The sequence below is a fragment of the Hordeum vulgare genome, chromosome 5H (genome assembly GCF_904849725.1).
Source record: "Hordeum vulgare subsp. vulgare chromosome 5H, MorexV3_pseudomolecules_assembly, whole genome shotgun sequence".
In the NCBI taxonomy this organism is placed as follows: Eukaryota; Viridiplantae; Streptophyta; class Magnoliopsida; order Poales; family Poaceae; genus Hordeum; species Hordeum vulgare.
The window spans coordinates 523,119,653-523,191,741 of record NC_058522.1 but is presented as its reverse complement, the minus strand read 5'-3'; the positions used below and the strand labels follow the sequence as shown (position 1 = coordinate 523,191,741).

At 43.1% G+C, this 72,089-nt stretch overlaps 3 protein-coding genes across 3 annotated transcripts; 1 reads left to right on the top strand and 2 right to left on the bottom strand.

Moving 5' to 3' along the window:
* Window positions 1-43,793: 43,793 nt before the first annotated feature.
* Window positions 43,794-45,206, top strand: LOC123398276 (auxin-responsive protein IAA12-like). Its single transcript, XM_045092760.1, has 3 exons — window positions 43,794-44,268; window positions 44,368-44,739; window positions 44,861-45,206. Exons 1-3 carry the CDS (start codon window positions 43,838-43,840, stop codon window positions 44,931-44,933), a joined length of 876 nt encoding a protein of 291 aa, XP_044948695.1. The 5' UTR covers window positions 43,794-43,837; the 3' UTR covers window positions 44,934-45,206.
* Window positions 45,207-47,386: 2,180 nt separating this feature from the next.
* Window positions 47,387-53,200, bottom strand: LOC123452143 (protein OSB2, chloroplastic-like). The gene is made up of 5 exons (XM_045128737.1): window positions 52,766-53,200; window positions 51,918-52,056; window positions 51,751-51,823; window positions 50,938-51,095; window positions 47,387-47,836 (listed from the first exon to the last, which is right to left on the bottom strand). Exons 1-5 carry the CDS (start codon window positions 53,116-53,118, stop codon window positions 47,639-47,641), a joined length of 921 nt encoding a protein of 306 aa, XP_044984672.1. The 5' UTR covers window positions 53,119-53,200; the 3' UTR covers window positions 47,387-47,638.
* A 183-nt stretch (window positions 53,201-53,383) lies between these two features.
* Window positions 53,384-61,947, bottom strand: LOC123452144 (CBL-interacting protein kinase 7-like). The gene is made up of 3 exons (XM_045128738.1): window positions 60,572-61,947; window positions 55,108-55,270; window positions 53,384-53,722 (listed from the first exon to the last, which is right to left on the bottom strand). Exons 1-3 carry the CDS (start codon window positions 61,861-61,863, stop codon window positions 53,573-53,575), a joined length of 1,605 nt encoding a protein of 534 aa, XP_044984673.1. The 5' UTR covers window positions 61,864-61,947; the 3' UTR covers window positions 53,384-53,572.
* Window positions 61,948-72,089: the final 10,142 nt, after the last annotated feature.

Sequence of the window (72,089 nt, the reverse complement as noted above, 5' to 3'; positions counted from 1 at the left end):
GTCTTAGTGCTATAAAGGCCTTCGTGCAAAACCGCAAGGTCTGGAGAACTAAGTGATCCAGGCTCCCCACGGCCAATCAAACATTTTCCCACAGGAAAATGTATGCTAGCAATTCTAGCGCGAGACACTCCTCGCTCCTCTCCAACAGCAATAGTGCCTTTGAAATCCTCCAAGTCCCGTGGACGAGGATCATGAATATCCCCAACATAAGGTAATTTGCATGCATTGCAAAAATCCTGTAGTGTCATGCACTGGGGGATGTCGTACAACATGAACTCAACCATGGGAGGATTCTTCCTCGGATAAAAGTTGAAGCTTTGAACGAAAATATTGGTGAGGAGGAGGTATTGTGAGCACTTATCTTCAACTAACGCGGTAAGACCTGCGTTCTCCACCAAGTAATAAAAGTCTTCATAAAGCCCGACGACGCGCAAAAATTCATCACTTGGCCACTCGCACGCTCGAACTTCTGTGACTCGAGGAACCACGTACTTGGGGAGGTTCTTCTCATCCTCCTTGGGGTTACGGCTTGAAGAGCCTCTCCAGAACCTCCTCATCTTTTTCCATTTATAGCTCTGAAAAATTCTGAAATTTTGAGAGACTTCGAAAGAAAAGTGAGTAAGGATTAACCCAACTCGTAGCAACTGCTCCTACTAGTGCCTAGAGACCGTATCGCACGCTAAAACTACTTGGGACCAGCTAAAATCAACATTTCAAGCTCAAGAACAGGGTCACCAAGGTAGCAAGAATACGCGAAGGATAAAGCACTAGAGCAAAAACTAATTGGACCGATGGAGGAGTCACTTACCAAGGAGTAATTTTCCGAAAACGGTTCGGAGAATGATGCTTTGAGCAAGGAGATCGAAAATCACAGCCAAATGAGCAAGAACGCGGGTTTGAGCTATGAAACAATTTTTTCTGGAGGAAGAAGAAGAGTATGGGAGCTGGAATAAGTGGAGGGGGCCCCTGTGGGTTGATACGTCCATTTTGCATCATGCTTTCATGTTGATATTTATTGCTTTTTGGGCTGTTATATTACTTTTGGTACCATATTTATGCCTTTTCTCTCTTATTTTGCAAGGTTTATTTGAAGAGGGAGAATTCAGGCAGTTGGAATTCTGGACTGGAAAAGGAGCAAATCTTAGTCCACTATTCTGCACATCTCCAAATGCCCTGAAAAGTTACGTGGATTTTTTTGGGATTATATAAAAAATACTGGGCGAAAGAACTACCGGAGGGGGGCTGCCAGGGCGCCACAAGCCCTGACACCGCCACCCCCTAGTGGCGGAGTGGGGGCTTGTGGGCTCCCTGACGGCCCACTAGCCCCCTCTTTTTCTATATGAAGCGTCTTGGTCCAGAAAAAATCAGACGGGAGCTTTTTCGTGGTTTCGCCGCCGCCACGAGGCGGAACTTGAGCAGATCCAATCTAGAGCTCCGGCAGGACGATCCTGCCGGGGAAACTTCCCTCCCGAAGGGGGAAATCGTTGCCATCATCGTCACCAACACTCCTCTCATCGGAGGGGAGGCATCTTCATCAACATCTTCATCAGCACCATCTCCTCTCCAATCCCTAGTTCATCTCTTGTAACCAATCTTTGTCTCGCAACTCCGATTGGTACTTGTAAGGTTGCTAGTAGTGTTGATTACTTGGTGGAAGAGTTTATGTTCAGATCCTTGATGCTATTCATTACACCTCTGATCATGATTATGATTATGCTTTGTGAGTAGTTACTTTTGTTCCTCGGGACATGGGATAAGTCATGTTGATAATAGTCATGTGAATTTGACATTCGTTCGGTATTTTGATATGATGTATGTTGTATTTTCCTCTAGTGGTGTTATGTGAACATCGACTACATAACACTTCACCATATTTGGGCCTAGAGGAAGGCATTGGGAAGTAGTAAGTAGATGATGGGTTGCTAGAGTGACAGAAGCTTAAACCCCAGTCTATGCGTTGCTTCGTAAGGGGCCGATTTGGATCCACTAGTTTAATGCCATGGTTAGACTTTGTCTTAATTCTTCTTTTGTAGTTGCGGATGCTTGCGAGAGAGATTAATCATAAGTGGGATGCTTGTCCAAGTAAGGGCAGTACCCAAGCGCCGGTCCACCCACATATCAAACTATCAAAGTAACGAACACGAATCATATGAACATGATGAAACTAGCATGACAGAAATTCCCTTGTGTCCTCGGGAGCGTTTTTCCTCCTATAAGACTTTGTTCAGTCTTGTCCCATGCTACAAAAGGGATTGGGCCACTTGCTGCACTGTTGCCACTACTTGTTACTTGTTACTCTTTGCTTGCTACATTTCACCTCGCTACACAATCACTTGTTACCGCTACTTTCAGTGCTTGCAGTTATTACCTTGCTGAAATCCGTTTATCAGAGCCTTCTGCTCCTCGTTGGGTTCGACACTCTTACTTATCGAAAGGACTACGATTGATCCCTTATACTTGTGGGTCATCATAGGCTCCACAAGCTTGCTCCCCGCGGCCAGGGGGTAGCCCGCGGTGACAGGGCTTGTGGCCCACTGGGGTGGCCCCCAGGCCAGCTCTCTGTCCCAGTATTTTTTAAATAATCCGGAAAAAATCATACTAGATTTTCAGGACCATCGGAGAACTTTTATTTTCGAGGTATTTTTCTCCGGGACGCTAAAACAGAAAACAAGGAAAACTAAACTAAATCTATCATTTTTCTTCTAAGAAAAAGAAAGTGAAAGCTTAAAACAGAGGTATGTGACTCTTTGATTCATCCATTTCATGGTCATCGAAATAAATCCGTCAATGGGGTTGATCAAATCCTTATGACAAAGCTTTCTTGAATCGCAAGAGAGAACGGAGAATTTTCGAATAGCCACTAAGTCACCTCAATGGGGATATGAATCTCCCCAACAAGCAATTCATACTTCATCTTGACACGAGGAATAGGGCATTCAAAGCTCCCAATAAGAATCAATGAAGTTTTTTCGATAGCATTGATGCAATGTACTTGATATCGTTTCTTCGGAAAGTGCACGGTATGCTCATTACCGTTGACGTGGAAAGTGACGTTGCCTTTGTTGCAATCTATAACAGCCCCTGAAGTGTTTAAAAAGGGTCTTCCGAGGATGACAGCCATGGCATCGTCCTCGGGAATATCCAAGATAACAAAGTCTGTTAAGATAGTGGTGTTAGCAACCACAACAGGCACATCCTCGCAAATGCCGACAGGGAAAGCAGTTGATTTGTCGGCCATTTGCAGAGAGATTTCAGTAGGTGTCAACTTATCCAGTTCAAGTCTACGATAAAGAGAGAGAAGCATAACACTAACACCGGCCCCGAGGTCACATAAGGCAGTTCTTACGTAATTTCCTTTAATGGAGCAAGGTATAGTGGGCATTCCGGGATCACCAAGTTTCTTAGGAGTTCCACCTTTGAAAGTGTAATTGGTAAGCATGGTGGAGATCTCAAGATCTGGTATCTTCCGTTTATTGGTCACGATATCTTTCATGTACTTGGCATACGGAGACATTTTGAGCATATCAACTAACCGCATCTGCAGAAAAACGGGTCTTATCATTTCAATAAAGTGCTCAAAATCCTCATCATCCTTTTTCTTGGATGGCTTAGGAGGAAACGGCATAGGTCTCTGAACCCATGGCTCCCTTTCTTTACCATGCTTCCTAGTAGTGAAGTCATCCTTATCGTATCTCTTAGGTTGTGGGTTATCAGGATTAACCGTAGGTTCAATCTCCACATCCTCACCATTGCTAGGTTGAGCATCATTATGAACATCGCTGTCCACATTGTCACCAGGTTCATCTTCATCACCAGATTGTGTTTCTGCATTAGACGCAAAAATATCATTTGGTTCTTCAGGTGTGACAGTATTTGGTGAACTAACACGCAGGTTTCTACCATCCTTCTTCTTCTCCTTAGGATGACTAGGTGCATCTTCATTAATTCCTTGAGAATCTTGATCAATTCTCTTAGGATGACCTTCAGGATACAAAGGTTCCTGAGTCATTTTGCCTCCTCTAGTCATTGAGCAAGTCATTCTAAGCTTTAAGTACTTGTTCTACCTGAGTAGTAATCATAGAGGCATGTTTACTCAGAAGCTTCAGATCATTGACATTTCTGTCTACACAAGCATTTAAATGACTAAGCATACGAGTACTTTGTTCCAAATGTCTGCTAACATAATCATTGAAACTCTGTTGTTTGGCAACAAAGTTGTCAAATTCATCAAAGCACAGGCTAGCAGGTTTATCAAAAGGAATATCACTTTCATCAAACCTACGCAGAGAATTTACTTCCACTACCTGTATCGGGTTATCGAGACCATGGATCTCTTCGATAGGTGGTAGATTTTTGAGATCTTCAGATCTAATGCCTTTCTCTTGCATAGATTTCTTGGCTTCTTTCATATCTTCGGGACTGAGGAATAGAATACCTCTTTTCGTCAGAGTTGGCTTAGGAGGTGGTTCGGGAATAGTCCAAGCATTATCGTTGATCAAGATGTTATTCAATAGAGTCTCAGCTTGTTCGACAGTTCGTTCCCTAAAAACACAACCGACACACCTATCTAGGTGGTCTCTAGAAGCATCGGTTAGTCCGTTATAGAAGATATCAAGTATCTCGTTCTTCTTAAGAGGGTGATCAGGCAAAGCATTCTGTAGCTGGACGAGCCTCCCCCAAGCTTGTGGGAGACTCTCTTCTTGGAGTTGAGCAAAGTTGTATATTTCTTGCAAGGCAGCTTGCTTCTTATGGGCAGGGAAATATTTCTCACAGAAGTAATAGACCATATCCTGGAGACTACTCACACATCCAGGAGCAAGAGAAGCGAACCAAACTTTAGCGTCATCCTTTAGAGAGAAAGGAAACAACTTAAGGATATAGTAGTGGCGGATCTTCTCGTCACTAGTGAAAAGGGTGGCTATATCGTGTAGTTTGGTAAGATGGGCTACGACCGTCTGAGACTCATAACCTTGAAAAGGATCAGATTCGACTAGAGAGATTATCTTAGGGTTGACAGAGAATTCATAATCCTTATCGGTGATAAAGATAGGTGAAGTGGCAAACTTCGGGTCGTATTTCATCCTAGCTTTCAGAGATTTTTCCTTCCACTTGAGAAGTAATTTCTCAGCGTCATAGCCATCCTTACATGCAAGACAATCCTCAGCTATCTCTCCCTCCATAACGTAACCCTCAGGTATATCAGGCAATTCATATCTAGGAGAGATAGATCTAGCAGGAGCAAAAGTAGGTTCTATCTCAATAGTATCGGCTGTTTCAGAAGCATCACGAGCATTGGCACTAACTCTAGCAATATGAGCATCAAGGAATACCCCTAGTGGCACATCAGGCAAAGTAGTATCTCTAGCAGTATCAAGCATAGTATCATCAGGCAAAATAGCATCTCTAGCATCATCAGGCAAATCAGTATCAAGCATAGCATCTCTAGCAGTATCACACATAGCATCTCTAGCAGTATCAGGAATAGCATCTCTAGCAGTATCAAGCATAGCATCATCAAGCATAGTAGCATCATAAGCATCATCAAGCACAGGAGACATACCAAGATTTCTAGCAGGAGGTGATGTCGCAAACTTACTCATAACTAAAGGTGAATCAAGTGCAGAGCTAGATGGCAGTTCCTTACCTCCCCTCGTAGTTGAGGGCAAGACTTTGGTTTTCGGATCCTTCAGATTCTTCATAGTGATCAGCAGATATAAATCCCAACCGACTCAGAGAATATAGCAATACCTCCCCGGCAACGGCGCCAGAAAAATGCTGTTTAGCAGTCCCCGGCAACGACACTAGAAGAATGTTGTTGACGAGTCCCTGACTTGATGCCTTCGCGACAACAGAGCCAGAACTGCTCCCAGTTGCTCAACAATCAGCAATTGTCTTGCAATGTCCCACCAGCGCGTGGGTTCGCGGCAGTTTTCGAGGGTAGAGTATTCGATCCAAATTTGTTGATTCGCCAATCAGGAGGTGAGAGGATACTCTCGAGTATTAGGAGCTGAATGTATCAGATTCAACCACACCTGAAAGATTAGTATCTGCAAGCAAAGTATTAGCAGCAAAGTAGTATGATAACAACGGCGTCAGAAACGATCTGGTGATAAGACAGACTATTCCTAACCGTCGTTTGGATAATATTTGTCATGCAACAGTTATAACACGGAGAGATATATGGCTAGCTCCCGTTCGTCAATGTGATGTAGGCATGAATTCCGTGTGTAGTCATACGTGCTTAGGGAAAAGAACTTGCATGACATCTATTGTCCATCCCTCCCGTGGCAGCGGGGTCCAAAAGGATACTACAGGATATTAAGGTTCTCCTTTTAATAAAGAACCGGAACAACGCATTAGCACTTGGTGAACACATGAACTCCTCAAACTATGGTCATCACCGGGAGTGGTTCCGGTTATTTTCACTCCGGGGTTGCCGGGTCATAACACATATTAGGTAACTACAACTTGCAACATCGGATCTAAAACACACATATATTGGTGACAACATAATAATTTCAGATCTGAAATCATGGCACTCGGGCCCTAGTGACAACCATTAAGCATGGCAAACTAGTAGCAACATCAATCTCAGAACATAGTGGATACTAGGGATCAATTCCCATCAAAACTAACTCGATTACATGATAGATCTCATCCTACTCATCACCGCCCAGCGAGCCTACGAATAGATTACTCACGAACGATGAAGAGCTTCATGGAATTGGAGAGGGAAGAAGGTTGATGATGACGATGGCGACGATTTCCCCTCTCCGGAGCCCAAAACGGACTCCAGATCTGTCCTCCAGTTGAAGAACAGGATGTGGCGGCGCCTGCGTATCGCAAATGCGACGAAATCTTCTCTTCTAATTTTTTCTGGGCGAAAGTGAATTTATAGAGCTGAGTTTGGGGGCGGCAGAGCCACGTGGGCTCCACAAGCTTGGTTGCCGCGGCCAGGGGGGTGGCCGCGGCAACAGGGCTTGTGGCCCACTGGCCCATCCCCTCCGGTGGATCTTTGCGCAGGTATTTTTCATATTTTTCAGAAAAATTCTCCGTGAATTTTCAGGACGTTCCGAGAACTTTCATTTCTGCACAAAAACAACACCATGGCAATTCTGCTGAAAACAGCGCCAGTCCGGGTTAGTTCCATTCAAATCATGCAAATTAGAGTCCAAAACAAGGGCAAAAGAGTTTGGAAAAGTAGATACGACGGATACGTATCAGGAACGCACTAGTCGAATTGTACAAAAGAAAATTAAAGGTTAACTAATGCAAAAAAAAGCACACGATATACTTGACTAACAAAAAATACATGCCGTCATTACATACCGTAATAATCGGGAAGTCATCCGTTAGCTTGACGGTGAAGGTCCTATCGTTATTTAGGTGAGGATAACGATCACATATACCCCTATCATCCCAGCACAAATGGCACACATGGATCCTATCATCATCGGACCACGCCATTCCCTGTGTATAATTCTATATAAGATTAAAAATCACAGACATTGGACAACTAAAAACCAAAATAAAGGCTACAATAACAAAAAAATAAAAATCATACAATGATGGACCTGCCGGCACTAAGAAGTGTAATTTTTTCTAGCAACAAAGTCAAAACTGTTTGCCCTCCAATAGATCTCAAGAGGAAAAAAATCTCTTTCGGTTACAACCAATAATCAACTTAATATATCTCAAATATTATCGAATATAATCTCGAATACATCTCTAGTATGATCTAGTTCACTCGCGGTTCCTAATCAAACGGATCACCCAAAGAGCTGCCGCTGTACTGAGGCGCGGGCGGTGGACACCCACAGAGAAGGAACCATCAGAGGATAATAGCTCGGGTGAGTTCCCTGAAGAACGTGCCAGGTATTGGAGAACCTGATGTCCAACACAACCAAGTAGCGACGTACCTGCTCATCCTCATCCCTGACACGGTGAACTACCTCCTCCTCGGGGGGGGGGGGGGGGGACTGCCTCCGCACCGAAAGTGGCCCACGCGATTGCCACCAAAGAAGCTCCGGGTCGACAATGGGAGCCTCGTTCATCACCAAGATTTTCGCGCTAGAAGGTAGCACTCCCAGTGCCAGCCCGACGGAACCCAGTCCCGGGCATGGCGCCTCTCAAGCAGGTTGTCGCCACCGAGTCGCCACCGAGGATGCGTGACGGGCATCGTCGACGTCGAGAACAATTTCTAAAACTATTAAAGTCCTACTATTTAAAGAATAAATCCGAAATTACTATATGTCATTGATGATTTGTTTGCAAATTCCAATTTAGGTAGCTTCAGGAATAGAGAAACAAATACGTACTAGGATGCTATGAGCGTCAAAACTTTAAATAAAGGACAAACAAAAATGAAGAGTAATTGTTGTGGAGGCATACATGATCTTATAGTTATACTAATCATATCTAACACGCATCTTTAGGATTTCATACACTTGGATGACTTTTTAAATACCTCATATTGAAAAATATCCTCAAGTAATGTCGAACACTATCGAAAAAGGCTTAGTACATGGGACATGAGATTGGCCATTATCCTTTGTTGCAGTTGTTCCTTCTTACTTGATTAACCAAGAAATAGCTAGACATCTAACAAGTGAATTGTGTAACTACAAGCATGTTTATATCGGTTAGTCAACATAAAAGATGAAACACTATGATATTTTTATGATTTCGACAAGTCTTCATGTACACAATATTTTGAACCACACAATGCTTAATTTTCTTTAAAATGCATGTATAAATATGGATGTATCTAGACACAATTTACACAATATTTTTATGATTTCACAAGTCTTTATGTACAGTCTTTTTAGAGGTTCACTTAAGGAGTACATACGGATGTATATAGACACAATTTAGAGTGTACATTCATCTCTAAAAGGACTTATATTTAGGTAGGGAGGGAGTAAAAGCTAACACTCATGCATAGAGGGAAGCGCACGGTGAGCGATGGAGATGCAGGAGCTCACCGGGGGCGGCGAGCGATGGAGATGGAGGGGCCGACCGACAAAGAGGGGAGCGCGCGGGGACGGCGACGTCGGGGGCACGGCACGGCGACGACGACGGCACGGAAGGCAACGGCGACGGGGTCGGGGTAGGGCGAGCCTAGCGGGGGACGACGTCACGGCAGGGCTCGGGGAGGCGACGATGAGGTTTGCAGCCTGGCAGCGTCAATGTGGTCTCGGTACCGTCGTGGGAGAGGAGGAGATCAAATTCAAAGAAAAGAGTGGATTTGGAAAAACCGCAAAGTCCCTCTTTATGGACCCACCTTTAGTCCCGGTTGGTGGGTGCAACCGGGACTAAAGCTCCTTTTGAGCAGCCGAAAGGGCGGGAAGCAAAGGGCTTTAGTACCGGTTGGTGGCTCCAACCGGGACTAAAGGGGGGCTTTAGACCCGGTTTTAGCCACCAACCGGGACTAAAGCTCCTTTTCAGCAGCCGAAAGGGCGGGAAGCAAGGGGCTTTACTCCCGGTTGGAGCCACCAACCGGGACTAAATGACTCTTCCTAGCGCCGGCGCGGGGTGGTGGGAGTTTAGTCTCACCTCGCTAGATGAGAGGAGCCGAGAGTGGTTTATAAGCGCGGCTACGCCAACCCTCTCGAACTCCTCTCATATGCAAGCCTACACGCCTAAATCAACTTTGTGTGCGTGTGGGCCTACTAGGAATTCTACGGACCTGCATCCTGGCCCAACGACCGTGTAGGGTTTCTAGTCGTATGCACGCTGTAATGGCCCATTAAGTGGCATTTTTTGCATTTGTTATGTTTTCATTTTTTAATTTTTTAGTTGATTCTTTTTGCTATTGAAGAATGTCATATTTAATTGATTCTTTTTGCTATTGAAGAATATCATATTTAATTGATTCTTTTTAGTTCATTCATTTTTGGTTCTTTTTAGTTCATTATTTTAAAAAAATCAATACTTTGATAAGTTTTGTTAATATTATTTTGATTATTTTTAGTTCATTCTTTTTTATATTAGTTTATTCTTTCAACTAAATGATTCTAAAATTGAAAAGCACTACGTGTACTTCGTGTTAAAATTGAAAAGCACTACGTGTACTACGTGTACTCAGTTTAATATTAGGTTGAAAATTGGCATTGTCGTGGGTATAAGCCTGACAGTAGATGTGTAGGGTACGAATGAGATGGGCAGAGTCCTAGCTACGGCAAGGTTGTATGAGTTCAGGCCCCTCTGTGGCGGAGGTAACAGCCCTACGTCTCAGTGCTCTCGGAGCTTGTTGTCGAGTGGAATATGGAATACAATGATTTTCTAACCCCTCTACCAGTGGGGGAGGGCGGCTTATATAGAGTGCGCTGCCCTCCACAACGGTTCCGGTACAGGGTTGGAGTAGTGGGGATTGAATGCGTACGTTACAGGTAATGTATGCTCTAAATGCTAATAAATGCACCCGGAAACGTACGGCCGTTTCCCTCCAGAGAGGTTACGATGTACCGAGTGTATCCAGTCGGTTAGCTTGGTATCCTCCGAATGCTAGCCTCCGACTGGATGATTGAGGACCTGTTACCGACTGGATGATGGGGACTCCTTAATTCAGTCGGGACTGACTAAGGGCCCTGTCCTTTGTGAGGGGTAGTCCTTGGGTAGGACCAGCATGGCAGGCCTATGACCCTACCCTAGGACTATGACCCCATCAGGCATGGTATCATCATTTCAGCCACATAGCACGTGTTTAAAAGTTGAGAGGGTTACGGCAAAAACTGGATGCACTTCGTGTACAAATCGATACTCTCTTTCGAAATATCATGGTTTCGCACGAAAACTCATGTGTTACAAAGGGATTTCATTTTTTGAACTTATTTCAACTCCAGACTTTTTGTGCTTTCGACATGCACCATTCAAAGCCACATCATCAATTTTCAACCCTTTTTGACTTCATTTGGTATTTTTCTTGCATTTACTCATTTTTTGAGCTAAATGATCCTAAATTGAAAAGCACTACAAATGAACTGTGAAAAGGTTGAAAGTTGGCATGGTATCATCATTTCACCTACATATCATGTGTTAAAAAGTTGAAAGGGTTACATCAAAAACTGGATGCACTTCGTGTACAAAATCGACAGTCTTTTTCGAAGTATCATGGTTTCGCACGAAAACTCATGTGTTACAAAGGGAATTCATTTTTTGAACTTATTTCAACTCCATAATTTTTGTGCTTTCAACATGCACCATTCAAAGACACATCATGAAATTTGAACCCTTTTTGAGTTCATTTGGTATTTTTCTTGCATTTACTCATTTTTTTTGAGCTAAATAACCTTTAAATTGGAAAGCACTACAAATGAACTCTCAAAAGGTTGAAAGTTTGCATGGTATCATCATTTCACCCACAAAGCATGTGTTTAAAAGTTGAGAGGGTTACGACAAAAACTGGATGCACTTCATGTACAAAATCGATAGTCTCTTTCGAAGTATCATGGTTTCGCACGAAAACTCATGTGTTACAAAGGAATTTCATTTTTTGAACTTATTTCAACTCCAGACTTTTTGTGTTTTCGACATGCACCATTCAAAGCCACATCATCAATTTTCAACCCTTTTTGACTTCATTTGGTATTTTTCTTGTATTTACTCATAATTTTGAGCTAAATGACCCTGAAATTGAAAAGCTCTACAAATGAACTCTGAAAAGGTTGAAAGTTGGCATATTATCATTTCACCCACATAGCATGTGCTAGAAAGTTGAGAGGGTTACGACAAAAACTGGATGCACCTCGTGTACAAAATCGACAGTCTCTTTCGAAGTATCATGGTTTCGCACGAAAACTCATGTGTTACAAAGGGATTTAATTTTTTTAACATGAACCATTCAAAGTTTATTCTTTTTAGTTCATTATATTTAGTTAATATTTTCGTTGTGGAGAGAAAGTCTTCACTTTTTCTTCGCGTGTGTCCCTTGCTTATATATTGCGTCGTAAGCATGGACAATCTTAATCACATACATCACAATGCTTCAGAAAAGCTTGCTCACATCATATTAAATATTCTTACACACAAATCGTACTTAAACAGGGCCATAATAAAAACAATAGTTCAGATATCCATTAGAGAAAGTACCTCATAACATGAAGAGACCCCCAAGCACTACTCGTCGTCTGGATCATTATACTCGTCAGCCGGATCAAAATACCCCGAAGCAGTAGATAATAGCGGTACGAGGTGATGCTGCCCATAATTGAAGATTCAAATCTTGCGGTACAACTAGTATGAAACGCACCCATCTTTTGCTGCATACTCAATGTTGATAGGGTCAAGTGGGGTCTTACCCCAAAGTTTATGCCTTGACTTGGGGAATTTTGTCTTCATATCAGTGTACTCCTCGTCGATCAGGGCGGCTGCCATATGAGCCATTGAAGTATTGTCATGCTTAAGCCTGAACCCGTCCTGAATTTCAATGTGGCATCCAACTGGTATCTTAATACCGCAAGTGCGCCTCATCTTGATCTTGTCATTTATTATGTCAACGCTAGCAAAATTTATGTCGTTGCGAAGGAAGTCCGTGAGTTTTGGACAGTGCTTGTCACTACTGCAACAACAAAATGGAACAAATGTGTTAAATATATACTACTACAACAAGTATATTTTAGAACAAGTATAATATAATAATAACAAGTTTAATTCGGCACAAGTATAATAAGAATCATAACAAGTATAATAAGAATCATATATAGCAAGTTTCCTATTTCCTATATGCATTTCCTATCCTATGAATCAAAAGAAGCCCCTAATCTATGACATGTTCTCACGATGGCCAATATGCAACTAAAAGGAAAATTCCTATGCAATTTTCCTAATCCTCCTATTCCTATGCAATTTTCTATTCATATGCAATTTTCATATGAACCAAAGAAAATCCCCATTCCTATGAATCAAAGAAAAATTCCTAATTTTCCTATGCATTTTTCCTATGAATTAAGGAAACTATGACATGTTCTGGACATTCCCAATCCTCCTATTCGAATGCAATTTTCCTATCCTATGAATCAAAGAAAAGCCCTAGTTAAAACTATGACAAGTTTTGTATTACCTTGCCCACTGAAAGACCATGAAACGACATTTGAAACAAAGTTGCACGACGACAACATCGCGATAATCGACCGTGTACTCGAGATCGAGGCCCATGAACTTGGGTTTCTCCTCTCGAAGCCATGCCTCGAACATGGGAAGAAAAACTGGGACCTTGGCACTGTCGTTCGTGTAGACGACATCGAGATTGGTCGTGCCATGTGCGAGCACCTTCCCGTAGCGAGTGGTTGGATTCATGGTAGAGGATGGGGATGGAGGAGAGGGAGACGAACAAAGGAAACAGAGACGAATAGGAGAGAGGGAGGCGCTCGTCTCGTTTGATCTCACGGTTACTGTAGCATTTGATCTCGTGAGGAACAACTTCTAAGGTGCGGGAGTCAAACGGTTTGGACCTTTAGTCCCAGTTTGAGCCACGAGCCGGGACTAACAGGGCTCGCGCCAGGCGAACGGTTGCCACCACCCCTTTAGTCCCAGTTCATGGCTCATACCGGGACTAAAGGTCCCATCTGAACCGGGACTGATGCCCTGGCCTCACGAACCGGGACTGATGCTCCCATTCGTCCCGGTTCGTAACAGAACCGGGATTAAAGCCCTTTTCTCGCGTGGACCATAGCCCTGTTTTCTACTAGTGTCACAACCCCAGCTGCTATACATACTAGACCAGTTACTAGAGCTCGCACACGCTAATTGAATTACCAGGTACTTTCGTTTCTTGGAAATCCTTCTAATGTTCATGAGCAGATGATGCTGCCTAAGTTAGATACTTTTGTTCTACTTATGAATGAAGGACCTAGCATGGACAAGAATGATATTTGTTGGAGCGGGATCAAGCATGGAAAAGAAGGTGCACGCACGGGAAAGAACAATGGAGCTTTCACTCGTGATTTTCGCACTTTGAAGCCACCATAAGGAGATCATGAAGGTTTGGAAGAAATATTCAAGATGCCACTTTATAAATTTTGTCCATATGCTATTATAGGTGTTGCGCCACCTTAATTTTGGCTCAGGCCCATGTAGTTTTGAAATACCATATTATAGGCTGTTTTTAGAGTCTGTATGTGTGGGGGAAACCGAGTTTAGGATCGTTTCCGGACCCCCTCCTCCAAGGGTCACGAAAATCTCTCTCTATTCCCTCAGATATAAAGCCCTTAGGTCACCGTTTAGAGTTGGGTTTTTTGGATTACAAGTTCGCCATAGCTGCAACCTCGCGTTCTTAGTTTGTGTTCCACGACCATACAAAGGCGTGATACGTCTCCAACGTATCTATAATTTTTGATGGTTTCATGCTATTATCTTGTCAAACTTTGGATGTTTTGTATGCCTTTTATATCTTTTTTGGGACTAACTTATTAACTCAGTGCCAAGTGTGAGTGCTAGTAGCTAGATCGCTTCTTCTCTCTCTTGGATCTTCAATACAAAGTTCTCCATGATCTTCATGGAGATCTATCGGATGTAATCTTCTTTTGTGGTGTGTTTGTCGAGATCCGATGAATTGTGGATTTATGATGAGATTATCTATGAATCTTATTTGAGTTTTTTCTGATCTCTATTATGCATGATTTCATATCCTTGTAATTCTCTTCGAGTTGTGGGTTTTTGTTTGGCCAGCTTGATCTATGATTCTTGCAATGGAGAAGTGCTTGGTTTTGGGTTCATACCGTGCGATGACCTCACCCAGTGACAGAAGGGGTAGTGAGGCACGCATCATGTTGTTGCCATCAAGGGTAAAAATATGGGGTTTTCATCATTGGTTTGAGTTTATCCCTCTACATCATGTCATCTTGCTTAAGGCGTTACTCTGTTCGTCATGAACTCAATACACTAGATGCATGCTGGATAGCGGTCGATGTGTGGAGTAATAGTAGTAGATGCAGAAAGTATCGATCTACTTGTCTCGGACGTGATGCCTATATGTATGATCATTGCCTTAGATATCGTCATGACTTTGCGGGGTTCTATCAATTGCTCGACAGTAATTTGTTCACCCACCGTGATATTTGCTATTTTGAGAGAAGCCTCTAGTGAACACTATGGCCCCCGGGTCTACTTCACATCATATTTCCAGCCTTACAGTTTTACTTCGTTGCACTTTCTGCCTTCAGATCTCACTTTGCAATCAATCTTGAAGGGATTGACAACCCCTTTATAGCGTTGGGTGCAAGCTCTTTTGTGTTTGCGCAGGTACTCTGGACTTGACGAGATTCTCCTACTGGATTAATACCTTGGTTCTCAAACTCAGGGAAATACTTACTGCTCTTGTGCTGCATCACCCTTTCCTATTCAAGGGAAAAACCGACGCAAGCAAGTCTTCGTCAACGTGTCAATTTCTAGCGTTGTTGTTTGAGAAGTAGCAGAAGGATTTCTCGCGCTGTTGCCGGGGAGGATCAAGTCAAGAACTCATCCAAGTAAGTGTCGCAAACTCATCTCTTGCATTTACTTTTTTGCCTCTCGTTTTCCTCTCCCCCGCTTCTGAAAAACAAAAATTTACAAAAATATTTGCCTTTTTCGTTTGCCTTCTTCGTTTGCCTTTTTCGTTTGCCCTTTTTTTGTTTGCCCTTTTCTTCGTTTGCCTTTTTTGTTTTCCTTTTTCGTTCGCCCTTTTCTCTCTCTTGCTCTCTCTTCGCTTGTGTGCTTGCTTGCTTGCTGAAGTCACCATGACTGAAAACACCAAACTTTGTGACTTCTCGAATACTAATAATAATGATTTTATTAGTACTCCGATTGCTCCCGCCACTAGTACGGAATCATACAAGATCAATGCTGCTTTGATGAATCTTGTTATGAAAGAGCAATTCTCCGCCCTTCCTAGTGAAGATGTCGCATCCCATATTAATACCTTCAGTGAGCTTTGCGATATGCAAAAGAACAAAGATGTGGATAATGATGTGATTAAATTGAAGCTTTTTCCTTTCTTGTTGCGAGATCGAGCAAAAACTTGGTTTTCGTCTTTGCCCAAAGAAAGTATTGATTCTTGGAACAAGTGCAAAGATGCTTATATATCCAAGTATTTTTCGCCGACTAAGATTATCTCTCTCCGTAATGATATCATGAATTTTAAGCAACTTGATCATGAACATGTTGCACAATCTTGGGAGAGGATGAAATTGATGATTAGAAATTGTCCCGCTCATGGCTTGAGTCTTTGGATGATTATACAAATCTTTTACGCTGGCTTGAATTTCACTTCTAGAAATATCTTGGACTCCGCCTCAGGTGGAACGTTCATGGAAATCACGTTAGGAGAAGCTACAAAACTCCTAGACAATATCATGACAAACTACTCTCAGTGGCACACTGAAAGGTCACCCACTAGTAAAAAGGTACACGCTATAGAAAAAATTAACTCGTTAAGTGCTAAGATGGATGAGTTAAGGAATTTGGTTGCTAGTAGAAGTGCTCCTTTAGATCCTAATGATATGCCCTTGTCTTCCTTGATTGAGAGTAGCAACGCTAGCTTGGACGTTAATTTTGTTGGTAGGAATAATTTTGGCAACAACAATGCTTTTAGAGGAAACTATGTTCCTAGGCCTTTTCCTAGTAACTCCTCTAATAACTTTGGAAACTACTACAACAATACATATGGAAATTATAATAGACTACCCTCTGATCTAGAGCGTAATATCAAAGAGTTTATCAACTCGCAAAATATTTTCAATGCGTCCATAGAGGAAAAATTACTCAAAATTGACGATTTGGCTAGGAGCGTTGATAGAATGTCTAGTGATATTGATGCTTTGAAAGTTAGATGTGCTCCTCCCAGGATCAATATGGATGAAACTTTGAAAGCTATGTGTGTTTCCATGAGTGAGAGCAAAGAAAGAGCCGCCCAAATTCGTGCTAGACATGAATGGCTAAAAAAGTGTGTTCTCGTGATAAAAATCACGAAGATCTTAAAGTGCTTGGTGTGACTCCCATTGAATCTTTGTTTTCTTGTGTCAAACCTAATGATGATGGGGCTGGATATGAATCCACTTTGGTTGAAAAACGCCCCAATGATTCGGAGTCCATCTATCTTGATGCTAAAAGCATTGAGAGTGGAGTAGAAGATATAAATGTTGGAATTATGCCCTAGAGGCAATGATAAATAAGTTATTATTATAATTCATGTATCAAGATAATCTTTTATTATCCATGCTATAATTGTATTGAATGAAGTCTTAGATACATGTGTGGATACATAGACAAAACACAGTCCCTAGCAAGCCTCTAGTTGGCTAGCCAGTTGATCAAGGATAGTGAAGGTCTTCTGACTATGTGCAAGGTGTTATTGCTTGATAACTGGATCGCATCATTGGGTGAATCATGTGATGGACTAGACCCAAACTAATAAACGTAGCATGTTGATCGTGTCATTTTGTTGCTACTGTTTTCTGCGTGTCAAGTATTTATTCCTATGACCATGAGATCATATAACTCACTGGCACCGGAGGAGTGCCTTGTGTGTATCAAACATCACAACGTAACTGGGTGACTATAAAGATGTTCTATAGGTATCTCCGAAGGTGTCCGTTGAGTTAGTATGGATCAAGACTGGGATTTGTCACTCCGTGTGATGGAGAGGTATCTCGGGGCCCACTCGGTAATACAACATCACACACAAGCCTTGCAAGCAATGTGACTTAGTGTAAGTCACGGGATCTTGTATTACGGAACGAGTAAAGAGACTTGCGGGTAAACGAGATTGAAATAGGTATGCGGATACTGACGATCGAATCTCGGGCAAGTAACATACCGAAGGACAAAGGGAATGACATACGGGAATATATGAATCCTTGGCACCGAGGTTCAATCGATAAGATCTTTGTAGAATATGTAGGATCCAATATGGGCATCCAGGTCCCGCTATTGGATATTGACCGAGGAGTCCCTCGGGTCATGTCTACATAGTTCTCGAACCCGCAGGGTCTGCACACTTAAGGTTCGGCGTTGTTTTATGCGTATTTGAGTTATATGGTTGGTTACCGAATGTTGTTCGGAGTCCTGGATGAGATCACAGACGTCACGAGGGTTTCCGGAATGGTCCGGAAATGAAGACTGACATAGGATCACTTCATTTGATTACCGGAAAGTTTTCGGCATTACCGGGAATGTACTGGGAGTGACGAATGGGTTCTGATGTTTACCGGGGGGGCAGCCCACCCGGGGGAAGCCCATAGGCCTCAGGGGTGCTGCACCAACCCTTAGTGGGCTGGTGGGACAGCCCAAGAGTCCCTATGCGCAGGAGAAGAAAAAGTCAAAGGAAAAAGAAGAAAAAAAAGGGGGAAGTGGGAAGGTAGAGAAGGACTCCACCTTGCAATCCTAGTTGGACTAGGATTGGAGGAGGAGGACTCCTCCCCCCCTTCGGCCGACCCCTTGGGGCTCTCTTGAGCCTCAAGGCAGGTCCCTCCCCCTCCCTCCTATATATATTAAAGTATTAGGGCTGATTTGAGACAACTTTACCACGGCAGCCCGACCACGGTAGCATTATGAGGTGATATCTCACTAAAATTTCAAGACGAAATTGTGTTCTCCCCGACTGTGAACCGTTGCTACAATTCGTCATTTCGAGACACCACGTGATGATCGGGTGTGATAGACTCAACGTTCACATACAACAGGTGCAAAACAGTTGCACACGCGGAACACTCGGGTTAAGCTTTACGAGCCTAGCATGTGCAGACATGGCCTCAGAACACATGAGACCGAAAGGTCGGTCATGAATCATATAGTTGATATGATTAGCATAGGGATGCTTACCACTGAAACTATCCTCAACTCACGTGATGATCGGACTTGAGCTAGTGGAATTGGATCATGAACCACTCAAATGACTAGAGAGATGTACTTTTTGAGTGGGAGTTTAGCAAGTAATTTGATTTGTTAAACTCTAATTATCTTGAACATAGTCTAAGTCCACTTTGAAAATATTTGTGTTGTAGATCAATGGCTTGCGCGACAGTCACCCTGAATTTTAATACGTTCCTAGAGAAAGCCAAGTTGAAAGATGATGGAAGCAACTTTGTAGACTGGGCTCGTAATCTTAAGTTGCTCCTGCAAGCTGGGAAGAAGGATTATGTCCTTAATGTTGCGCTAGGAGATGAACCACCCGCCGCGGCTGACCAAGATGCTAAGAACGCTTGGTTAGCACGCAAGGAGGAGTACTCAGTAGTTCAATGTGCAGTCTTGTATGGCTTAGAACCGGGACTTCAACGTCGCTTTGAGCATCATGGAGCATATGAGATGTTCCAGGAGTTGAAGTTTATCTTTCAGACGAACGCCCGGATCGAGAGGTATGAGACCTCCGATAAATTCTATGCTTGCAAGATGGAGGAGAATTCGTCTGTCAGTGAACATGTGCTCAAAATGTCTGGGTACTCAAACCGTCTAGCTGAGCTGGGGATTGAACTCCCGCAAGAGGCTATCACTGACAGAATTCTTCAATCACTGCCACCAAGCTATAAGGGCTTTGTGTTGAACTATAACATGCAAGGGATGAACAAGTCACCCGGCGAGTTATTCACAATGCTGAAAGTCGCAGAGTCAGAACTCCGTAAAGAGCATCCAGTGTTGATGGTGAATAAGACCACTAGTTTCAAGAGAAACGGCAAAGGAAAGAAGGGTAATTCAAAGAAGAGCGGCAAGCCTGTTGCCAATCCGATGAAGAAACCCAAAGTTGGACCTAAGCCTGAAACGGAGTGCTGTTATTGCAAGGGTATGGGTCACTGGAAGCGCAACTGCCCCAAGTATCTGGCTGATAAGAAGGCGGCCAAGGAAAAAATCAGGTATATTCGATATAAATGTTATTGATGTGTACTTAACCAGCTCTCGTAGTAGTGCCTGGGTATTCGATACCGGTTCTGTTGCTCATATTTGCAACTCGAAACAGGAACTGCGGAATAAGCGAAAGCTGGCGAAGGATGAAGTGACGATGCGCGTGGGAAATGGTTCCAAGGTTGATGCAATCACCGTCGGCACAGTTTCACTTCAGTTACCATCAGGATTAGTTATGAACTTGAATAAATGTTATTTAGTGCCTGTGTTAAGCATGAACATTATATATGGATCTTGTTTATTGCGAGACGGTTACTCGTTTAAGTCAGAGAATAATGGTTGTTCTATTTCTATGAGTAATATCTTTTATGGTCATGCACCCAATGTGAGCGGATTGTTCATATTGAATCTTGATAGTGATAATACACATATACATAACATTGAGACCAAAAGAGTTAGAGTTAACAATGATAGCGCCATGTTTTTATGGCACTGCCGCTTAGGTCATATTGGTGTAAAGCGCATGAAGAAACTCCATACCGATGGACTTTTGGAGTCACTTCACTTTGATTCACTTGCCACGTGCGAACCATGCCTCATGGGCAAGATGACTAAGACTCCGTTCTCCGGAACAATGGAGCGTGCAAGTGACTTGTTGGAAATCATACATACCGATGTGTGTGGTCCGATGAGTGTGGAGGCACGCGGCGGATATCGTTATTTTCTCACCTTCACTGACGATTTGAGTAGATATGGTTATGTCTACTTGATTTAGCACAAGTCTGAAACATTTGAAAAGTTCAAGCAATTTCAGAGTGAAGTCGAAAATCATCGTAACAAGAAGATCAAGTTCCTACGGTCTGATCGTGTTGGTGAATATCTGAGTTTCGAGTTTGGTGCTCACTTAAGACAATGTGGAATTGTTCCACAGTTGACACCGCCTAGAACACCACAGCGTAATGGTGTGTCCGAATGTCGTAATCGTACTTTATTAGAGATGGTGCGATCTATGATGTCTCTTACCGATTTGCCGTTATCGTTTTGGGGTTATGCATTAGAAACAGCTGCATTCACTTTAAATAGGGCACCATCGAAATCCGTTGAGATGACACCATATCAGCTGTGGTATGGCAAAAGACCAAAGTTGTCATTTCTTAAAGTTTGGGGATGTGATGCTTATGTCAAAAAGCTTCAGCCTGAAAAAGCTGGAACCCAAAGCGGAAAAGTGCGTCTTCATAGGTTACCCAAAAGAGACAGTTGGGTATACCTTCTATCTCAAATCCGAGGGCAAAGTGTTTGTTGCTAAGAATGGAGCTTTTCTCGAGAAGGAGTTTCTCTCGAGAGAATTGAGTGGGAGGAAGATAGAACTTGATGAGGTTGTCAAACCTCTCATCCCTCTGGATCATGGCGTAGGGCAAGGGGAAACCCATGTCGTTGCGGCGCCGGTTGAGGAAGAAGTTAATGATGATGATCATGAAACTCCGAATCAAGTTCCTATCGAACCTCGCAGGTCGACCAGACCGCGTACTACTCCAGAGTGGTACGGTAATCCCGTCTTATCAATTATGTTGTTAGACAACAATGAGCCTGTGAATTATGAAGAAGCAATGGTGGGCCCGGATTCCAACAAATGACTGGAGGCCATGAAGTCCGAGATAGGATCTATGTATGAAAACAAAGTGTGGACTTTGGAAGTACTACCTGAAGGCCGCAAGGCTATTCAGAACAAATGGATCTTTAAGAAGAAGACGGACGCTGGCGGTAATGTGACCGTTTATAAAGCTCGACTAGTGGCAAAGGGTTTTTCACAAGTTCAAGGAATTGACTACGATGAGACATTCTCACCCGTAGCGATGCTTAAGTCCGTCAGACTCATGTTAGCAATAGCTGCCTTTTTCGATTATGAAATATGGGAGATGGATGTCAAAATGGCGTTCCTTAACGGTTTCCTTAAGGAAGAGTTGTATATGATACAACCCGAAGGTTTTGTCGATCCTAAAAATGCTAACAAAGTGTGCAAGCTCCAACGATCCATTTATGGACTGGTGCAAGCATCTCGGAGTTGGAATAAACGCTTTGATGAGGTGATCAAAGCATTTGGGTTTCTACAGGTGGTTGGAGAATCCTGTATTTAGAAGAAAGTGAGTGGGAGCTCTGTGGCGTTCCTAATACTATATGTGGATGACATATTACTGATTGGAAACGGCGTGGAATTTTTGGAGAGCATAAAGGATTACTTGAATAAAAGTTTCTCTATGAAGGACCTAGGAGAAGCTGCTTACATTCTAGGCATAAAGATCTATAGGGATAGATCAAAACGCCTGATAGGACTTTCGCAAAGCGCGTACCTTGATAAAGTTTTGAAGAGGTTCAAAATGGAACAGTCCAAGAAGGGGTTCTTGCTAGTTTTACAAGGTACGAGATTGAGTAAGACTCAGTGCCCAGCAACTGATAAAGATAGAGAGCATATGAGTTCCGTCCCCTATGCTTCAGCCATAGGTTCTATCATGTATGCAATGATGTGCACTAGACCGGACGTTAGCCTGGCCATAAGTATGCCAGGCAGGTTCCAGAGTAATCCAGGAGTGGATCACTGGACGGCGGTCAAGAATATCCTGAAGTGCGTGAAATGGACTAAGGAGATGTTTCTCGTATATGGAGGTGACGAAGAGCTCTCGTATACGTTTTTATTCTTAATGGGGGTGCGGTAAGCTGGTGCAGTTCCAAGCAAAGCGTTGTAGCTGACTCTACATGTGAAGCGGAGTACATGGCTGCCTCAGAGGCAACTAAGGAGGGTGTCTCGATGAAGCAGTTCATGACGGATCTTGGAGTGGTGCCGAGCGCACTGAATCCAATAACCCTGTTTTGTGACAACACGGCTGCCATTGCCTTAGCAAAGGAACCACGGTTTCACAAGAAGACCAGACACGTCAAACGACACTTCAACCTCATCCGCGACTACGTCGAGGAGGAGGACGTAAATATCTGCAAAGTGCACACGGATCTGAATGTGGCAGACCCACTGACTAAACCTCTTCCACGGGCAAAGCATGATCAACACCAGAACTGTATGGGTGTTAGATTTATTACAATGTAATTCGCATGACGATGTGAGGACTAGATTGTTGACTCTAGTGCAAGTGGGAGACTGTTGGAACTATGCCCTAGAGGCAATGATAAATAAGTTATTATTATAATTCCCGTATCAAGATAATCGTTTATTATCCATGCTATAATTGTATTGAATGAAGTCTTAGATACATGTGTGGATACATAGACAAAACACAGTCCCTAGCAAGCCTCTATTTGGCTAGCCAGTTGATCAAGGATAGTCAAGGTCTCCTGACTATGTGCGAGGTGTTGTTGCTTGATAACTGGATCACATCATTGGGTGAATCATGTGATGGACTAGACCCAAACTAATAAACGTAGCATGTTGATCGTGTCATTTTGTTGCTACTGTTTTCTGCGTGTCAAGTATTTATTCCTATGACCATGAGATCATATAACTCACTCGCACCGGAGGAGTGACTTTTGTGTATCAAACGTCACAACGTAACTGGGTGACTATAAAGATGCTCTACAGGTATCTCCGAAGGTGTCCGTTGAGTTAGTATGGATCAAGACTGAGATTTGTCACTCCGTGTGACGGAGAGGTATCTCGGGGCCCACTCGGTAATACAACATCACACACAAGCCTTGCAAGCAATGTGACTTAGTGTAAGTCACGGGATCTTGTATTACGGAACGAGTAAAGAGACTTGCGGGTAAACGAGATTGAAATAGGTATGCGGATACCGACGATCGAATCTCGGGCAAGTAACATACCGAAGGACAAAGGGAATGACATACGGGATTATATGAATCCTTGGCACTGAGGTTCAATCAATAAGATCTTCGTAGAATATGTAGGATCCAATATGGGCATCCAGGTCCCGCTATTGGATATTGACCGAGGAGTCCCTCGGGTCATGTCTACATAGTCCTCGAACCCGCAGGGTCGGCACACTTAAGGTTCGATGTTGTTTTATGCGTATTTGAGTTATATGGTTGGTTACCGAATGTTGTTCGGAGTCCCGGATGAGATCACGGACGTCACTAGGGTTTCCGGAATGGTCCGGAAATGAAGATTGATATATAGGATGACTTCATTTGATTACCGGAAAGTTTTCGGCATTACCGGGAATGTACCGGGAGTGACGAATGGGTTCCGGATGTTCACCGGGGGGCAGCCCACCCGGGGGAAGCCCATAGGACTTAGGGGTGCCGCACCAGCCCTTAGTGGGCTGGTGGGACAGCCCAAGAGGCCCTATGCGCAGGAGAATAAAAATCAAAGGAAAAAAGAAAAGAAAAAAGTGGAAGTGGGAAGGTAGAGAAGGACTCCACCTTGCAATCCTAGTTGGACTAGCATTAGAGGAGGAGGACTCCTCCCCCCTTCGGCCAACTCCTTGGGGCTCTCTTGAGCCACAAGGCAGGTCCCTCCCCCTCCCTCCTATATATACTGAGGTATTAGGGCTGATTTGAGACAACTTTACCACGGCAGCCCGACCACATACCTCCACGGTTTTTCATCTAGATCCTATTTCTGCGGAGCTCGGGCGGAGCCCTGCTGAGATAGATCACCACCAACCTCCGGAGTGCCATCACGCTGCCGGAGAACTCATCTACCTCTCCGTCTCTCTTGCTGGATCAAGAAGGCCGAGATCATCGTCGAGCTGTACGTGTGCTGAACGCGGACCTAGATCGGAGCGGATAGTGGGACGGATCGCGGGACGGATCGCGGGACGGTTCGTGGGACGGTTCGCGGGGCGGATCGAGGGATGTGAGGACGTTCCACTACATCAACCGCGTTTCTTAACGCTTCCTGCTGTGCGATCTACAAGGGTACGTAGATCCAAATCCCCTCTCGTAGATGGACATCACCATGATAGGTCTTCGTGCGCGTAGGAATTTTTTTGTTTCCCATGCGATGTTCCCCAACAATTAAAACCTTGAGTAGTAATGAAATTACTACTTTGCATTTCAAGGAATTCAATTATGATAGTTGCTCCTTGATTGAATGCATTTCCTTGATGCAATCCATGCTAAACTCTCCACACGCTTATAGCCAAAACAAGGCCTTTACCGATCATATCGTCGAAGCTAAATCTCTTGAAGAGAAACTTGAATTGGAAGTATCTATACCTAGAAAGCTTCATGATGAGTGGGAACCTACTTTCAAAATCAAAATAAAAAACTATGAATGCAATGCTTTGTGTGATTTGGGTGCTGGTGTTTCCGCGATTCCATAATCTTCATGTGATGTTCTCGGTTTTAATGAGATTGAGGAGTGTTCTCTTAATTTGCATCTTGCGGATTAAACTGTCAAGAAACCCATGGGAAGGATCAATGATGTTCTTATTATTGCAAATAGGAACTATGTACCCGTGGATTTCATTGTGCTTGACATTGATTGCAATCCTACATGCCCAATCATTCTTGGTAGACCTTTCCTAAGGACTATCGGTGCTATCATCGATATGAAGGAAGGGAATATTAGATTTAAATTTCCTTTTAAGAAGGGCATGGAACACTTTCCTAGAAAGAAAATAAGATTGTCTTATGAATCCAGGATGAGGGCTACTTATGGTTTGAGCACCAAAGACGACGATACGTGATTCTATCGCTTTATGCCTAGCTAAGGGCGTTAAACAATAGCGCTTGTTGGGAGGCAACCCAATGAATTTATCTTTTTCTTTCTGTTTTGTTGCGTCCACACTATCATAATTCTGTTATGATTGTGCCTTTTGTGTTTCTTTTTGTGTTTGAGCCAAGCAAAACATTTATGACTAGTCTTAGTGATGGTTGTTTGATCCTGCTGGAAAAAGACAGAAACTTTTTGCTCACGAGATTATTTTTCATTTTTATTAAGAAAGATATTTTGAGTTGATTCTTTTTGCTGCTGGTTTATATGCCTTTTTCACAGGCAGTCATAATTGTTCAGAATTTTTGAGGTAACATAAGTATACGAAGTATACAGATTGCTACACAGTGGTCTGTTTTTGACAAATTCTGTTTTTGTTGAGTTGGTTGCTTGTTTTGATGAAACTATGGATAGTATCGGGGGGTACTAGCCATGGAAAAGTGAGAATACAGTAATCTAACACCAATATAAATAGAAATCAAGATTGCGACAGTACCTAAGGAGGTGGTAGTTTGTTTTCTTGTACTAATGATATCACGAGTTTCTGTTTAGGTTTTGTGTTGTGAAGTTTTCAAGTTTTGGGTGATGTTCTCATGGACAAAGGGATAAAGAGTGGAAAGATCTCAAGCTTGGTGATGCCCAAGTCATCCCAAGCCAAATTCAAGGACACCAAAAAGCCTAAGCTTGGGGATGCCCCAGGAAGGCATCCCCTCTTTCGTCTTCAATCCATTGGTAACATTACTTGGAGCTATATTTTTATTCACCACATGATATGTGTTTTGCTTGGAGCGTCTTGTATCGTAGGAGTCTTTTCTTTTTGTTGTGTCACTATCATCCTTTCTGCACACCTTTTGAGAGAGACATGCACTCATCATGATTTTGCTAGAATGATCATCGTGCTTCACTTATATCTTTTGAGCTAGATAATTTTGCTCTGTGTGCTTCACTTAGATCTTTTAGAGCACAGCGGTGCGTGACTTGGTAGTTGGCTTGTGCTATGAAAGTAGTCCCAAAGGTTATAGGTACGCAAATAGGATACAAAAACCTCCATCTTCACAGGGCCGGCCCTCTGTTTCAGGATGCCCTAGGCGAACTCCACAACATGGGCCCCTATATTCTAAAATCATATATTTTTACTTTGAAATTTAACTATAATAATTGAATGATTCCATCGATAATAATAAAAAATCAACTTACTTAATCAACAATAATAATAGAAGATGGAGAAATGAAACTAAAATAACATGATTACCTCAAATAAGAATTAATTCTTCAGAAAAAGTTTCTTCGGGCGTTTCTTGATGCAAAGTCATTAAGGGCACAATCAAGATCAACATTGTCCAAGATATCCTTCTCAATGCAGCACATAGCCAAGCCATTCAATCTATCTTGCAACATAGTAGACCTCAAATAATTTTTCAGTAGTTTCAATTTAGAGAAACTTCTTTCAGCGGAGGCTACAGTCACGGGCACTGTTAAGAGGATCCGATATGCAATAGAGACATTTGGATAGCAATCTACAGCCATAACAAACTGAAGAATCTCAAGAGCAGACATCAAACCATCTGGCAAAGTTGCCTGCAACACTTTTAACTCGGAGACAAAATCATCAAGATCAATATCAGATGAGTTATCATCAGAAAAAGCTTTTGCAAAACTAGTGCAACATTCCCGTAAATTGGTATCATCCAAGGACTTCATATTTTTTGAATTGAACAAGAAACCAAATAACTTTTCAAATTTCTTCAACTGATCAAAGCGAGTGGTCAATGATAGAATTGCCTTGTCAACGATGACTAGAAAGTAAGTAACTCTCAAGGATTCCATAGCTGACAACTGTATTTCCTCATCTTGATCATTGGTTTCATCATAATGCCTCTTTCTTTTCCTTTAACGTTTTGTAGGAAATTCTGGCTCTATGTCCATATCAGATGCAATGGCTTTTGCTATCTCAATACTAGCTTGAAATCCTTCATCTTTGTACTTCTGAAAATATGATATGACACCTTGAATGTGTTTTATAGTAGCATCAATGCATACCATCTTTTCCTGCAACTTTTGGCTCACCATATTTACAGAGAACAAAACATCATGCCAAATAACCATGCCAAGTAAAGTTTCAAAATTCTCAAGTACACTGACCAAAGATTGAGCATCACTTACAGCTGCTGGGTCATCAGTAGAAGTCCCCTCTAGTTCCTTCAAAGCTGATCTTACATGGATAGTTTGGTATCTAATAGGTTGCACACTCTTTATTCGACTCTCCCAACGAGTATTGGACAAAGGCTTGAGAGTTAGTTTTGTTACTTTTGGAAGATTGTCAAGCAAAATCTTCCACCTTTTAGTAGAATGTGAAAACAATATGTATATTCGTTGTATAATACCAAACAATGTAATAGCTTGTTTGCAAGATTTTCCCATATCACAAAGAGTGAGATTCAAACTATGACAAGCACATGGCATATACAACGCTTTGGGGTTTTCTTTAAGCAAGCGACTCTGCACACCTTGGTATTGTCCCTTCATGTTGGAACCATTGTCATAACCTTGACCTCTCACATCAGCAACATTCAAATCAAAGGAACTCAATGTATCCAATAATACATTCAAAAGCCCCAATCCCGATGTGTCCTCAACCTTTAGGAACTCTAGGAAAAACTCCTCCACTCTCGGAATGTTGCTTGACATATTGACACAACGCACAATGAGAGTCATTTGTTCTTCATGGCTCACATCCGGGGTACAATCCAAGATAACCGAGAAATACTTGGCATCTTTAATGATCTTTAAAATAACCTTTCTCACAGTATCGGCAAGAACTGAGATCAACTTATTCTGGATTTTGTGGCCAAGATAGTGATGATGAATTTCATTACTTTGAATGCGCCGAATATGTTCTTGCATAACAGGATCGAATTCAGCAATCATTTCAATCGTGCCCAAAAAATTACCATTATTATATTGATACAACTTCTCATTTGATCCACGAAATGCCAAAGTATGTTTTGCAAGAAACTTCACAGCAGAAACTATTCTTACCAATACTTGTCTCCAACGCTCCTTCTCCTTTGCAATCTCCCTTTGCATATCATCATCAATTGTCTTGTTTTTGCTTAGTCTCAACGTAACTTCATTCCATGTATTCATGTTTGTTAAATGCTCAATGTTGTTCTCATGTTCTTTGAGTCACACACTCAAACGCTTCCAGTCATTCAATCCATCACATGCTAGCATAGACTTGCTCTGTTTTGATTTGAACAACTTGCAACAAAAACAATATACTTTGTTCGCAGCTTTATGGTAAACCAACCACTTTCTGTCAACAAACTCACCATTACTTAATTTTCTGGAGTAGAAAGCATATGAAAAATGTCTACCAATGATGTCCTTCTCAAACTCCAGATTTGGTTCTCTAATAGGTCCCTTCTCAATTAAAATATCCCTTTTGGTATTGTCAAGAATTTCCCATGTTCTTGGATAAAAAATAAACGAAAGGGAATCTTCATGTTCATTATTAGCAGAAGGCTGCAAATTTTCCTCCATCGTACTGTCAGCATCAACTTCAAAATCTGTTTGCTCCCCTCTATTTGCGCCATCTTCATTGACCTCAATATGTGAATCGACATGCTCGGGATTACTTATTTGCCCTTGTTGTTCACTCGCATCAACATTGCTAGAGGATGTAAAGTACCTATTCAAAGAACCCTTCAATGGTTGAATTTTCATATCACTTTCTTTCTTTTTTTTCTTTTTTCAGCACCCGATAATTGCTTCTTAGGCAACATGACAGACCCTAAAATTATGAAGAAAAGAAAAATAGAGAATACAAAGAATGTGAAATTTATACATCAAATGATTGAAACCCTAGACATACATAGAAAAGTACTTGAATTACTATTTACTAAATAAAGATGATGGATAAACTACGTACTAGTGTTGAATTCCGATGTTGATTACTCTTCTAATACTAAATTTCAGAATTTGGATGAATGGATGCAGGTCCAAGCCAAAGAAGCCGTTCCTGTTTTTTTTACTGTCCAGAAAATCGGTTGCAGGCCTGATCGATTGTAGCACGTGATTCAGTGATTTTCACCTGATCAAAGAAGCAACCTAATAAAATAGCATGAAGTTCTCAGTTGATCACTTGATTGTAGACAGGGCCTGATAGATCGATCGAGCCTTGGTGGGAGTCTGGGAGATTAACCTGACTGCTGTAGTACCTGACTAACCTGACTGTCGAGCCGCAGACGCACGCGCGGCGCGCAGCGGCGAGCCGGCGCCAAGCCGGCCAACTGGCCGAGGCGTCGTATGACCAAGGCGGCGAGGCGCCGCGCTGTAGGGCAGCGGAGACGAAGCGTCGTGCGTCGAGGCAGGGATTCTGAGGGACTAACGAACAGGTTTCTCACGTGAATTTTTTGGCTGAGCCTAGCATCTGATGATATACATACTATATTATGCGCCCCCTCCTCTATGGGCCCTAGGCCGTCGCCCCGCCGGCCATATGCCAAGGCCGGCCCTGCATCTTCATGTGCATTGAGTAGAAAGAGAAGTTTTGATTCCTCTCAATTAGTTTTGACACGTGGATTTGGTAATGTTAAGAGTTATGTTAGTAGGGTGTTGTGAATCTAGAAATACTTGTGTTGAAGTTAGTGATTTCCGTAACATGCACGTATGGTGAACCGCTATGTTAGGAAGTCGGAGCATAATTGATCCATGGATTGTCATCCTTTGTGTTGCGGTCGGGATCGCGCGCTGGTTAACATCTACCAACCCTTCCCCTAGGAGTATGCGTTTAGCACTTTGTTTCGGTTACGAATAAAAACTTTCGCAATAAGTATGTGAGTTCTTCATGAGTAATGTGAGTCCATGGTATAGATGCACTTTCACCTTCCACCATTGCTAGCCTCTCTAGCGCCGCGCAACTTTCGCCGGTGCACAAACCCACCATATGCCTTCCTCAAAACAGCCACCATACCTACCTACTATGGCATTTTCATAGCCATTCCGAGATATATTGCCATGCAACTCCCACCGTTCTGTCTCATGACTTGTGCCGTCACTCTCATATTGCCATTGCATGATCATAAGATAGCTAGCGAGATGTTTCAACGTCATACGCCAAGCTAGATCGTTGCACATCCCGGTACACTGCCGGAAGCATGTCCTATAAAGTCATCATTACTCTAAGTATTGAGTTGTGAGTAAATAAAGTGTGATGATCATCATTATTAGAGCATTGTCCCATGTGAGGAAAAAAAGGAGGCCAAAGAGCCCAAAAAAAGAGGCCATAGAGCCCAAATAAAAAAAAGAGAAAAAGAGAGAAGGGACAATGCTACTATCTTTTTCTACACTTGTGCTTATAATAGCACCATGTTCTTCATGATTGAGAGCCTCTCGTTTTGTCACCACAATATGCTAGTGGGAATCTTTATTATATAACTTGGCTTGTATATTCCAATGATGGGCTTCCTCAAATTGCCCTAGGTCTTCGTGAGCAAGCAAGTTGGATGCACACCCACTAGTTCTCCTTTTGAGCTTTCACATACTTATAGCTCTCGTGCATCCTTTGTATGGCAACCCCTACTCATTCACATTGATATCTATTAACGGTCATCTCCATAACCCTTTGATACGCGAGTCAATGTGACCATCTCCTCCTTTTTTGTCTCACAACCACCACCACACTCTATTCCACCTATAGTGTTATATCCATGGCTCACGCTCATGTATTGGGTGATAGTTGAAAAAGGTTTGAGAAAGTAAGAGTGCGAAAACAATTACTTGGCCAATACCGGGGTTGTGCATGATTTACATTAGTTGTGTGGGGATGATGGAGCATAGGCAGACTATATGATTTTGTAGGAATAACTTTCTTTGGCCTTGTTATTTCAAAAGTTCATGATTACCTTGCTAGTTTGCTTGAAGTATTATTCTTTTCATGTCAATAGCAAACTATTGTTTTGAATCTTAAGGATCTGAACATTCATGTCACATGAAAGAAGTTACAAAGGACAACTATGCTAGGTAGCATTCCACATCAAAAATTCAGTCTTTATCACTTCCCTACTCGAGGACGAGCAGGAGTTAAGCTTGGGGATGCTTGATACGTCTCCAACGTATCTATAATTTTTGATGGTTTCATGTTATTATCTTGTCAAACTTTGGATGTTTTGTATGCCTTTTATATCTTTTTTGGGACTAACTTATTAACTCAGTGCCAAGTGCCAGTTCCTGTTTTTTCCGTGTTTTTGACCCCTTTCAGAGGAGGATTTTAAACGGAGTCCAAACGGAATGAAACTTCCAAAAAGATTTTTCCGAAACAGAAGACGGTCGGGAGACTTGAGAACCAAGGCACAGGGTCACCAGGGACCCCACAAGCCCCCTAGCCGCGGCCAGGGGGCGCGCCTCCCAGGCTTGTGGGCTCCATGGGCCTCCTCTGCCCTAGGTCTTTCGCCTATATATTCCCTAAAATCCCAGAAAAAATCAAGGGAGCCACGAAAATACTTTTCCGCCGCCGCAAGCTTCTGTCTCTGCAAGATCCCATCTGGGGCACGTTCTGGTGCCCTGCCGGAGGGGAGATTCAGATACGAAGGGCTTCTTCATCAACACCATGACCTCTTCGATGATGCGTGAGTAGTTCACCATAGACCTACGGGTCCATAGCTAGTAGCTAGATGACTTCTTCTCTCTCTTGGATCTTCAATACAAAGTTCTCAATGATCTTCATGGAGATCTATCAGATGTAATCTTCTTTTGCGGTGTGTCTATCGAGATACGATGAATTGTGGATTTATGATCAGATTATCTATGAATCTTATTTGAGTTTCTTCTGATCTCTCTTATGCATGATTTCATATCCTTGTAATTCTCTTCGAGTTGTGGGTTTTGTTTGGCCAGCTTGATCTATGATTCTTGCAATGGGAGAAGTGCTTGGTTTTGGGTTCGTACCATGCGGTGACCTCACCCAGTGATAGAAGAGGTAGCGAGGCACGCATCGTGTAGTTGCCATCAAGGGTAAAAAGATGGGGTTTTCATCATTGGTTTGAGTTTATCCCTCTACATCATGTCATCTTGCTTAAGGCGTTACTTTATTCGTCATGAACTCAATACACTAGATGCATGCTGGATAGCGGTCGATATGTGGAGTAACATTAGTAGATGCAGAAAGTATCGGTCTACTTGTCTCGGACGTGATGTATATATGTATGATCATTGCCTTAGATGTCGTCATGACTTTGCGCGGTTCTATCAATTGCTCGACAGTAATTTGTTCACCCATCGTGATATTTGCTATTTTGAGAGAAGCCTCTAGTGAACACTATGGCCCCCGGGTCTACTTCACATCATATTTTCAGCCTTACACTTTTATTTCGTTGTACTTTCCGCCTTCAGATCTCACTTTGCAATCAATCTTCAAGGGATTGACAACCCCTTTATAGCATTGGGTGCAAGCTCTTTTGTGTTTGCGCAGGTACTCTGGACTTGACGAGATTCTCCTACTGGATTGATACCTTGGTTCTCAAACTGAGGGAAATACTTACTGCTCCTGTGCTGCATCACCCTTTCCTCTTCAAGGGAAAAACCAACGCAAGCAAGTCTCCGTCAACGTGTCAATTTCTGACGTTGTTGTTTGAGAAGTAGCAAGGCGTCACACAACCCCACTTTCATCAATAAAGCTTTCCTATTATATTCGCAATATCCAGATTGCAATCTTAGTTTCTTGCTTGTTCTTCGTATGCATGCAGGAAACAAACCCTCATGGTCATGTTGATCGTGCTCCGGCGTGGTTAATAACCTCTAAGAGTTGGTTTAGCGATTGCTAAGGCACGACGTCCTCACACGTTCGTAGTCGGATTGTCAAAGTCTACTCCACTAAAAACGAAATACAAGGACAACTTCCCCTCTATCAAAAGTTGCAGCACATGTTAGATGATCACAAGAAATTGTTGTACCCAAATTGCGAAGATGACAAGAAGAAGTCGGGTACCACACTAGAATTGCTGCAATGGAAGGCAGGGAATGGTGTATGTGACAAGGGATTTGAAAAGTTGCTGAAAATGTTAAAGAAGATGCTTCAAAGGACAACGAACTGCCCGACGGTATGTACAAATCATTTGCTATTTTTCATGCATTTAATAATTTTTTGAGCCAAATGACCATGAAATTGAAAAGCAGTATAAATGAACACCGAAAAGGATGAAATTTGGCATGGTATCATCATTTCACCAACATAGCATGTACTAAAAAGTTGAGAGGGTTATGGCAAAAACCCGGATGCACTTCGTGTACAAACTGGACAATCTTTTTCAAAGTATCATGGTTTCGGACGAATACTCATCTCTTACAAAGGCATTTCATTTTTTAAACGTATTTCAACTCTTGACTTTTTCTGCGTTCAATATGCATCATTCAAAGTCACGTAATCAATTTTCAACACTTTCTGACTTTATTTTCTATTTTTCATACATTTAATGATTTTTTTAGCTATATTACTAGAAGACATAAACAAAATCTATTTTTGATTAAAACAGACATTTAAAATAACCTAAAAATTACCAAATTTAATATAATGATAAAACACACAAATATTAAACATGAGGAAAAAGAATCACTCAAAAATCTATTTTTAAAATAAAGTTATTCACAAACTAGTGATCCACAGAAATTTCAAAAGAATTCAAATTTAAACTATGCAAATTTTGAAACTATGTCACTAATAGAAAGTTTCTAATTTCTTTGACCTAAAGCAAAAAAGATTCATTCAAAAACTATAAATAGTCTAACTGTTATTCCAAATCTAAAAACAGAAGTTGTCTTGTTTAGAAAAACAAAACAAACCCAAAAAATAAAAAGTAGACCTTCATTCTCGGTTGGAGGCTCCAACCGTAACTAAAGGTCCCTTCCTGCGCGAAATTTGGGCCGCCAAAATGGAGACCTTTAGTCCCGGTTGGTGGCTCCAACCGGGACTAAAGGTGTGTGCCGCTCTGCGAGACACCCCACCTTTAGTCCCAGCTGGTGGCTAGAGCCAAGCCTAAAGACTCTTTAGTCCCGGTTCGTGTCATCAACCGGGACTAAAGGTCCCTGGCATATATAACTGCTGCCTCCTCCCCTTCCCAATCATTAAACATTTTCGCGAAGAAACACAGCACAACCGTCGTCGCCATCTCCATCGTGACGTCGTCACACTGCCCATTTTTGTTAGCAACCCGTGCGCGCCCTCGTCGTCACCGTCCGGCCGGTCTGCCCCAAGCGTCGCCCGAGCCCGCGTCGGCACCGATGCCACTCCTGCGGGCGCCCGCCTCGATCCCCGCCCACTCGATCCTCCCAAGCACCGCCGCAGCCCGCGCCGGCGCCGCTTCTCCCTGCCTCCGGCGTCCCCCTCCGTCTCCCGCGACGATCCGTGCCGGTGAGCCTCTCCTCTCTCCTAGATTTTGTTTCTATAGTCAATCTTTGTTCTTTTCGGCCCCTACAATACATATTTGTTCTTTTTATCCCCTAATAGCGTCATAGACAACATTTTTGGCATTGATAAATTTTGTTACATTGAACAAAAATGAATCCTGTTTCTAAAATAGGAAAATGATAGAAAACTGGTTTGATGGTTACGTAAGACTCTAACTTCGACGTGTTCAATAACAAAATTTAGTCTATAGTTGTGAAAAATGAACAAATTTCTGGTCAAAAGTACATTATTATCTACATTTCAAGTTGAGTTTCACTACTATGATAAATCTACACATGTGAATTATACACAATTTGAAAGGTTGTCCAATTCGAACATATAAACTCGTTGGAACTAAGAACATGGAAGGACTTTCATTCTTGCTAGAAATGGCATCATTTTTAATCATCTCTAATGAAAATGGAATGAATGTTTTTACTAGATGTGATCAATCAAAATTTATCAACATTACATTTATAATATAGTACCATCGTATTGGTTTTCCATTTTTTGTTGTTCAGGGCTAGACAATCTAGGCATGGCAAACTAGAGAAAACTAAATCTAGACGATTATACTCTTGAAAGATTGACTATAAATACGTGATAGCGACAAAATACTTGTCATTATTTGAGGATGTTCTTGTTGATGCATATGATTGAAATCAATTCTTGATGTTTATAAGTTTACAAATATGAATAAAATGATAATCATTGTTATGCAAATCCTATGTTTATAAGTTCTCGATGTCGATCATGCCCGGCCCGCATCCTCGCCTTGTTCGGGACTGGGCTCCGCCGGGCTGGCACTCGGACGTGCTACCTTTCGGGGCGCGCATCTTGGTGAAGAATCGGGCTCCTGTCGTCGACCCAGAGCTTCTTTGGTGGCAGTTGTGTGGGCCAATTTCCGTGTGGAGGCAGGCGGCCCCCAAGAAGAAGGTACGTCGTCGTGTTAGGGAGGAGGACGAGCACGTCCATCGCTACACGGAGGCGTTGGACGTCAGGTTCTCCGATACTTGGCAGGTTCTTCAGGGATCTCACCTGAGCTATGATCATGTGATGGTTCCTTCTCTTTGGATGTCCATCGCCCGCGCCTCAGTACAGCAGCAGCTCTTTGGGTGATCAGTTTGATCAGGAACCGCTAGTGAACTAGATTATTCGATAATATTCGATCTGTATTAGCTAGTGATGTCATATGATAATATTCAAGATGTATTAGTGATAATACTTGAAATGTATTCGAGATTATATTCGATAATATTCAATGATGCATTAAGTGGATTATTTGATGTATTAGTGATATTATATATATGATGATCTTGCTAGCTAAAGTGAATACTAAATTGTTTTATCTTTCTTCTCCATTAGTTAAGCTATGGACAGTAGAGACATAGACCATAATCAAGAGTATGTCTTGTTCGACATGATACGCTAAAGAAATGAAGAGAATGAAGAAGCACATGATGGATCACAATATCTTAACCCATCCGGTGACGGAATTGGGGAAGAACAACCAAGAGACGAGGGGAACCAGACAATGATGGCGAAGAATTTTTCCTCGAATTAAGAAAGTCCAGCGAGGTATATATTTGAACTCTGGTGATCATTAGATGTATTAATTGAGATATATATATATATATATATATATATATATATATATATATATATATATATATATATATATATATAATCATCCAAGGTCTAGAATAAGTTATTCTTCACCCGAGGTAATTTTACGATTGTTTCATACATAAATTACATATGATATACAAATAGTTACATTCATATTGATTCACAACATAAAATTTGACATAAAAAAACAAAATTATGGGTCACAAGACCTGAAAAATTGTTTTTATGTACATTTTACACTATAATTTTACGTTCATAAATATACGTAACATAAAATAATTGTACGGTGATTATGTATTTTCTTACGTTTTTTTTATGTGTGAAGCAAGATAAAATTTACGGGACGTAAAAATACGGTTCATTAATATTAAAATAGGAGGGGGTGAAGAATAACTATTTCTCACCATATATATTAACGAATCTCTTCTTTATCCCTCCAGATCAAGCAAATCTTCTATAAGCAGGGTAGTACGAGGCCCGGCCAAAAAGTTGCCCGAGGGCATGAAGTACAACAACGACGGGATAACACGAGGTGGCCAACCAAATGCTCCAAAAAAGAATGTCGACAAATTTGTACGTCAATGCGGAGTTATTGTTAGGGACCAAATCCCGATCTCCATTCAAGAATGGCATAGGTCAAAGAAAGATCGAGAAGTTAATTTTGCGGACAAAAGAGCAAAAAATCTGCTTTGGGATACGCTCATGACATATTTCACCATACCAGAGCATTTCTGAGATGCACAATGGGAGAACGTCAAGAAGTTTGCTCTTAAAATAATGGACACACAATTCTGCAACTGGAAGAAAATGTTATGGTCCGACTTCGGCAAACAAGACAAGACTCGAGAATTCACTGGATAATACAAGAAGTTAAAATATCACTCAGACTTATTTGTCGAGTTCAAGCAATCAGAAATAGCTAAGGATCGGGCGAGGATAAACAAGGTAAATGCTCAGAAAAAGAGTAGCACCATTCTCTGGGGCCACGTGGCTACAAGAGTGGCAAGCCTAAGTGGGATGAATGTGAGCAAAAGATGATTGATGAACGGGTGACTCCAAAAACATTGACTTGGCCCGACACGTGCAGGAATTGGCTTTATGCGCATGGGGAAAAGTTGGACCCAAAGACAGGGGAGATTCTGGAGCAAACAAGTCTTAAAGATGCATCTGACGCTATACTTGCTACAATAGAAGATGCTCGAACGGGGTGTTCCAGCCCGACAAAGAGAATGACGAGCTTACACGCACCCTCAAGAATGCTAAGACCTGGGACAAACACGAAGCAAAGGCGTTGTTCCGTGTGTTGAGGGGTTTAAGGACTGGAATGACTCTTACAAAAGTCGTTCGAGAAAGAAGAATCGGGAGGCAGCCAAGAAGAAGCACGATGTTGACCATCTTGAAAAGGTAGAATCAAAGAACGCGGAGTTGGAACACAAATTCTTGCGGCAGCAGGAGCAGATCGACACACTTAGCCAACAAAGGACGTCTTAGCGGCTGGAGCAACCAGTCCAGCATTGGATAGTACAGTCCCATCGATGCCAAGAAGCGGCGTGGGTTCCACGGGGTTCCTGGCCGAAGATGCATTGTTGGCTTGCTACCCCGTGGATGAAATCACAAAGGCGAAAAGTTGTGAGCTACACATGAAACTCAAGAACATATCCATGAAGGTAGCGGTCGGTTATGCTTTAACAAATCCACCTGATGCAACCTTCAATTGCAATCCGATTCCAACTGGCTATGCTCGTGTCGGGGTGGATGAAGTGATGCCGGGATATGAGTCCCTAGAGCTTGACATTCCTAGAGGTAAAGGGCAACAAACACTGCAAGAAGTCTTACCTAGTCTCTGCTTATGAAGAAAGGACTGCATCGTCTTTCCAAGGCCACCGACTCCTCCTCCAAGTCCATCGCGTCATCCGACTCCACCCCACCACGACACGGAGCACATTGCTAGTCCGCCACCGCGTCAACCGACTCCACCCCGCCACCCCGAGACGGAGCCCAGCACGAGTACTTTGTCAATTCAACTTCTGGAGCGTCAGCGGAATACAAAGCGGAAGAGAGCACCAAGGAAGAACCCCCCTCCTGCCAAAAAGAAGTTGGCTTATGAGATGTCCGAGGAGGAACTCAAGGCCCAAACGGCTACCGAATTGCAGGCCCATTTTTGACCAAAACCGCCCTCGCCACCAAAGGAGGTAGTACCTCTGGAAACCGTGCAACGCGTTCTAAAGAATCGTGCTAAACGTCCTCGAGAGAAAAAGCGATCAGACTATGAATGCTCTATTAGCAAGTCATATCATGAATATCAAAAGAAGGAGTCGAGTGGTACTAAGAAAAGCGGGAAAACTGTTCTCCAGCTGGGAGAACACGCAGTGCAATTGATCTCGCCGCTCAAGGTGAGTACCAAGGTAATAGACGCTGCTGCTATTAGAGATATGGCTAGAGAGGCCGGTGTCACTATTGAACAACTCCTAGGCGCCCAGGGAATGCCCAGGATGGAAGAGGATAAACTAGCATGGAAATATGTCCCCGGGAAACATAGGGTCAGGCTTGAGGAGGTCTCGCATCTATCAACACAAATGTATAAATTGCATAACTGGTACGTGAGTGAAATAAATGCCGGGCGAGAGAGCCTCATGGTGAAAGTCAAGCAAGATCATTTTCTTCAATGAAAAGGATTTGTGGATTGAAAATCCAAAATTGTTTCGTGATTCAATCAAGACACTCTTGGCAAATATCTCGTCAGTTGCTATTATTTGTAAGTGATTTCTTTCTGTAATTAAGTCTCTAGTTCATCAGCTCGTTCATTGTGTGTAATTATTCTTACTATATTATTTTGTGTGGTGTTATGCAGAATGAAGATGTTTGAAATGAAAAGAGATGGAGTCTTTGGCATTGGCTTCATTGACCCACAAACCATTTATGAAAAGATGGTAACAGATTTCAAAGATGAAACAGAGACGTTTTTGAAGGTACTAAATACCCAACCAAAAATACTATTACCTTACAACTTCAGATGAGTGTTACTGTCTTGCAATATAAATTTTATTTTGCTTACTCGATGTTAAGTGTATGTAATACTTGATGAGTTATGCATGCACACTTATACAACACAGTTTCCACTTGATCCTGCTAATCATTAGTGTTGACGAGGGAAAAGTTTTAAGTTCTAGACTCACTAAAAAAAGACGTTAAAGAGTACATGAACCTGAAGTTAATGTTCGACAGGTAATTTCAATCATTATCGCACTATGCCGGCCTCCTTAGTTCATTTCCTGATATCAAGTAATCAATGATTCCTTTATTCTTTTTCTTCGTCGGGCAGGGTTTGGACACGGTTCATTCGGGAGATTCCTGAATGGAAAAAAGAGCTGACATGGACACGACCCAAGGTAATTGAGTAGTACTAACTACGTCCGCACATCTCTTTAGTTCTAGTTTCAATATCATTATCATGCTTGATTATTATCTGACTGAATTATATTCTCGTAAAGTGGTGCATGCAACAGGAACATGAAACTAATCTATGTACATACTATGTTTGCGAGAACATTTGCTTTATGACCGAAACAACGCACAGATAGAAGACATTTTTGGGTCCGTAAACACTATTCACATTTTTATCATGGTTTAATATATATACACATAACTAATATATTCATATTGGTCTCCTTTAAAGATGTCGGAGATGCAGGAACAACACTTCAAGAGGAAATGGCGGGATTTTTGCTTGGGCAGGTCATAGCTGCCGACGGAGAATATCACTACACCTAATGCATGCATGCCCTGTTCAAGAATTCGTCCAGTTAACCAGTTAACTTGCCGATTAATCCCTACTCATACGGTCACCGAGTAGCTGATTAACTGATAAATCGCCCGATTAATGGATTAAATGGCCGATTAACTTGCCGATTAGTTCATTAATCCCCTACTCACCAGCCAACTGAGCAGTTACCAGTTAACGATTTCCTCAACAATGCCTGCATGTAATGATCTACAAGCTGTAGGAAAAATTATATATACCAAATTGTGTGTGTGTGTGTATGTGTGTGTGTGTGTGGTTGTACGAGAAATTCTATGATATATGATTGGTCCTACGAGAAATTCTATGATATATGCATAACATGTACAGTATTTAGTAGCGTAAAATATATTTGAAATAAAAAATTAAATGGAAAACATAAAATGAAAAGCAAAAATAAAAACCCCAAATCCTTTAGTCCTAGTTGGTGTCACCAACCGGGATTAAAGGTCCCCGCCCCCCGTCGCACGCTGCGAGTCACGTGAAAGGGCATTAGTCCCGGTCATGGCCAACTGGGGCTAGGGGGGCTTTAGTCCCAAGATATTAGTCCTGATGACCCGGGACTAAAAGCCCTTACCAACCGGGATTACAACCATGTTCTCTACTAGTGGTCTAGCGGTTTAGCTTTCTCTAATGCTGAGCATTCAAACAAGTTCATGATCAAACCTTCAGGATTTCAACGAATCACAAAGTTCTTCCTTGCCCAAAACCTTCCCTCCATGTGTTCGTGTCACCACAGACTCTCTTTTTCCAATATATTTTTGGAAAACACAGCATTTGATCTGTTGTTTAAGTTTTGATTAACGTGGTTGCTTGATGCTCCCCATCACTATGCAATTTTCTAGGAGCGACGGATTGTTATATGTTACTACCTAGATAAATCAATGAATAGATCATATCATCATCCGTACTAAACCAATGCGGCCCTGGTCAAATTAAAGTTCGTTTAATTTCCTAGCTTGCCTACCTTTCTTGGAACATAATTGTATACATGATGATATATAGAGCTGAGAAGATGTCAATAAATAGTTTTGGTGCTTGGTAGTATTTGCATGAATAGCACATATACCAAAAACACTAGAATGAGCATATTGTAGTTAATTACGATTGGAATATAACCCCATAATTATGCAAGGCACTCAATTAACTTCAAAGTTCAACCATAAACAAACACGAAAGGAAATGACTGGAGAAAATACTATAGGGAAAATTTGACCTACAAGACAAATCTTGAAAAGGCAAAGAAACAAGAGAAAATATTATAAATGGAGATTTGAACTGCAGGGCAAAGTTTGCTTGATCTTCAAATCTAAGCCCCCATGAACTTTAGCTTTCTACTATAGTGCTCAGATAATCAATGACCTTTATTTCGATCCTTCTCTGATCGTCAACAAATATGCATCCACTCCACCACTTTTTGGAAAGAAGCATACATACAATAATAAACAGCTTTAATAAGTTGTCAAGTGATTCAAGTGTTTTCTATTGTAATGTAAACAATGAACAGTTAATCATCAATGAAGTACTTAACCAAGAAAAAATAAATCTTGAAAGCACACCCAATTCACCCAAGAAAGAAGATAAATTCAACGAAGGACTCGAGAAATATTTTACATGGTGATTTGACCCACGGGACAAAGCTAGGTTGCTTGTTCCTGAAAGCATGCACCCATGCACTTTAACTTTCTAGAATGCTCAAGATACAATAGCACCACCTAGTATTAAGTAAACTAGACTTTCCAAAAGGTCGCCTGCTACAAGTCCAAGCGCAAAGCCAACCAGCCCCACCTCCCATGATACTACCTCATTAGCTCGGCAAATCTCTAGCCAGGAGGGGACCGTCTGGTACGTACGTAGTGGCACCACACAAAAAAACTAAGCACCCCACTCGATCAGGTCAGGAAGCAAGCATCGTACCGCAACAGGATACATATACTTTGTGTTTAGATTTCGAAACAAACAACCCCCACTAGGCGCTGTTGGGCACTGACCCAACCAAAAAGAAGCAAGAACAACGAAAAGTGATTCGCTGAAGAAGAGTATCTCGTTTTGTAATATATAAGGCGCCGGACGCGGGAGAGGGCAGTAGTGGGAAGAGATACGGCCGATCCATATATGGAGAAAAGTTAATTAAGCACTGCTCCTGCTTCCTCCGTTTCACTAGACAACTCTCTGGACGGTAAGATTCTCCCAAGGCGAGGAGGTGAAAATGCATGAATGCATGCGTGCGTAGTAGAGAAGGAGAAAGAGAAACTCATGCATGCACCTTATGTCTCGGTAAGGTGGCGGAGTTTTGGTGCTCACCCACTTTTACCACGCTCCGTGGATCAATCAGAACTTTGTCATATCATCACACAACTTTGTGGATTCAGCCGTGTGAACACATCTACATGTAAGCGATGATCTGCATGCATGTGTAGTCGGTCGTGACAGGGAGTAGTATAGTAGTAGTACTAGGATGAAGATGAAAAGAAGAGAAAGCGATTGCATGCATGGAGTGCAAGGATCGGATCGTAAAGCAAAGGGAGGGAGGGACAGGGCGCCCATATATCCCGGGACGCATCGCTCTCCATCCGATAACAACGTTACGTAACATGATGGATATGGCCGAAAGGAAACAGCGCCGAATGCGCGAGCGATGCTCCCCAGTATCCCCGATCATGGCGCCTTGCTAGCTATGCTAGCAATCATCCAATTCAATTCACGCCCCCACCACACCCGTTCTCTATTCTCTATTCCGTAGGTCCATGATATCATCATATCATCGTTAGCGCGCCATACATGCATGCATGATTCATCGGCCCCATCCGGCCGGGTTACAGGGGTGCCGGGTTGCGATCGCCGCCCATGCCGTTCAAGTCCCGATCGCCCCTGAGAAGCTTCCAGCCTGACACGTCCAGAATGTGATGGGGGATACTCAGCTAGCCACACACACACCACACGTAGCGGATCGAACTGAAACCAAACCACTACGTTGTTTGATGGACGGGACGGGACGGGACGGCAGACAACCCGTTAGAGAGTACTCCTACATGCGATAATGCTAGACATGCCATGTGCCCCACGGAATACAATATCCGCCCCGAGACCCGGAAAACCGCGTACGCATCCACCACACATTCAAAATTAGGATAGTCGATCAATCAGTCCAGCTCTCGGCTGTTTACTTTAGGTTTAGGTATGTATAGCTAAACAACGGAGATACGTACAATACTCCATCAACATCAAAGCTGGTGTGTATACTACGTATCGTACAGCCAGCAGGCCGATCGGCACATGGCCTGCCGCGCCGTGTAGCCCGTGGACCGAGGGATCCCCGGACGGTCGTGCGCCGCCCGCGCCCGGGCCCGCGCTGTCGCCGGCCGACCCGGCACCCTGCGCCCCAGCCACCCCGACACCCCAGCTCGGCGTCTGCCTGCTGCGCTCGATGCACTCCACCCACCTACGTGTTGCCCGACTATGTCATTGTCAGCCCATGCGCTGGCTGTATGCCAACTTGCTCGCGATGCCCTTCGCTTCGCTTCGCCAGTCGCCCCCTATAAAACATGGGCGCCAACCCTGCCATTGCCAAGCCAACACAAGCAACCACACATCGTCTTCTCAGAGAGCCAGAGCTATCAGATCTCGCTCGCATCGCATCCAAACGTACGTGCTTCTAAAGTTCTTCTCCAGCGCAGCATCTTCATTCGCACGTCGACTGGAAATGGAAGCTACCGACAACCTCCTCATGGCCACCGAGCTCAGGCTGGGCCTCCCCGGCACCGACGACAAGCCACAGAGGATCAACTACGTGTCGCCGCCGGCGACTCCCAGGGGCAAGAAGCGCACCCTGGACGCCTTCGAGGCCACCGCCTCCGATGAGGACGACAAGTCCGACGACGTCCAGACCGCACCCCCCGTGGCCAAGTGAGTACCAGTCCAACCCCTTCCGCCTCCGGCTCGCTTCTTCTTCCTCCAAGTCCAAGCCCAGGGTTCTTACTTGCATGCTTCTCTCAACTCTCGCAGGGCACAAGTCGTAGGGTGGCCGCCGGTGAGGTCGTACCGGAAGAGCTGCTTCCAGGCGGCGGCGAGCAAGAGCAAGGCGAAGAAAGCGGACGAGACCAGCAGCAACAACGCGCCGTCCGCAGCGGCGCCGGCGAGCACCAACGGCTCCTTCGTCAAAGTGAGCATGGACGGAGCGCCCTACCTCAGGAAGATCGACATGAGGATGTACAAGGGCTACAGGGAGCTCAGGGAGGCCCTGGAGGCCATGTTCGTCTGCTTCTCCGGGGCAGACGCCGGCGCTTCCAACGGCGGCGGCGCAAACCCGTCCGAGTACGCCATCACCTACGAGGACAAGGACGGCGACCTCATGCTTGTCGGAGATGTTCCCTTCGAGTAAGTCTTGATTCATTTCATCAATTCTTCATCTTCAACTCCAACATATATTAGGTGACTGTGAACCTAAACATCACTTTGTGAAGCAGTGACTTATGGTCTTTGTTCTTGCGTTTTGCAGTATGTTCAGCGGCACATGCAAGAAGTTGAGGATCATCAAGAGATCCGAAGCCACAGGCCTGGGATCCAAATAATGAAGATTTGAGAAGCAAGATGATATCATGGGCTCTCGATCTCTTTTTCTTTTTCTTTTGACGGTTTATACTTTTTGTTCTTCGATCTGGGTTCGATCACCAAGCCAAAAGGGATGAGCTCGGTGCATCAGAGAGCACACATGGATGTGTGCCCTTTGTTTGGGTCATTGAAGTAGGCCTTTTTAGAAGCACAAAGGAGATGTGTGGAGATTTGGGTTAAACTCTCCATGTGTTTGTACAAACGAAACAGTTATATTGATTGTTGATCACTTATCATCATGCATGTTTTGCTGGGGGGGCTTTCCTTCCGGTTTCTCTTTGGCTGTGCTTTTGTATTCAAGTTGTCAAAGTCACTTTATCATCAACGCTATTATGTTGTTGTTTGTGAGCACCACTTGCTTATGCATTATTATCAATTCGAGTCCAAGGATGTTTAGGTGCGGTGGACACATGATATAAGCGATGATCGAGCATTTCAACAACGTTTCGATCTGTTTTCTGAGTATACGACACAACCAAACTGGATGGGGCTTCCACTTGTTTAGCTAAGACTGCAAACACAAACGCAAGACATGTGGTTTCTTTTGCATCATCAACATTTTAGGTCATCTTTAAGTCGAATGGATTTCAAAGAGATTATGAGCTTAAAAATTGATCAATCTGCTTAGAGAAATTGACAGATTGGGTAAGAAAACCTTTTGAATGTTAGAAATTGATATGTAGGTTTGGAAACCTGATGGATGTTACCTACGAGGCTATATACGAGGCATTTTTCATCCGACAGCAAATAGAAATTTCCATTGGAGAGTTAATATGCTATATAAACCCACACTTTTGGTGCCAATTCATATATGGTTTTCAATCCTGTTAAGATTCAAGAGGACCTAACATCACAATCCTCCTTTTTTTGAATCTTGCGAACCGTGGAGGCTCTTTTGAATCTTAGATCTAATGAGGCTGCAAAAGGAAGGACGACTCGTTCCATCCGAATCTTTAAGCCCATGTTTCGAGAGACGTTGACTTGAAACAGAACCATGTGGCACTGACATTAACATTCGATCACAGCCTCACTCAGACTACCTACAGTGAAAGTAACATATGTAATAACATAGATGTCATCTAAACGAAAAATATGATATGACAACTAATTAATGAAAAGAGAAAGAAATTAAGTAACATAGCTAGTTACTCATACTATGAGTAACATCACACATACCATGACAAGATGAGTCTATAACCTAATAAATGAAAGGCTCAATGTTACTATCACTATGTTACTATTCACTATGAAGATAGTAACTTAGACTAGTAACATATGCATGTTATCATTTTATGTTGCTTTCCATTACTTTTCATTATGGGTAGTCTCATGGCAGATTACTCGATCCAAAATATCAATCTAGGAGGAGAAATTCACTTTGGCTCATTGGTGTATGTGCACCTATTGACTAAATACACATTTTAGAAAGTTTAAAAATTTCAAGAAAAATCTCACGTGTAAATCCGGACATTATATGTGCGTGCACAAAGTTTCGATGAAAAAGGACATTTTTTATGCTTGATTATAGCTATTCACGAGGCATTTTTTTTCACCTTTTGTATGCATGTCATAAAAGACGTTCTTTTTCATCGAAATTTTGTGTGCGAACATATGATGTCCAGATGCACACACAGGAATTTTTTTTCCCTAAAACATTTTGAAATGTGTTTTTAAATATAGTTCATAATAGGTGTATAACCTAGGAGGAGATAGCAAACTCAGTCAAACGAGAGAGAGATTCACAAGACTGGTCAAGCGAGTAACACAGACGGCCCATGAAAACCGCCCTGCATTTTGAGGTCAGCACATGCGCCGGTCGATCCGTGGGCGGACAGCGCGCATGTGGTGCACATGAGCGCTGGATCCAAGCGTCCACACCACCGGCATCGATCAACAAATCGAGCGAGGTCTTCATCTTTCCTTTTTCCTTTTCCTTTGCCAGAAAGAGCGAGGCCGGCTTTAACCCACGTCTCAAGGCGAAATTACATGCAACTGTCCGCAACCATCTTATAAAAAATACATAAGGGAAATCGAAGTCTGCTATACCCTTTGTGCCTTCTGGGATGGTGCCATGGTTTGGCTGGTGGAGCAGATGGTGCCTGGAGGGACGGTAGGTACACGTGCTCTTCAGAAAAGAGAGAGGGAGAGAGTAGCCTAGACATAATTCTCGGTGCAAATCATCACTGTCTGGTCCACACATTTTTCGGTGCAAAAGCACCGTTGTCTGGTCGGCAGCATCAGATCAGAGCATCGACGTGTATCCTGCTGGTTCGATGTGCGCCCCTCAACGGTGAGATGTACTTCTTCCTAACACAAGTCGCGATATTCCGAGACAGATTCGACAGTGCAGAAACCTCCCACGTATAAACTGCAAACTTTGAGTCGTTAGTCATATGATTAGACGGGACACGGCTTGCTGGAACGCGTCAACTGGTGCGCAGATGATAGAGCTTCTCGTACATGGTCATGTTCATAATTTGTCACTACTACCGACATAAAACAGATGGACTAATAAGCTTCCCTGGCCTACCTATGTACAACGAAAACCGAAACGCGGCGGAAGAATTTAGTGCGATAGCGCACCTTTCTACATGATAATAAGATAGTGGAACTGGATAGATACTTGGGGGATCAGAAGCTTCCTGACTCCTTCCTATAGCAGGGCTTAGTCGCTGGCATCAGATGTCATGAAGTCGTCGGCATACATGTAGGAGACTGGTTTCCTCTGCTTGTCCTGCAGGGAACCCATCCTCGAGTCCAAGATCGCCAGCTGGGAGACGACCCAGTTGGGGTTGTTCCTCCCCTCAACCCACAGCGCCTCACCGGTGCTCTTGTGCTTGAAGTCTGGATACCTTGGGTTCTTCTGTTGACACATACAAGCCATTAGTCATCAATTCATCATTGTATGGATTATTAGGGGGGCATATATTTCTTCAAAGAAAATGTATGATGGACAAATCATTGGCGTAAGCAAATGAATATGAATGAAAATGCAACCAACTGGTATGATAAAGCTTGTGGGGGGCTAGGAAAGGCAGGTGGCACGGACTTTCACGACCTGACATGATGAGGGTGAACCTAACATGATGAATCATTTTTGCAAGTCATTATGAGGAAAGTATAAGAAATTAGCACCTATTTGGACTTTTGGAAATTCTAGTTATAAAATCAGACCAAACTAGAACTAATAGCTGTCCCATGCAATACAATATCTTGTAGCATGGAGGGGGGGAATTATGCAAACCAAATTGATTTAGTGCACCTCCATATAATAAATAATTATCGATCTAGAGTGCCTCCATAAAATTACATAAAAAATGAGAAAATCTGTGAAATAGTTACTGATTTAGTGTACCTCCATAAAATTAATCTCAGATTCTACAAATGTTTGGCAACATGGACACGAAAAATTACTAGAGGACTGTTCGCCCAAATAACTTCATGAAAACTAATAAATTATGAACTATATGTAAATATGGAGAATGCGATAAAAGAGACTATACACATGAAATTTCTACATTGTTACTCCTAATGCCAATAGAGGAGGGGATCCAAGTGAGTGGAGATGAGAACAGGAGGAAGATAACCCATCCACCCCATCACGTCATTTTTTATTTCATCAGTGATCATAATCTTTCTTCTCTCTCAGTCCAATAGCTCGCTTGGCTGGCTCAATGCTAGCGTATACGACCAGATCTCATCCTTTCCCTCATGTCCAGCGATCATGAACAGAGATATTGACGTGGCATCAACCACAGCAGTGCATCAACAGCAATAGCTTGAGCAATGAAGAGGTGCAACAGCAGTGGCAATAGCAATGACGGAAAGCAATGGTGGCAGCTCACATCCCTCCCCTCTGGTCCATGGCCCCCTGATTTATGGTTCTTGTTCCCCAACAAATTATATCGCTGGCGAACCCTAAAGCACATCGAACAAACTATCACATTTTGACCACACATTTGGAAACTATGGTGTACTATACATATCATGGCGACCAAGGTTTTTAACGCGCCCATAAGGTGATCAACCCCCACCTTACCACCGCCTAAGCTCCTAAGGTGGAAGAAATGCTTGGGCGCTGCCAGGGCACCTTACAGCCTAAGCAGAGTCTAAGTGTCGCCTTATGGACATCTTAAAAAGGTTAAAAACATGGATAGTGATGAATCACAATTTTCTTTTATTTATTACTGATATTTTTAAAAAATTCAAGATGAATGATTTTGACAATTCTGTGTGAGCTAATAACACAGAACCATAGTTTTTAAGGTGGTAAAGCAAGGCGAGGCCCCTAAGCACTTAGCTTTTAAGCATTTAAGACGGGGAGGTAAGGCGTGGCAAGACGATGCCTTAGACATCACAGGAACAGAACAGTGGGCAGTTTAGAATATATATTACAATGAAAAATAGAAAAGATTGAAAAATGGCCTACTAGTTATGCACTTTCCCACGGCTCAAAAGTCCAAGTAGTGGCCATATACTCCTCCCATGGCCTAATTCCACTGCCCCTCTGTTCTCCCTCAGCACAACCACTACACATCTTCTGCTCCCTTTTCTCCTGATACAAGCACATAACGCTCACACTCATCCCTTCTCCTCACAACCCCACCGGACCCTTCTCCCTCATTACAACCTCTATTCATCCTCACAACAACAGCAGAGTTGATTGGGGAGGGGAAGGCGACTGTGGAAGCACACACACACAACAGGACGCGCGCCGGAGTGCAGGAGGCAGCGGGACCGTTATCTCCAAGCCTCAGGGGCAGCCACAGCAAGGAACATGAAGTGGGAGAGACCCGTGGAGGCGGCAGACACTTCAACGAGGCAGCCATACGCTAGATATCTAAGGCAGAGGTGACACCTTACCACCCTAGGGCGCCTCAGCAGTGAAGCAACAGTTAGGCAATTCCTTGCAATCATGACTGACACAAGTGATAAGTCATAACCCATTAAAATTCGATTGCGCAACTCAAGCAGCAATATTGCCACAGTACCTATGTTCATTAAGTCGGCACAAAATATATTAAGCGTGCAGAACACTGAGGGGCCCAGACACTCTTCTAAAATTTCGGAAGCCATGCCCAATCTTCCTGTCCAAAGGGAAAATACAAGCCCCGACTCTTCATAGACGGCTACATTCGGCATCTTACTGTTTTTATTTTCCATGTTGGCTACTCTCCATTACTCCTCTCTGTCTCTCAAGTGTCAACTAAGTGATTCTAAAAATGCAGGAATAGGGTAGGAATGCATGCGTAAAACAGAGGACTGGTAAAAGAATTCTGACAACTTGAGTGTTTGGTTCACACTTCACAGTAATTGGAAAAACATAGTAATCCTAATAAACATGGTCAAAATAAAGCCAAATCACATGAAAATGTATAGTTAGAATGTTATTATGCCACTAAGGATCTTAGGGCTTATTTGGATCGTAGGAATAGGAAATAAAGGAAGGAATGAGATGCCATGTACTATTAATTCCTAGAGGGTTTCAAAACATACGAATTTTATACAAGTCTCTGGATGGTGCACAGGAAATGAACAGAGGAATTTTAGAGGATTGAGGAGAGATAGAGTGTAAGTGCATTGGACTTCTCAAAGGAAAAATAAAATGAGGTTTGATCTTCTGTTTAGATTCCTAGGGAATGGAGGGTATAGGAATGGATTCCATAGTAATTTGGTGAACCCATTCCTATGATCCAAAGTGCTTCCATAGGAAAATTTCCTATGGATTTGAATCCTCCAAAATTCCTATGAAATTCCTTCAACCCAAAGAGGGCCTATGAAATTCCTTCAACCCAAAGAGGGCCTATGAAATTCCTTCAACCCAAAGAGGGCTAATGGATACACACTCCTAAAATGTGTAGGTGGTTTACATACAAAGACAGACATTAACGCATAGAAAACAATATATGCCAAAGCGTCTAAAATTCTAAATGCCTCGAAAGGAATAAAAGAAGGAGATGTAACCTTATCTTTCCTGTTATCCCACCAGTCAAGAGGATTAGCGAAGAATGCTTGCCACAGTGCTTCAGTTGAACGAGAGGAAGAACTCATGTAATCTCCCTTTTTATTCTCAGTTGAACCAGAAGTAGAGTCATTACCAACATACTCTCCATACTTTCCACCTTTAATTCACAACCAAGTGTCACTCTTTACTATTTTTCAATATATTTTCTTACATCAATATACAGCTACCTACAACGCAATTATGTGTATCACTGGACTGGAACCTCTTAAGAGTTAAGACCAGGCTATATACATACATGAAAGATGTAATTTTGATCCAAAAATGCCCAGTTGAACAAATCCATAAAACTTATGCAATTCAGTGTGCAAATGTCTGACAATCAAGCAAGAAAGAGTACTTATCTTGTGTTGCAAGTTTTGGCATTATAATCCAGGATTAATTTGGCTACATGAGATAACTTCTCACAGCCTTCTCTGCAATCTTTCACAAGTAACTTGCTATATTCTAAAAGTTGCACAGGATATAACACTTTAAATAGAGACCTTATATAGAAGGGCCTATAACATGTGACTTTGAAGACTACAGAACAATATCCAAGCTCCAGAATGGTTAGACATTGGACATTGACAGTTTGAAGGAAATGTGAGCACTACAAAATGTAAACAATTACAGTACTGCCATCTACTGAAAGTAAATATAGAGAACAGGCAAATAAATAACCATAAGACAGAAGTGTAAACAGGTGAGAAGAGATCAGTAGTTCTACGACATGAAATGAAGATATAAGCAAGCCAGCCGAGTTAAATACATACCATCCTGGCCTGACTCTGAATATAACCGCACAGGCTGGAAGGACTCAATGAAGTTGAACTGTTGAACGACAACCTGCAAAATATATAACCAGGAGAAAGAGCAGTGATGCCAACAGCATGAAAAGAGAACATGTTAAGCTAAATACAAATTATTTGCAGAGATGTACCTTGTAGTAAACCTGCCGCTTCTCAGGCCCCTCATCAACAGTATCTGATACAAGCCGTCCAGAAACAAATATGCGGTCTCCCTGTTTAACATGCTCAGAGGCCACAACAGCCAAGTCGTCCCAAAATGCAAGAGTTACCCTACAAGCACCACCCATTAAACACTTATGAATCTAATGGACACTTACGAAAACCATTATTTAATATGTGACGAACAGACGGTATAACATGACTTACATAGCAAAAAGAGGTACAGTTCCAAATTATGCTTAAGCGATGCATAAACAGTAGTTTTGGGTTAGCAACTGATTGGTCAAAGGGAAACAACTATTGCATCGTGCAGATTGGAGTTTCAGGCTTAACTGACTAGTTAATCATGCTCTTGACTTCATGCTTAATCTGGACCTTGCTCTCGGTTTCATGCTTAATCTGTAAATGATGCTTGCAGAGGATGTCCACAGCACGTTTGTCGATAACATATTTCTGAATCTTGTCAAGTGGTACATAGCTCCTATAGCAAGCTAATAACCTCAGGAAGAAGCATACTTAAACTTTTCCTGCCCCAACTGAAGTCGCTTTAAACTGAGGCATCAATCTACGGTAAGGAGCCGCACATAGCACATTTTATTCTATTAGTAATTCGTAACACAGCAAATTGATGGCCTGTTGATTGATGGTACAAAAACAGGGGTAAAGTGCTCCCCTCCGCATAGTGCCAACATTTGGCGGCATCCATGAACTACCATGCTGGTTACACTAATAAACACGGCCAAACACGCTACCGCATCCACTCCGAATTGTAATCACGAGCTCGCACAGCTCAGGCTTGGCCAATGCCGAAATTACTTACCATGTGGTCTCGGTGGCCGACTTCCAGACGGCAATGCGCCCCCGCGCGACGGAGGCGCCGCTGGGGAGCTGGCGCAGCTCGATGTCGGTGCCCACCGTCCCGATGAGCCGCACCGAGTTGCAGAGTTCCCTGCTCCACGGGATCTCGTCCGGCCGCTGCGTCGTCGGAGCCGCCTGCTGCGGCGCGGCGGCATCGCCGTAGCCGGCCGAGCAGCGGAGGCGGCCGCTCCGCGAGAGCAGCGGCGGCACGCGGAGAAGGGATGAGCTGAGGAGGAGACGACGGCGGCGGCTGGGGCTCGGGCTCAAGGTAGGGTTTAGGGTTTTGAGCGGGGAGGCGACGGCGAGGAGAGCCATGGGCGATAATTCCGGATTCTGCTTTCCTTTTCCACTCCCGAGAGTGTGGCCTCGTGAGTTTATTGCCGGGGAGGGGAAAGGTGCCCCGCTTCTTCTCTCTCTGCTGCTGGGGCCCAAAACGTTCGGCTGCAGTGTCTGACAATGCGGGCCCACCCTTCTCTCTCTGGCTATAAATCCAACTGAGCTAGCAATGTCAGGCACAATCCTTCACTGCTCTATTCCAAACTGATCTACATAATTTTCGACAGGAAAAACAACAGAGATGTACGTACACAAGTAACCTCATACATTAGCAACATGGTATTTCAGAGGGGACACGTATTCGCCGGTTACAAACAATATTGCTGCATGGCCTGCAAGAACAACAAAAACAGGGAGCAATGTGCTAGAACGTCACGATGTTTTTACATACATACACAACTCTTCTTCTAGTTTGCAATCGGTGGCCCGGTCATCATGCGCTCTCTTTCCTACTCGATGCCTCTAACTCCTTTTTCTCTTCATCGTCGCTGCTGCTGACCGCCGTGGGGGTTGCAGGTGGAGGCTGGTCGCCGCCGCCTTCCTCGGGCTCTTTCTTCAGTTCTGTTTCAAATTCCTTGGCTGCCTGAGAGTGGATTCAGATAGAGAGAGACAGGTAAGGAAACAAGTCATAAACTGGAACTGAATGGACTGCCTACATACATGGAAGTGTATGACAGTAATATGACTTGATATGACACAACAAACTAGAGCAGCGTTCAGAATATACCAACAAGTGCTAGGTCTCAGGTATATGGCTATAGTAGTTAGGAACACTCTGCTATCGTTACACTTGACAGTGGCCATTTTCAGACATACAGAGGCAGTGAAGGATCATGCAAACACATGTTTTTGACTTTGAATCCAGGACTATGTGAATTGGATGTTTGATCATAGTGCATGAAATCAAATTTGTGCAGTGCAGACCTTCTGCCTAGCTATATTATGGATCGGAGGGGGTACCAAATTCCCATTGCTTCACGGGGAAATCAAAAGCAAACTAGAGGACATAGACCCCAGATCCAAGACTCACACTCATGCTGGCCCATGCATCAGCAAGTGCAAGCACAAAAGGAACGGGACAACCACACACATATGGACTAGATAACATAACGAAACATTGTAAAGCAGACTCCAGCATGAGCAGAGACCAAGATCATCTACTAAGGTATATATGCATATGTACCCACCGAATTAATTCCTTGATAACTTAATCTGATAACTGCAAACCACTAAAGCTTGCCTGGTTGTAAAATCACAATGGATACAGTGATCAAGATTAATAAAACTTCAAATATTTCCAGACTATCCCATCTTCATCGATAAGTTTCTCGCATCAACCCAAATATCCCTGATTGACACACTTATGTGCAATAAAAATGCTAGAGCTATGAGCACTGGAGCCCCGCACCTTAGTTCAGTTCATGTTAAAATGGTTGAAATGACAGAACACATGCATGCAGTTTGCAGGAAACCCACTCACAGTTACTCCCTCCGTTCCTAAATATAAGCCTTTTTACAGGTTTCACTAGAGAAGTACATACGGATGTATATAGGAACGGAGGGAGTACATTTGTAAGTAAATATAGCACAACTGCGACCACCAATACCCGTTTACAGTTTACAATAAATAAGGTGCTATAGCTGATCAGATAGAAGTTTACAATAAATAAGGTGCTATAGCTGATCAGATAGAAGTTTACAATAAATAAGGTGCTATAGCTGATCAGATAGCAGCATATGAAAAGTACCAAAATCATCTACTTCAACCAATTGGCACAAAGCATGTCCCATAGTCCCCTAGTGTTAAAGGTCAAATGTTTCAGCGATTTGACTATCTGAATTAGGCACCTAGAAATCGAGTACCGATTTTAAGTTGCCCCTCTTTGTGACTTTGTTATAATGCCAGGATTTAGCTATTTTGCAAACGGATACACGCTATCTTTACTAATTTAAGCTCCAATTCCGTACCTGCTGGAAGCTCTTGACGGTCTTGCCGACGCTGCGGCCGATCTCGGGGAGCTGCTTGGGCCCGAACAGCAGCGCCGCGACGCCGGCGATGACGACCATCTCCGGCACGCCGAGCCCGAACAGGCACTTGCACCCGAGCGCGCCGCCCCCCGCGCCCGTCCGCCTGGGCCGCGCGGCCACCGCCGCGGAAGCCGCCGCGACGGCGAGCCCGCTGCCCGCAGCGAAGGAGGACGCCCTCGAGGAGAGCCCGGCGGCGGCGATATGCGCTCGGTACGCCGTACTCTTCGCCGGCGGTGGCGCTAGGCAGGAGGAGTAGGTCGCGACTGGAGCAATCACCATGGCTGTCGCTCGCTCGCCGGAGTGATAGGAAATGGGAGGAGTCGCGGAGATTTTCTCCGATGGGATAGCGTTCTGTGGTTTCTGCGTTAGCACGTGCTTCTCTCGCGTGCTCGACGGCTGTGTGTTTTTTTTTCGTTTTTTTATTTGTGGGGTGGATGTTTGATGCACATGGGCGCCATATGGCCCGGCCCATATAATTCTGTAAAATAGTCCAATATTGGGCCACGGACAATAGATATAATTGTTTTGTACGCCAATTATATGAGCACGTTATAAAAAAAAATGATTTGTACGTGCAGGCGGGAAATAAACATCAGTAACTGATTTTCTGAAAAGAAAAGGAACATCGATTTTCTTCCGGGTTTCAGTCCAATGGCTATTTCTGATCAGGTGCCAACATTGGTGCAATTGTTCTTTCTCCTAAAACCAGTGCTGCAATTGTTGAGTTACAAAAAATATGCTGAAATTGTTTGTCTTGCAATTTTCTCTTTCAATAAGGTGTTCATGCCCCCCAATTGCAAAGAATCCAGTGATACAAAGCGGCCTCGCTGTAACCCACGCCAATCTACCAGGAAAAACTACAACATAAGCCCCCGACAAGTGAAAAAAAGACTACAAGAGAAGCAAAACATGTTACATGTACTGCTCAAAAATGCAAAAAAAAAAACAATGTGGGTTGTTGAATCTTCCATGGATGTCCCGGATTGGGTGTTGGATTGTGTCTAGGGGGTACCCTCATCATAGGATTGGGGGAGAGGGTACTCGAATGACAACAATTTCGATTGTGGATGAGATCCAACGGACTTGCAGAGCTCCAGCTTATCTTAATGGTATTGTTCAACTATCTTTTTCAGTCATTGTGTTGCGGGAAGCGGCGGTGTTCATGGGTTGTTTATTTGGCGAGATGGTCGTGTTTGCCATTTATGTACATTGACAACTTTTCAGTGTCTATGCAGGTGAATGGTTCTACCTTACCAACAACATGATGATCTTCGATCGTGGGCGAGAAGCCAAAGGCCCGCTCCAGTTGTGAAGACGTATGTCACTCTAATGATGTCTAGCGAACTCGAAGCAAACGAAGGCCTGATTTTTCTTCGACCGCTTGCCTCCCTTCAAGATATTGCCTTCTTGTTATGGTGTAATTAGGAGGGTGAACGAGGCCTCGACGTTGTACCTACTTTGCTTCCTTGTTTGTTGTCTATATTTGTATATTCAATGCTCTTTATATGCCATTTGGAGTTTCATTGGCGCCGATGAGCGAGCTAGCGTGCAGCACCCTCCAACCCCACCCCCCTCGTTTTGGGCCGGCCCATGTGTAGGGTGCCCTATTTTTCATTTTGCTTTTGTTCTTTTCTTTTTCTATTCTTTAAATAATTTAATATTCAAAAAATACAAAAATTAAAAAATTGTGAATTAGAAAAAAGTTCAAGAAATCATGGTTGTGATTTTTTAGAAATGTTCGCATATACAAAAAATGTTCATGATTATGAGATAAATATTCGTATAGTTAAAAAAGTTCATTATTTTGCAAAAATATTTTGGAATTTGAACAAATGTTCGCAAGTTTATGTTTTTAAAATTAGAAAGCATTGTGAATTACAAAAATGGTCATCTATTTAAAAAATCATCAATTTAAAAAAAATGATCACTGATTAAAAAATGCTCCTCAAAACTAATAAATATGTTCGTGAATTTCAAATATCGTCCCCTATTTCAATAATTTTTCTTCAATTTAAAAAATGTTGAAAAATTCAGATACGTTTACAAATTTGTAAAAGAATGTTCATGAGTTTCTAGAAATGTTCATAAATTTGAGGAATATTCATGATTTCAAAAAATGTTCATGGTTTCAAAAAAAGTTAAAAATAAAGGTGAAAAAATGAACATGAAAAAAAGGAAAGAAAAAACAAAAATTAAGATGGCAAGAAAAACCGAAAGAAAAAACACAAAAGAAAGAGAAAACCTTCCCAAAACCAGAAAGAGTTAATGGGTCGTCCCAAAGTGTACGTAGCAGCAGTAGGGGTGGGGGTGTTAGGGGGTGCATGCTCGGTTGCTAACTAGCGACCTATGTTTGACCTATGTGTCAAATAGGACCCCCCGTGCTTCTCTCATGTGTTCGACGGGTTGATGTATATGGAGCACCATATGATACGACCTACTATCTCCGTTCAAGTGTATAAGGCATGCGCGTAGTTCTAGGTTGTCAATTTAACTAACTTAATATATATTATATGTGATAAAAATTACATATTCAGAAACTACACCCTCACATGAATCTAATGGTATATTATTTATTACATATAATATATATTTAAATAGTTAAATTAACGACCTAGAACAACGCGCATGCCCTATACACCTGGTCGGAGGGAGTATATAATTTGAGAAAATTCGGCGGTGGTGACGAGATCCAACGACCTTGGAGAGCTCCAACCTGTCTTGGTGGTATTGTTGAACAGTGTTCTCAACGATGTCTTCTCTGGGTGACTTTGTTCTAATGCTTATGTCTTCTTTGTGATATGTGTCACGGGAAGCGGCATTATCCATGGGTTGTTTTCTTGGTGACGTGGTCGTGCTCGCCATTTCAGCACCCTTAGAACTTGTCAAGTGCTCATGCGACTACCCTCCCGCTAATGCGCCCTTCGATCCTGGGCGCAAGGCGAAAGGCCTTCTTCGGTGTTGGAGACATCTACCACTCTCATGGCGTCTAGCCAACTGGGAGCAAAGAAGACAGGATCTTTCTTCGGTGGCGTGCCTCCCTTCAAGATATTGCCTTTCTGCTTTGGTGTAATCTGAAGGGTAAACGAGGGCATCGACGTAGGGATGTAAATGGCAAATAAGTGGCAGCCACAAGTTCCATTTATTTAGCTTTTTCTAGCTTCATAGTTCATTTTTTTCAAAAAACAAATATTTTAACTATTAGATAATAAGTGGGTTTAAATGAGATTAAATGGGACCCAGTTCCCATCCCTACATCGACGTTAGTAGCTATTTTGCGTCCTTGTTCGTTGTCTATAATTGTTTTCTCAACACTCTTTATATGCCATTTGGGGTTTCCTTTTTACTATTTTTTTCGCTCCGTCTATGAGATGTTTAAGTCGTTGCAATTTCTGACTGGTTGTTGGGTTTGTTAATTTAGAGACGGTCTCCTCTCCCTTGTACAGTATGAAAGATACATATTTAGCACGTGCAGACGTGCCACAAACTGTCATGGAATATATGCCTTCGTACGTGTTTATCATCATCCGTAGTTATCCCCTCCATTTTCCTCTCCGCTGAAGGTAGAATTCGTGACGAAAGACCTACCGAGAAAAGATTATTTTGGCTTCTCTTTGTAATGTCTGTTGATTCAGAATTGGCAGCAGATGGTCAAACACCAACATTAGTATGCATGCGCCTCTCTCATTGCTCGTGCAGCTCCATTGCCCCTATTTTCTTCTCATGGCCTTGTCGGCCAGAACACATGCTCAAATGCAATACCTCATTCTCCATTTTCACCAGTTTAGACAGGAGAACTCGTAGTCCAGATTACAGTAGCTTTAGAGAATAAACTACTGTAGGAGATAAGCTGGCAGTGCAAGTTACTTAGATTTGTCCCTAAGCCAGTGTCAAGTTCCTTAATTCCTTGATGCCCATGTCAAGGTCGCTCCTTTTTCGCGCGCTGGTATCTGACCCAATAGCCATTGGCTTTCGTCGACATCGATCAGCTCATAGGCTTTCTGAATCTACTCTGACTTTTCATTCACTACTGCCCACTGACACCGGCAATAGGTTTACCAATGATGCTGATCAGCTAACATAAAACGAGGTGTTTGTGAAACTAGAATGTGCTTGCTAATCACTTAACACAATAACTTGTGTTAACCAAGATCATGTAAACCTTGGTGCAGTACTAAAAACCTTTCTACCTGTTCTGAGATGCATTTCCATGGTGCACGCCAGCTATAGCCTTATAGGGATCGATTGCTTCTGTTTGACCACGACTCCCACTACTTTTACCGAGATGCTTACCCGTCGATAGGTTCGAATCATCCTGAGCAATTATGGCATATTCTTCAGCAAAACGATTCATCCGCGCTTCAAACGGACGGACGCAGATGACTCTTCCATATATGGGCAATCATCAGGCCACCACTGAAGGACAGACATGAAGGAATTGACATGGAAAAGGACCAGCACAACAAACAAGAACGCGCTGAGATATTGTTGAGAGTTAAGACAGGGAATTCGTTCCTTGGTCCCTTTCAATTTCCAAATCTTGTCAATAATTACGTTCGGTAGCCATTACTGGATAAGCAGCTATATATGTGCGTAATTTGTAGGGACAGTGGCAGGCAGCAGAGCTGCAGTTTTCTTCTGGTTCAGACGTTCAGTAGTAGTAGTAGTACCTGCCAGGGAAGAAGATGACAGATGTACCAGCAGGGTGGTGCATTAGACTGTTAATCTCCGTCAAAAATTTATGAAGAGTTAGTAATGACTCTTATTGTGCTTGCAGGAAGCACCTTGTAGTAGCTGTCATGGCACTAATTTATCAGCACTAATTGTCTTTGGAAAGCCCTCAGGTTTCCATTATGCATGTGGAGTTTTTAAAGGAAAAGAAGTAGGCTACCTTCCAGAGAGTTCGAACAATGTTATGTTACAACCTGAATCATGTCGCCTAAGGCTAGCATATAGTATCATTAGATTCAAGGCTTCAAGTTGAAGGTAAGCATCACAAATCATGGTTCAGCTAACAATCCAGCATCTCCTTAAAAATAAAAGTCTAATCACAAACATCAATTTGATTGAATGTACTAACAACCAAGTTTTTTTATATATGTCATTGTGTCAATTTAGGATCCAATTTGGTGCATGCAGTGTATTAGTGTATGGCTGTGTTCATATTTTCATAAGATCAACGCACATAGAAGTATGAGGCAAGGCTATTATCATTAGATTCAAGAGCCTACAGCCAGCACCACAAAGGCACAAAATCTAGATTCATTCCCACAAAATTTCTAATCACAAACATCAAAATCAGAGTGAATGAACTAACAAATCTACCCCCTTCAATCTGCCACAAAGTCCTAGTTAGCTCTTTCTGGCATCAGATCAGATCATACATGTACATCCCCCAACTCCTCACAATTCCTCGCATCCATGCCACGCCATGACCACCTCCCCAAGCTCCGTCCTAAGCTCGTCCCATCCGAACTTCTCGACCTCCTCGTCGTCGCCGGCCTCCAGCCTCAGCTCGACGAGCATCAGGGGCGGCGCCACCTCCGACATCTCCATGGACATGGCCACGAGCCCCGACAGGCCGCCTAGTGGCAGCCGCTCTACTCCTTTCTTGCCCACCATGAAGTAACCGAGCTTTGCACCCGAGTGCCCGAGCTGCTCGACCATCTGCTCCGGCGACGCCGTCGTCATGAACCGCTTCTCACGGCTCCGCCGGTTTTCGCCGAAGAGTCCCGACAGGTCGAGCCCCGGCGACATGCTTATGATGTCGAACGCGTTCAGCGTCGGCGGGGCCTGGAACAGGAGATCGCGCTCCGGCGCGCCGCCGAGGAGGCTTCCGAGCTGCGAGTCGAGGCTGAGCGAGCGTTTGAACCACGGGTGGGTGGAGAGCTCGGCGACTGTGAGGCGGGTGGCTGGGTTGGGGTCGAGCAGGCGGCTGACGAGGCGGCGCGCCGGTTGGGACACCCACTCCGGGAGCGTGTACTCGCGGCGGTGCGCCTTCCTGCACATGTCGGCCATGTTGGAGTCGTCGAACGGCAGGCGGCCGGCGAGGAGGACGAAGAGGATGACGCCGCAGGACCATGCGTCGGCCTTGACGCCGTCGTACGCCTTGCGGCGGAGCACCTCGGGGGCGGCGAAGGCGGGCGTGCCGCAGGCGGTGTGCAGGCGGCCGTCGTCGCGGTGGGACTCCGGGAGCGCGGCGAGGCCGAAGTCGCAGACCTTGAGGTTGCCGTCGGCGTCGAGGAGGACGTTCTGCGGCTTGACGTCGCGGTGGGACACCCCGCGCGCGTGGCAGTAGATGAGCGCGGAGACGAGCTGGAGGAAGACGCGCCTCGCGGCGTGCTCGGGCAGGCGGCGCGACGGGAGGGAGGCGAGCCTGGAGAGGAGGTCGCCGCCGGGGGCGAGCTCCATGACGAGGTAGACCTTGGAGCGCGTGGCGAGCACCTCGTGGAGGCGCAGCACGTTGGGGTGGCGGAGGCGGCGCATGGCGGAGACCTCGCCGAGCACGCGCGCGTCCATGCCGGCGGTGGCGGCGAGCCCGGGCTTGTCGAGCACCTTGATGGCCACGGCCTCCCCGCCGACGAGGGAGCGCGCGTGGTAGACCTTGGCGAAGGTGCCGCGGCCGAGGAGGCGGCCGAGCTCGTACTTGCCGAGCAGCGGGGCGGCGTGCTTGCCTGCCTTGCTCTTGGCGACGGCCATGGGCGGCGACACCGAGGCGAGGGAGGCCGGGGAGAGATGCTCCGCTCTGGTTGGCGGGGCTAGGCGGTGCGTGGTGCTGTGGTTTACAGGGGAGCTCGGTATATATGGGGCGACTCACTGTGGTTGGGGTTGGCACGTTGTTTAATGTTTATGCCCCAGTGGGCTCTCTGCTTTTTGTCTCTAAGCATTTGTATTAGTGGCACAAGAACAGTGTTAGCATTACTGATGGTTTGTTGCCACTTCTCGTGTATTCGTCTCGGAGAAACAAATGGTAACTGGAGCGTACTAGACATTGCATAATACTCCTATTCGTTTTGTTAAATTATAACGAGCATAATAATGAAACTAGATCTTCATTGGCAGGAATTGGAGAGTAGAAATTGCATAATATTCGTTTTGCTAATTTGTAACAAGCATAATAATGAAACTAGATCTTCATTGGCAGGAAGATATGGTCCGGCTGAAGCTGAACTTCACATGTCACCAGGAGGACTGAGCTGTCACTGTGCTTTCACATGGATATAACATCTACGTGTAATAAAAATCCTTTTAAAAAAAAATCTGCACCGGGTTGTCCTTTACTTCATCAAGTGTAGATTTCATTTTCCCCTGAAAAAAAAGGATGTACTCAAGTGTAGATTTCATTTTCCCCTGAAAAAAAAGGAGTAGGTTTCATTTTGATACTTTCTTTCCATTGATTTTTGTAAGCATGCTAAATCTTGCTCTCGAATTAAATGCATAGATCAACGGTTTCTAAACACTTAAATAAGTTAAATAAGGACAGCCGTCCGAAAAATAGTTTAACAACTAGCGTCGAGTAAAAACAGCTTTAGAGAAAGAAAAGGAAAAAAACAAGTAACTGGCATTCTTTTTTTCCTTTTTGGAAAACTGAGTGTTGCTGTGCAGTGAGAGCTTGTAGAAAATATCTCACTGTAAAGGCAGCCGGCCTACTAGTACGTAATTTGTTGGCTTGTGGGGAGGGGCGCTCGTTGTCATCTGCTTGCGCATCATGTCGACCCCCGGCCTTTGATACTGCCGGGGGCCAAAAGAGAAGAGAAAGGCAGCAGCTGCTACGGCGGGTGGTGTTGGGTCCCGGAGCGTAGGAGGGAATCATCCCCCATGCAGTGCAGCGGCGGCACCGCGAAGCTGGGCTTTGCTGTACTGTATCGCTTTTACTTGCTGTTGCTGCTACTCCTAGCTGCTGCTAGCAGTGGACGCGTAGAGGAGAGGAGAGGAAGGGGCGCAGAAATATCGGCAGATCGAGGCGAGGCAAGCTTTTCCGCGAAGGGGACGACTCCCACCGGGGAGGAGGAGAGATCTACTCCTACCTACGGCCGTGTGGTCGCGCGGCTGGCTCCAGTCGCGCTCCAGCGTGCGCGCGCGGTGCACTGGGCTAGGCTAGCCGTCTGGCGTACACCAGAGGCCAACAGCGGCCGTGTTCCCGGTGCCTGCGGCAGCTGGAACCTTGAGGATTGGAACGTCTCTCTCTGGCCTATCCCCCCACCCGCCTGAGATGGAGGCAGCGCTTCGTTTCCCACCCTGCGAATTTCCCGTTTCCTTTTCGTTTCCTCCATTTATTTATTACTCTACTAGCTGGCATTAATTACACGATTTCGACGCATGGAAATCCCACCGTCAAAATCCATGGCTTCATTCTTTTCCATGGAAACATATTGTCGTTGCTGGTGGAGATATACATGCTGTAAAAAGAAAGGAGCACGGCCGCGGTAAGTTGGAAATTTGATGTGACTTAAAAGGAATATCTCAGAATCCTAGCATTTTCATCCGTGTCCTCTTGTTCGTTTTTCGAGTAGAGAAAACTTTCTCACCATGGACAAAATAATGAGAGGTTCACACGATAGTCCTCCGTAGCTGATGATATGGTTCATCCGATGGACGCTAACATTAAGGAGATGTTTGCTTTAAGACTAATTTTGTCAAAAGTTATCACATCTAGGGTTAGTCAATTTGGTCGCTTAGGTGGGTGTTCCGCTTATGGCTCTCATTTTATTAAACTAATCTTAGGTAAAAGATGTGTGGCAAAGTGTGACAATCCAAGGCATAGGACCAAACAACCCTTAAAATGGAGTAGCTAGGCACAAAAGGGAAATCATATATCGTGACGGTTAATTATGCATTGCGCAAACGAAGCGAGTCATCGATTTATGTAGCGACTAACATGAAATAACATTTTCCTAGTGTTTTGATGTTGATGACAACGAGGTTTGTGGACTAACGGTGTGCTTGAGCTACACATGCATATTCAAATGGCACAAAACGACTTAGTTATCCCCTTCGAAAAGAAAAAAAAATCAAAGACAACATTACCGACACTTTTATTTCTTTGATCGTAGAAAAATTGTATCACTAAGAGGGTATCCGTGTTGAAAGGTACAGATGGAATCAAATCACATACAAAAAACTCATATTGCACCCACATAGCCTCCCTATCCCTTTTTAAGGAGAGAACCAAAATCTACCAAGTGCAACTCTTGAGTGCATACCGCCCTAACATGGGTCTCCGTCATAGTACGATTCAACCAGCGTAGGAGAGCGGTTCTACCGGCCTCCTGACAGCCTGCACAACTGGGTGGTACAACCGATGTAGTGCAAGCGGTACTATTGTTGCCTTCCCATAAGTGGTAGTACCGCTCGCACTACCATGCATTGTACCAGGAGTGGTACGACCGCTTAGAGTTCTTCGGGTATAAAAGATGGGGAGTGGGGCTGAAGGGGTATCTTCCCCCCTCACTTCCCCCACCCCCATCTAGAATCCTAACTCCGGGCTGTTGGCGCCACTACTCCGGGGAGCCCTCCGGTGCCCCATTTTCATCGGTGCTTCATCATATCGACTCCATGGATCGGTCCTCTTTCGCGACCTCCTTCAATGGATTTCAGTGATGCCAACGATCCGATCCGTCCTTTTAGGCTTCATCTTTGAACCCTCTATTTTCTATGGCATTATTATGGTGTCCTATGTTTTTGGCTAAACTTTGGTGGAGGAGATCACTCTTAGATGCTTGTATCATGTTTGTTGCAGTAGCGATTAACTCTAGTGAATTGTGATTTAGATTTGTGTATTGTGCCAACCCTAGCCGCACTTGAAGTTTTGTCAGGCAGCGATAAAACCACTCTCCTGAGTGGTACGAGCACTCAAACGGTTCACCCCGTGCTAGGGGTGGTATAACCGCTTTCTGAAATTTTTGTCACTTATGTGCATTGCTTCTTGTACTTCATGCATTTTGTAGACTTGTGTACTTATTGTTTCATATGCTTTGTCTCTCTATTCCCCCTGTGTGCAGGCTTGGGCTCCTCCGTAAGAAGCATGCCACACAGGACAAAAAGTCTATTGAGGATACTAAGAGGGTGCTTGGATACGTTTTAGTCCCATGACTAAAAGTAATGAGACTAAAACTTGCTAGTCTCACTCATGCTTGGATCCAAATACTAAAGAGACTAAAATCATGTTAATGAGCATTTATTATCCTCCAAACCCTCCAATCCAGAACTTGCCTGAGGAGTTAAATGAGGAGAGAGAGGACTAATGCACATTTTAGTAGGGGTATCCCTGACTAAAAGATTTTAGCCATAAGACTAGTTTTAGCCTCTCTTTAGTCAGGGGTGCTTGAAACTTTAGCCTCTTAAAGAGACTAGTTTTAGTCAGACTAGTTTTAGTCCCTTGGATCCAAGCACCCTCTAAGGTGACCGATCCATCCAAGCCTGCCCGTTGTTAGAAGTCACTTGCAGCCAAGTATATGTTTCTCAAGCCACTCAACACACTGACATAGAAGGGATTTTTTTAAGCATCATCATGGCCCCTACCTGACCCCTCGTGCAAAGGATGGACGAATCCCGAGTTCTGGTCAGAGATTCATGAGAGTATTTTCTCTAATGTATATGATACTCATAAGAACAAGTATGTCAAGCAATTCACCATCAATGTTCCACACATCAAATATCATGCATGTTAATTTGGTGAGCCCTTAGCAGTTTGCACTGAGTTTGACTTGATCAAGTTGATTGTGTTCAACTATGATATGTCTCTAGTGGCCCAGTTTCTTGCCACGGTTCATTTTGGCACCGATTATGCTCACACTCTTACTTGGATGACATGGGATGAGCTCTTTACCACTCCACATGATAAGCCTAATCTAGTGACAAGAATGTTGTGGGTGGCTTGCACATTGCTGAGAGAGGTGTGATGGGAGATTCTAAGGACATGAAGCCACTTTGTGACATCTTAGTGTATAGGTGTTGCCCTTATATGTTGCTCTGATTATATGTGTTGCCCTTATATGTTGCTCCACGTGTTGTTGCAAATGCATTCTGAGTTTATATTTGTTGTCGTTTACGGTATGCCGTTCGTCTATTAATTAAATCCAGGGGGTGTTGATCCTAGTTGTCTCCACTTTGCATTTCAAAAACAAAAATACTAATACTGCATGCATCTAGGGGGAACCCGTCTATATTTTCTAGTAGACAACTTGTGCTTTATCATAGTATTTATGCAAATCATTGTGTTGCCATGAATCACCAAAAATGAGGAGCCTGAAAGGGAATTTCTTTCGCTAAGTATTTTTGGTTTTGATGACAACACAATTTGCACACTAACCATGTGCTTGAGCTACACATGCATATTCAAAATGGAACAAAAGGGTTAGGTACCCATCTGGAAGAAAATGATCGAACACAACATTTTTGATACTTTTATTTATTTGGATGTAGGAAATCTATACTATTAAGTGCGGGCCGTGTTGAAAGGTGTGGTGGAATCAAATCACATACCCAAAACCCATATGCCACCCGCATAGCCTTCCTATTTGTTTTCGAGGAGAGAACTCAAATCTACAAAGTGCCGATTTCACACACCTGAGCCCGATTGTACTGCTCCCTTGTGGAGCTGAACAACAACTGCCGACCGATCGTACCGCATACACAAGCAATAGTACTCCTCAGTGGTACAGGAGCGGTGGGCCAGCGGTTGTTTCAACTGTAGAACTATAATCGGTACTACCGGACACCATAGTGGTTCTGGTTTGCAGAGTGGTTTTGGAGGCGTTATTTTTGAAGAACCTTTGTGGTAATTGGTGTGTTACAAGTCATTTGTTGTGCCAGTGTTATTTGTGTGAGCTTCTTTTCCATTTATCCTTTTGAATTTTGTGCATCTTCAAATGTCTCAACTAGACCGCGATATTGTGTTATTGATGAGGAAGGATATAATTGCTATCATTTTAGTATTAATATATACCTTCGTCAAAAAACATATCGGCTCTCTCACAAAGAAGAAGAAGAAGAAAGAAAGACACATATCTGCAACAGCCAGCCTAGAAAAATACATGAGATCCACGCACTCTCTTCTCACATGGCAGAAACAAATCATAACATGCGACATCTTACGACCATGGACATCTACAACAATTGATAGGTGTTGGTTAACTGGCCACATAGAACATAGTGATGATGTGATATGTAATAAATTAGGAGGAAGAACAAAGTTGTACTACCTCCGTCCGGATTTATTGGACCCCATCGTATATGAGTCAAACTTTGGCCATCTATTTGACCAACAAAATATAAAGTATATACTAAAAATATTATTATTGAACTTGCATTCCAAAGAGGTTTTGAGTGATATTATTTTTGTGACATATAATTTACTTTTTATTAGTTATGGTCAAACTTTAGCCTAAAATAAGTGGGAGCCTAGTTCAAGGTGAAATAGAGAGGAATCACATTTATTTTCTCATCCCATATTGGATAACTTAGATACATCCCATTAGAATAGTTGTATGGTAGATTTTTGCTGATGAGATGAACTCTTTTACAAACAAGACTACAAGTGACCTGTTGGAGATGTCCTAATGTAGTCCCACGGTCACCAACATAAATAAACTTTTTCACATATGTATGTGTTGATTAGAAGATACACAAAATCACACCATCGGAAAGCCCACACCAAAATATTGTACTATAGTACTCCCTCCGTTTTTAAATATAAGTCTTTCTAAAGGTTTCATTAAAAGACTACATACGATATATATAGACATACTTTAAAATATAGATTCATTCATTTTATTTCGTATATAGTCCCTTTGTAAAATCTCTTAAAAAACTTATATTTAAAAACGGAGGAAGTATATATTAGAAAAAGACACTCCATCGTCTCCTCCACACCCCAAACCAAATAACAGAACAATTTCTGAATTCTCAACAACACCAAGGACGCAGCGAAGTGTGCCCACCTTCTAGTATTTGTCTACATGACTACATGTGTTGGGTGGTGAGACTCACCTCAAAGCATCCAAAGATGGACAGTTTGAAGATAAAATTGGTAGGTTGTGCTGCATGTTGGTCGCTTGGTAACGACGGTTTGGTGTGGCTGCTTTCTACCTCTCCTCGTGCACGCTTTAACCGTAACCCACGTCAATTTGCTTTGCTCAAACATGCCACGTTGATTGGCCAGGCCAGTAAGACGAATATATCGTATCGTATCGGATCGTTCACTCATCATACTGGCAATTCGGCACATGGTAGATCCAGCACACGCATATGGACTAGCAGTCACTGCGTGAATGAAGTTGCTTAAGTTGTTTGACCAGGCAGGCAGCTGGTAGCTTCATCAGTGTCAGCGTCAGTTCGAAAGCAGGTACATCGAATGGAGAGGCCGCCATTGCCATCGACGAGAAGCGGCTGGTTCCCCCTTGTGCTTCGCCTTGGCCTGACGTGCAGGGTGATGCCTACTGGCTACTCGTCTAAGTTTCTTTCGTAGCTACCGTGCGTGTCACCGTCACACCGCATCCTCTCTACTTCTCTAGTGCCATGCCATGTAAGTTACTAAACGTTTAGATCACTAATATAAGAGCGTTTAGATATGCACTCTTATATTAGTGATCTAAATGTTTTTATATTAGTTGACAGAGGGAGTACGTGCTTAAAAAAGCGTAATGCTCTAGATAAAGCATACAAATACACATTTTGTAACATAATATTGAATCAAAGATTAATTTACATGTGGTTGAAAACTAACTCCAAGTGTGTGTACAACTTGAAACGGTGAAGAGGAGGGCAGGTGATGAGCTTCGATGCACACCCTTTGGACCCTTTATAAATAGCAGTACAAGGAGCAACGTGTTTTTTTTTCCGCATGCGTATACTGAACCGCTCCACGTAGAAAGAAGAGGAGAATGTTCTCAGCAGCTAACCACCAAAATAATGTACAGTACTTGTTTTTTTCCTTTCGAGAGAAAATAATGCACGCACCTCTTTATAGTACTACTCCATATGTTTGTTAAACTAGCCCGTCCACCCAAAATATCGGAGCTTGAGGAAGACAACGTGTGATTTCAATAGAACACTTGCGAGAGTTCCTCCGAAGGACTTTTCGCCTTCACGAATATTTCCAGGGAGAACTTTCCAGGACAGTAGTGATCTGTAAGACGTACAGACTCTAGAAAAATGCAACGTACACAGTGCCCTGTAAAATATGCTGGAATCCGCAAACTTTTTTGCCGTATCGATCTACTTTCGAGAAAACATATAGCACATCTTTTGTCTTACTATTACAAGGGGGGAATTAAATATGCAGAGCAAGCAATTGCACTACGGAAAAGAGGAACCGATGCATAAACATGGCTAGCAAAGGGGCATACGTGTGTCTTTATCGCATTACATTAGTCACTACGTAACCAAAAGGTAAGGCACTAGGACTAAGCTAATCAACTGATATGCATGTGTTCACCTAATGCCCATCTAACACCACTAGGCATATCACAGAGAATTAACGCCATTACACAACAAAATACTTTAGGCATACCGCTGTCCCAGCACGAGCATGCACCAGGTAATACTATCATTTCATGAACAATGCTTACAGCGTGCTACTTAATTATAGATGTAGCTTTGCATTTTGTGACTTGGCTAAAAATTAGTTGAATTTGTAATGGTGGGCTTGAGGGTATTGGACCTGGAAGCTCTCTTTCGGGGGAAAATGGGAGTGGGTTGTGACAATAGGTTAACTAAAAAAACATGTGAATGATAAATGTGATTTTGATCCAAATAACATAGAGGTGACTCTGTGGTTGTGGTTGTTTCCTTAATATTAACGAGAATGATAAAAAAAAAATCAAGCTGCAGCGGAATCAAGGCGTAACAGGTTTTTTCCTTATTTTGTTTTGTTCCAGCTGGTAATGGTACGTATTTGTCTAGATTAGATTGTATGTTTCAAAACTTTCATCCCCTTTCAAAACTTTCATGTTCCATCCCCACTATACAAAGCATGTTAATAAACTTTGAGTAGTATCGTACATACAAAACTTATTGCACACATGAATAGAAATTTCAAATTTCAAAATGGATGCAGCCGACGAGAGACTGGACAAAGTAATCATGAAGTAATCAACTTCTGCAAAAGAGTCAAGTGATGAATGTGAACTCAAGAAAAGAAAAACAATCACTGGACTCGCGTCCCGAGGGATAGGTGATGCATGGCTTGAGACGTACACGAGGAGAACAACGTTGCAGGATCCGTAGAAGTACCGCTACCTCAAGCACTGAACGGGATCGACGGCCACCGGTGCTCTTCCCGTGCCACCACGTCAACTCCTCCCACAACGAACTGCTCCTGAGTTGGGGAAGTCGTCGGGGAGATCTGGGACTTGGGGGCCTCCACTGCCACCTTCGTCGGCCAATGAAGGTGGTCAGAGGGAATTTAAATTGACATTTGTTTTGTATAAAGGTATATTAAATTGAGAAATCTCATGTTTCCATTTCTCTTGTGTAAGTTATTGCATGAACTAATAGGACGTGAAGTTTATTCTCTACTTAGTTGAAAAGATGTTTGAGCTTATGAATAATTTCATAAATTTACTCATGTCACATAATGTGTATATATTATCTTAGCAAATTCTTATTAAGTTCGTATATATGGACTATGGAGTCAAAAATGATGGTATCTATGTCAGTGAAATACTACAATTAGTAACTGAAACATAGGTACTATATCTACTTAATAATATCTCACCAGTTATCACTTGGAACTCACAAATATGTTTGGCCAAGTTGCTGGTTTGTTATACGTGTATTTTCAGGGTATCTTTAAATATCTTTGGCCAAATTGTGTGAAACTTTCCCATAACTATCACAATATAAGTGTTGATTTTACAGTTTTTTTTCAGTTTGTCTAGACATTTTCATCGTTTTGTCAAAATTTGATGAAAAATGGGTTAAGTGACTACACTAACATGTCTGCTGACTGGCTAGTCAACGGGTCTGGGCCTGCTCAGCGAAAACCTGTTCATGGAGAGAAGTCTTGATACCTAATCAGGTTTTTTTAGTTGATTCCTAGCCGGTTTTGATAGTTGAGGTTTGATTCTTGGTGGTTGCTTCGGTGCCAAGAATTTAATGTAAAATTGTGAAAACAAGTTTTTGGAGGATTTTCAGGAATCAGCTTTGGTTAGTTTTCTGATAGATAACTCTATACTATTCCTTGTTTCATATATTCATGATTCGGTTAGATAAAACAAAAGTTGTCACATCAGAAATTGAGTTCAAAGAACACTACTTTCCTATAATGTTGGTATTCAATGCTTTAGACGTTTTTAGAGTTCAAGTTTTTTTGAAATGACAGTATTCCTGCATTCATTATGAAGAAGAGTTGTCGAGTTAATTAATGAAAAATTAAACGAAAACCATCACAAACCGTTGAGCGGCACACACATGAAACCCCACGCACACCCCTTGAAAGAGGGCGTCACCGAGACAACACACATACATCATCATCCTCGTTCCTCCCATAGTGGGTGTCATCACATACCTAAACACTGAGCAAATGATTACGACTTTGCTGAAGGCGATAGTCGACCTACCCATATTATAGATGCCGCATGAAGCTAATATGTAGACTCGTCAGAGTCGGAGTTGCGTTGTCTAGTCGTAGGTGATTGTGTTCTGGAGTTCAGGGTTCAATCTTAGACAAATGAAAGAATTCATAGTTGTAATATGGGCTTATCTCATTTTGTTTTCTTCGCATGAAGGTCCAGACCCTGCTGTAGAAACATAGTGCAGCACAAAAAACACTCACAAAGGATGGTTAATATACAAAACATCCTTTTTCTATTAAAAAGATTGAATGGACCAGTTTTGGCTCACTAATTTACATCGATCACATGTATAGGTGGGACAAGGCCCCCGCGTCGTCCCCGCGTAGGGCGGCTCGGCCGGCGCCCTAG

Coding starts and splice junctions, on each gene's coding strand:
- LOC123398276 (XM_045092760.1), top strand. CDS start 43,838: ATGCGCTGGCTGTATGCCAACTTGCTCGCGATGCCCTTCGCTTCGCTT. Junction 44,269..44,367: donor ACCGCACCCCCCGTGGCCAA/GTGAGTACCAGT, acceptor CAACTCTCGCAG/GGCACAAGTCGTAGGGTGGC. Junction 44,740..44,860: donor GTCGGAGATGTTCCCTTCGA/GTAAGTCTTGAT, acceptor TGCGTTTTGCAG/TATGTTCAGCGGCACATGCA.
- LOC123452144 (XM_045128738.1), bottom strand. CDS start 61,863: ATGGCCGTCGCCAAGAGCAAGGCAGGCAAGCACGCCGCCCCGCTGCTC. Junction 55,271..60,571: donor TGGCATGGATGCGAGGAATT/GTGAGGAGTTGG, acceptor CGCGCGGCCCAG/GCGGACGGGCGCGGGGGGCG. Junction 53,723..55,107: donor CCGTCAAGAGCTTCCAGCAG/GTACGGAATTGG, acceptor ATCCACTCTCAG/GCAGCCAAGGAATTTGAAAC.
- LOC123452143 (XM_045128737.1), bottom strand. CDS start 53,118: ATGGCTCTCCTCGCCGTCGCCTCCCCGCTCAAAACCCTAAACCCTACC. Junction 52,057..52,765: donor TCGGCCACCGAGACCACATG/GTAAGTAATTTC, acceptor TGGTGCTTGTAG/GGTAACTCTTGCATTTTGGG. Junction 51,096..51,750: donor TTCAGAGTCAGGCCAGGATG/GTATGTATTTAA, acceptor TGTGAATTAAAG/GTGGAAAGTATGGAGAGTAT.